At 34.1% G+C, this 72089-nt stretch overlaps 3 protein-coding genes, 1 long non-coding RNA gene and 1 pseudogene across 5 annotated transcripts; 3 read left to right on the top strand and 2 right to left on the bottom strand.

Annotated features, from left to right (window-relative positions):
- Window positions 1–20904: 20904 nt before the first annotated feature.
- LOC146939254 (isoleucine N-monooxygenase 1-like) lies at window positions 20905–24006 on the top strand. Its single transcript, XM_085753003.1, has 2 exons — window positions 20905–21948; window positions 23224–24006. Exons 1-2 carry the CDS (start codon window positions 20989–20991, stop codon window positions 23860–23862), a joined length of 1599 nt encoding a protein of 532 aa, XP_085609129.1. The 5' UTR covers window positions 20905–20988; the 3' UTR covers window positions 23863–24006.
- A 2249-nt stretch (window positions 24007–26255) lies between these two features.
- On the bottom strand, window positions 26256–28527 carry LOC146939253 (isoleucine N-monooxygenase 1-like; annotated as a pseudogene). Its single transcript, XR_015031603.1, has 2 exons — window positions 27482–28527; window positions 26256–27138 (listed from the first exon to the last, which is right to left on the bottom strand). The product of XR_015031603.1 is annotated as an isoleucine N-monooxygenase 1-like (transcript).
- A 15327-nt stretch (window positions 28528–43854) lies between these two features.
- Window positions 43855–48110, top strand: LOC146939252 (isoleucine N-monooxygenase 1-like). The gene is made up of 2 exons (XM_085753002.1): window positions 43855–44884; window positions 47202–48110. Exons 1-2 carry the CDS (start codon window positions 43931–43933, stop codon window positions 47838–47840), a joined length of 1593 nt encoding a protein of 530 aa, XP_085609128.1. The 5' UTR covers window positions 43855–43930; the 3' UTR covers window positions 47841–48110.
- Window positions 48111–49352: 1242 nt separating this feature from the next.
- LOC146939251 (isoleucine N-monooxygenase 1-like) lies at window positions 49353–52006 on the bottom strand. The gene is made up of 2 exons (XM_085753001.1): window positions 50968–52006; window positions 49353–50260 (listed from the first exon to the last, which is right to left on the bottom strand). Exons 1-2 carry the CDS (start codon window positions 51937–51939, stop codon window positions 49631–49633), a joined length of 1602 nt encoding a protein of 533 aa, XP_085609127.1. The 5' UTR covers window positions 51940–52006; the 3' UTR covers window positions 49353–49630.
- Window positions 52007–59262: 7256 nt separating this feature from the next.
- On the top strand, window positions 59263–62926 carry LOC146939250 (uncharacterized). Its single transcript, XR_015031604.1, has 3 exons — window positions 59263–59605; window positions 59705–59827; window positions 62672–62926. It is a non-coding gene; the product is annotated as an uncharacterized LOC146939250 (long non-coding RNA).
- Window positions 62927–72089: the final 9163 nt, after the last annotated feature.

Genomic DNA, 72089 nt, shown 5'->3' with positions numbered 1-72089 from the left:
TTAAAAATTCATTTTTAATTTGCATCTGAGTCATTTTCAGTCGTTTTAGCCCCAGGGGCATTTTGGTCATTTCACACGAAATTTCGGCAGAGAGAGGTTACTTTAAAGTACCTCATTTAGGCCATTGGTTCGTTTTAGTCCGTTTTGTCCATTTTAATCGTTTCACTTTACGTTATCTTCCGGTTACCAATTTTAATTCATTTTATTTTTAATTTTCATTTTAAGTCTTTTTTGTTAAAAATTGCAGTTTAATCCATTTAGTTTAGTTAATTGCATTTTAGTCCATTTTTGTCCAAGTCATAGTCCAGTGCCACGTGTCAGGTCCTAATTTGTCCAAGAGTTAGTTATGCCACATGTCATGTTCATATTGGTCCAGGCAGTTACACATCAGCTATAAAAGCTGACTCAATGGTCAAAGTCAAGATGAGATCCATTCATTACATTACAACTCAGCACTAACAACTTTTCTTTTCTCTCTCTCTTTCATTCGGATCAAACACCACAAAATCACAGAAAAAACCTCAAGAACGTTCAAGAACTCCCTTGAATGTTCAAACCCTAATCATCCATTGCCAATTCCAGAATCCTCATCAATTGCATGAGGCAAACACAAATTATCAAAAAACGAAGCAAGAACAACGCCAATTCGGAAAATTTTCAGCAATTTCGAACAGTTCTCAGATGATCTTCTTCGAAAATCCTCATCATTGAACTGGTGGATTCCTCTCCTCGCAATCCAAGCCAGAGGCGATCACGAGAAGAAGATCAAAGAAGAGAAGAAGGAAAAATGAAGAATCAGTGAGTGTGAAGAGAAACGGTCCAGCAAAGTCAAATTCAACAAAGATTTGAGGCAATTTCATCAAAATTGAATCAGTTTCGTCCAAGCCGAATCAACATTCACAGCAAAACCGGTTCAAATCCTCAATTTCGCCTAATCCAAAACCCTAGGGTTTCGAATTGGACACGAAATCAAGAAGCAACAGCAAAAAGATCCCAAACCTGCAAGAGTTGGAACGGTTAGGGTTGAACAATTCCCAAGGAATCAAGAAGACGTAGACGAAAGAACGAAGAGGAAGGACAAACAACAACAACGATCGTTCGAAGTATCTCCAAATAGATCGAAGAAGAGGTAACTCGTCTTCTCCTTGTTCGTTTCTTTTCGTTTCATCCTCAAAAGCCGTAAGCATAAACACACGGATTCATAACTAGTCTTCCTTCCTCCTTCGAAATCGAGCTTGGATCCATAAAGAACATGAAAAAAGATTCACAAAAAACTGAAAAAGATTTGAAAACCATGGAGGTTACCGAGCTTGACGGAGAAGATGAGAGCTTCTCTCTCTTCTCTGCATGTTAGAGAGAGAAGGAGAGGGATATCATGAATCCTTGGACCGGTTTTATGCTTATATAGGAAGGTGAACCGGACCGGTTCACGTGAACCAGTCTGGTTCACCTTTGGTTTGTTCTCCTAAATGCCTGGCCGTTAGATCTGAGCCAATATGATGTGTATGGCCTAGATTCGTTCCTGTTGTGTACTTGATCTGTGTTACCATGCGCCTTTCAATATAGACCGTTAGATGTAGGGTTTGCTAGATCTGGATCGATCCAATGGCCCCTGAGGCATCTGGATGATCCAGATCCAGTATTAGTGTTGGGCTTGGGCCTAATGTTGCTGGTAATTTCGTCTTCCTTCATTTTTTGGCTATTTCTACACTGTGTGTTGATGTTTACACCCCCCTGCCTTGCCTAAAATCCTTTAAAAAATTCCTCAAAATTTTTTCAATATTTTCTTGATATTTTCATTAAATTTTGATGTGTCTTACATATGAATCTTGATGAAAATACACGAAAATATTTCTTTGTTAATTCAATTCTTGTTTTCATTTTCTTTGTTAAAAAATTTGTTAAAAATTTGTAAAAAACCTTGTGATTCCTTTTACATTTGTTTTGAGTGATTAAGACTTGTTTCTTGTGACCTTTTGCATGTTGAAAATTGTTAGAAAAAATACATGTGAAATTGTGAGTGTTTTGTGTTGTTTTTTATCATATTTTGTGAAGTCTTTTTGCACATCTTAATTCCAATATTTTAGCTCATGATAATTGGTGCTTGAAGAGTAATTTTGGGGCATTATTTGTTGTTGATCTGGAATATTTGGTGCTGTTTGTAGTGTATGATATTATTTTCTTGTGTTGTGATTTGTTTGAATATTACTATGTGCAAAATTAGTGCAAAATAGGTCTAAAGTATGCCAAAACTTTGGAATCTTGATGTGGCCTTGTGATTTTCATGTCATATGCTGAAATAAAACCCTTTGGAAATTTGCAAAAGATATGAAAATTATAGGTCATGATCTTACTTTCATGTCATGGTAAATTTTAGGCATGTCTTTGACACTTTTTAGTGCTAATTCTCATTGATTTGCTTAATATTTTCTTGCCTATCTCTTCTATCATTTTGTGCCTTATATTACTAACCATTTTGTTCATCATTTCATAAAGCATCCCCATCTCATCCCATATTCATCTTATTTCTTATACTTTAAGATTCATGCAAAAATTAGAATGTAAAGACTTAGGAGTTCTTGTAATATTTTACTTTTATGCCTTTAAATTCTTGCAAGACCATAGAATGTATCTAGGCCTATGATGTAAAGGACAATGGACTCTAATAATGTACACCGACACAAGCACCGACACATACACACACTCCACTTTAGATATATAGTTAGAATATGCATGTTTAGATGTATGTTTAGGATTGTATGTTTAGATGAATGCCTAGGATTTATACTTAGAAAAATCAATTTTCCAAAAGAAATGTGAACAACATCACTCAAACCTTTTTCAAAATAAACCTTGGGATCAAAATCCCATTGAATTTTCCTTTTTCATTTTCTTAATCAAATTTCAATGAAAAAATAATCATACTTAGACCCTTTTTGCAAAATAACTAATTCCACCTCACCTTTTTCCAATCTCATGCCCTTGAGGCCTCTTTCTATTCTTCAAAATTCCAATTTTCAAACTTAAAATCAACCAACAAAAACAAAAACATTTTTTGGAAGAGAACTACGGTGGATTTGATCCCTTAAAAGGGAACGTAGGCAAGGAACAAAATTCCTTCAATTCAAATAAAATAAAAATCCAAAAACATTCTTCTCCCTCCAATTCTTCACTTAGAACATTCTTAGGCTTAATATCATCTTTCAAAATAGCATTTAAAAATAAAGCGCGCGCGTAGAAATTAAAGACGGTTCCTATAGGATACTATAGTCGTTATGGGTGCCTAACACCTTCCCGTAGCGAAAACAACTCCCGGACCACGATTCTCAAGGGTTTTGCTTACTTTTTCCCTTCCCAAGAAAAAATAAGATATCACCGGTTTAAAAGGTTCAAACGTAATCAATGTTTGACACCCGAAAACCAAGATAAAACAACTAGCAGTAGCTAGTGCTATCATCTCGGATTCCATTGTGGATTGAGCCAGAATGGTCTGCTTCTTAGACTTCCAAGAAACAGCTCCTCTAGCTATGCTAAATATATAGCCGCTGGTTGTTTTGGAATCATCCGACAAGGTGTTCCAATCTGCATCACTGTACCCTTCAAGTACAATAAGATATTTTTGATAATGCAGTCCTAATGTCATAGTCCCTTTCAGGTATCTCATGACTCTCTCAATAGCATGCCAATGCTCCTTGCTTGGCCTACTTGTAAATCTGCATAAGAGTCCCACGACATAAGCAATGTCGGGTCTAGTACAATTAGTGGCATATCTGAGACTGCCAATGATGCTCGCATATTCAGTTTGTCTAACACCATCTCCAGTGTTCTTAAAAAGTTTTACACTTGGATCATAAGGTGTGCTTGCAGGTTTTCAATCAAAATAGTTATATTTCCTTAATATCTTCTCAACGTAATGAGACTGATCCAAGGAAATTCTTTTATCTGATCTAGTAATCTTGATGCCAAGAATTACGTCTGCTTCTCCTAGGTCCTTCATATCAAAGTTGTTACTCAACAGTGATTTCACAGAATTTATGGCAGGAATGTTTGACCCAATATGAGTAGATCGTCTACATATAGACATATGATAGTGCAAACGTTTTTATCATACTTGTAATAAATACATTTGTCACTTTCATTCACTTTGAACTCATTCGAAATCATTAAGTTGTCAAACTTTTCATGCCATTACTTAGGGGCTTGTTTTAGACCATATAGAGATTTGTCTAACTTACAAACTTTGCTTTCCTGTCCATGGACTACAAAACCTTCATGTTGTTCCATATAGATTTCTTCTTCCAACTCACCATTCAAAAAAGCAGTTTTCACATCCATTTGGTGTACTATCAAGTTATAAACAGCAGCCAAGGAAATTAGTACCCTTATGGATGTGATTCGAGTAACTGGTGAGTAGGTATCGAAAGAATCTATATTTTCTCTTTGTCTGAAACCTTTGGCTACAAGGCGTGCCTTGTATTTATCAACAGTTCCATCAGGTTTTAGTTTCTTTTTCAAAATCCATTTACAACCTATTGGTTTGCAGCCTAGAGGCAGTTCAGCCAAGTGCCATGTTTCATTAGACAGTAGAGAATCCATTTCATCATTTATGGCTTCTTGCCATAAGTCTGCATCCAAGGAAGACAAAGCTTCTTTGAGATTTGATGGATCATCTTCTAATGTATTGACCACATATTTAGGTTCATACTCTTTAGCAGTTCTTGCTCTCTTACTTCTTCGAAGTTCTGTTACATCAGTTATGATGCTCTTATCACTATCCCTAATCACTGGATTGTGATCAGGTGTAGAGTTCATATTTGCGCCCCCACTATTGGCCCCACTATCTCTTGATAGAAAGGGAAATTTCGTTTCATAGAAATCGACGTCATTTGATTCTATGATCACTTTAGCCTTTAGGTCATAAAACCTATATGCTTTACTGTTTAAGGCATACCCAATGAATACACATTCATAGGCTCTACTGGCTAGTTTGACTCTCTTCGGATTGGGAATTCTAACATAGGCTAAACAGCCCCATGTTCGGAAATAAGACAAGTTTGGTTGTCTTTTCTTCAAAATTTCATAAGGAGAAATTTTGTTCTTAGTTTTAGGTACTCTGTCTAGCACATAGTTAACAGTCAGTAAAATTTCTCCCTACCAATGAGGCGCTGCACCAGAATTAACCATGATAGCAACTACTAATTCGGTAAAGGTTCGATTTTTTTTTCGCTTTACCGTTCATCTCAGGAGAGTAAGGTGCAGTTGTTTCATGAGTTATTCCGTGCTCTTTATAATACTCATTGGATGTGTGTGATAAATATTTCGTGCCTCTGTCACTACGATAATGCTTGATTCTTTTATTGAATTGATTTTCAATTTCTTTAACAAATATTTTAAACATATCAAGCGCTTCACTTTTTTTTTTTCCATTAAATACACATAAGTGTAATCAGAGCAATCATAAATAAAAGTTATAAAGTATCTTTCCCCGTTTTTAGTCAGATTACCATCAAGTTCACATATATCAGAATGTACTAATTCAAATGGTTCGGTTTCTCTTATTACAAATTTATGAAATCCTTTTGTTATTTTTGCTTGACTACAAAACTGACATTTTTCAAATTCATTCAAAGAAAAAACTAACATTCATTCAAAGATAACTTCGGAATTAAACCGATATTGCTCATATTAGAAATGATTCGTTTATTAACGTGACAGAGTCGTGCATGCCAAATAAGAACCAACCATCAGATTCACACACCATGTTGATCCACCAATCATCAGATCCACCCACCATGTTGACTTCAATTGTCATTGCAGTATACGGCTGCTCCTCATTTGTTGTCAAGTGAGTCTGAGCTTGAGTCGGTCTAGTGGATGGGTTTCTACACTTTCGTGCCATATGACCTGGTTGTCCGCAATTGTAGCAATTAACCGGTTGAGCAGGGTCATTCTTTGATGGTTGAACTCTTGGGACCTTTGGTGGGTTCCCATTCTTATTCCGATTGGAATTCTTATTTGCAGGGCGGTTCTTATTCTTAAATTGTTTGCCAGTAGGCTTCAGAACAACACCCACAGATTTCTTTTTAGTGTTGTTGTTCGAGACAGCAAACACCTCTTCATTCAGTTTTTGTTTTCTTGCCTCTTCTTCAATACGAAGTCGAGTAATCAGACTTTCAAGAGACAACTCCTTAGTATTATGCCTAAGGGCATTCTTGAAGTCCTTCCAAGCAGGGGGCAGTTTATCAATTATCACAGCAATCTGAAATTGCTCAGGTAATTGAATCCCTTCAACAAAAATCTCATGAGCTATATTCTGAAGCTCCTGAGATTGTTCTTCGACAGATTTCTCGTCGTTCATCTTATAGTTTAGGTACCAGCTCACAACAAATATCTTTGAGCCAGCCTCTTCAATGTTATATTTATTCTGAAGAGCATCCCAAACATCCTTAGCTGTCTTATGAATCAGATGCAGATCATATAGATGATCCGCAAGACAGTTCAAAATATAATTCTTGCACAGGCAATCATCATCTTGCCAGAGGAGTATATCCTTTTCAGCCTGTTTCACCTTTTCAGCATGTTCGGCAGTAAGCCTTTCCAACTCATCATTTGTCGCAGATACAGAAGCATCTATAGCCACTGCTGTCTTATCGTTACTAGTTGTTTCCATAGGAACCGACATCGATGGTATCACATGTACGTTGTTCTTCAAGACGTGGGCAACCTTTTTAGTAGTTAGAAAAAACATCATCTTTGTTTGCCAACGCTTGAAGTTACTACCGTGAAACTTAAACGGTTTGTTGAAATCGATAGCTGTTCCAGATACAGTAATTTCGTTGTTGGTACTCATGTTTTCAGAAACGTCTTAAAATTGTTGTTTTTCGATTTAAAATATACCGAACGAAATTACTGGGTGAGTCACGACCAGGTCGCTTTCTTTAAGACGTTTCGCGGCACTACCCTAGTTTGTGCAAGGTAGACTAAAAACCACGCCGTCTCCAGGATAAAACAGCCCAGATCACTGTTACGAGTATATACTGCACATTATATAGTCGCTCGAGAATTACACCTCAAAGTATGGTTCAATCGTTTGATCGAAGCCACTCGATACGGTACGTAACCGCTCGATTCGAAACCGTATGGTTCAATCGTTCGATCGAAGCCACTCGATACGGTATGTAACCGCTCTATTCAAAACCGACGGGACAGAAAGGAGTAGAAGCAGAAGAAACTTGTTAAAACAAGTCGGAGGGAGAAGAGAGGAAAAAGCACAGGAAGCATCGATTGTGAATTTTCGGTGTGAAGAATGAATGGGGCGAGCTCTCCTTTTATAGGGAGAGTTTGTAACAAAAAACGAGTGACTTGGGGATTAAGTTTGCTTAATCCTTAAGCAAACGCGTTTTGTTTCTTAATTGGATATATCCGGAAGTTTCTGGATACGCGTTCTGGATCGGGTCATAACAAATTTATTTGTTACGCGTAACGCTTACGGATAATGATAAAATTAATTATTTAATTAATTTAACATTTTCAAGTGACAAAAAATATATATATCATTTTTTTATTCCACGACCCAAGCCCGGCCGGGCCGGTTGGACGGACGGCGACGTCGTCGTGCGAGTGATATATATATTTTGTAAGCGTTCACCCGTTCACAAAATTGGGTACCCCAAGGGCACACCCTTGGAGGTCACTTTACCCATATATAAACACTTACTAGTTTGGGGTGACCCTCCAATGTGGGACATTTTTAAGTCACACCCACACACTAGTTCTTTCATAGTGTTTTTTCTTTCCAATTTTCTTCACTAGAATGACTAGTGTTCCAACAAAAACCAATTCTCTTTTGTAGGAATTTCATGATTTTGTGGAGGGTACAAACCATCTATGATATATTTGAAATGTACCTCGTAGCAAAATATTGTCATATAATCACTCTCACGTTTAGTTAACTTTTTAAGCAGTGCATTCCAAATTATATAATGACTATCTTCGCTCATACCAACATCTCAACTACAACTTAGAATCCATTACGATCGCCTAAAAAATCCATAATTTTTTAATGCAAGATACTACTAGATTTAAATCCTTAATCAGTGCCTCCAGGGGCACTGGTTAACATTTCCCTTTTTTAATATATGGACTCATGTTCAAAGACATCTCATCAATATGTGAATGCTTGGCCTTGGAACCAGAGTATGCAATGGTGTGGTCCAACTAGGAGGACCAAACTAAGGTAGGTTTTTTTTTTTTTTTTTTTTAAGTGGGGTATGTATTTTGGATATTTTTCCTTCAAAAACTAGGTTATTTCGAGAGAGAGAAAAAAATCAGTACCGGTATTTGAAGCTAAAATTATTCAAAATCGAATTTATTTTAAAATAATAAAATATAAAAAAAATGAATTGATATTAAATAATTGGATGATTGATATTATAGCCAATAAAATTCTAGGATCTGTCTCATAGGAAGAAAAAAAATTAAGGGAAAAGGAATACTTATTTTTCTTTTATAAATTATGCAAACTAAAAAATGTTTCTAAAAATGAATAAACTGTAATTGAATTATGGTTTTTTTACATACCATGATATTCGTTCAATTTTTTAAAAAAATTAAAAAATATCTTATCCTTCAAATTATTCCCAGCCAAAAAAAGAAAAAAAAATCCAGCAAAAATATCCCTTCTAAAAAACACGTGTGGTTGCAGTCCTTTTTAATTGGTATTCTCAATTTATTATTGATATTATGTACTCTATTATTATTTAGTATAACCATATGGTGGTTATAGTTGGATTTTTGTGAGTTAGAATCCCTCCATTTATGATTCTCTCCATTTGTTTTATTTATAGGAAAAAAAATTTGAAAAAAGTATAATAATTAATGATGGTGGGACCCACTTAATAGTAGAACCCATTATTTATTTTGTGTCTATCTCTCTCCAAATTGCATAATCCATTTATTTTGATAAATGGAGAAAATCTTTTCCCAACTTTTGTCCTCCGTATTAGCTATACAGAAGGACAAACATAAATTAGTATGATAAAGCTACAAAAGAACCTTCTCATGAGTTAAGCTCAGTTGACAAGGACATTGCATAATATATGTAGAGGTCAGGTTCAAACCTTAGACATGCCATTTATTCATCTTATAAATGTGAATTTCTAGCCACCGGACTACTTGACAAAAAAACAACAAAAGTTCAAATCCATAAATTAGAATTGAGGTCAAGAGTAGTTTTATACCGAACAACACTGCTAAATTTAACGAGGCAGCTTTTTGTACATGGTAAAACTGTGATGAGCATACACTCTTAAGGGATAATACCTCGAAATGGCATGTGGCAAACTTAAGTTTGAAATGGAACACATTACTTTTGTTATGTAATATTGGAATTTTTTTTGAACAAGCGAAATTGGAATTTAAATACTCACAAAACCTAACAATTCAAGCACAAGGAGTGTCTGAAAACAGGAAAGTCAAAACAATTACATCAATGGCCTGATAAAATGAACAAAAGCAAAAGGAAGCTCACTACAAAAAGATCTCCCGACAGTTAAGAGGATTAAGACACCACAAGTGATAGTTAAAAGCAGTGTTGCGGTTTGCTTTTAGCCACCAGAAAGTTTGAAGCTTAATTTTGTCAAGCAGTTGTTGTAACAAGGACTCTTTTTGACGAAAAACCCAAGCATTTCTTTCCTTCCAGATTTCCCACACACAATAGAGACAAATGCGATCAAAAACTAAGCGGACAGTTTTAAAAAGCCGCCTAAAGTTTCAAATTGGTAAAAATGATATGCTAATTGCGCTGCTTTAACCATTACGAAGCCAAGCCAATACAAGATGTCATCCCATATTTTCCCAAAATAGGCACAAGACAAGAATAAGTGATCAAGACTTCCCATAGAACCGCACCGACCCATATGGTTGAGCGTTATGCTGAAGAATGTGTCTCCTTGATAAGATGACCATTGTTGGTAACCGATTTCGAAACAGACGACAAGCAAACAAGTTGACTTTGAGAGGGACCTCCTTGTAATCCCAGGTAAGAAAAGGTAATTTTCCCAACTTACAGTTAAAAACAGAAGCTTCCTCAGCCAACCAAGAATCATGAATAATGTTGACACCGACTAGCATACTTTAATGAAAATTCACCTTGAGTCCATATGATTCCTCAAAAATAAGGAGCAAAGCCTTTAGAGCTCTTATATTTGCCTAACTATGATCACCAACAAACAAGGAATCATTAACAAATTGTAAATGAGTAATTGAGGCAAGGTTATCAACACCTCCTTTATAGCTAGTGAAAAGGACAACTTCCACCAAAGCATTCATCATCACATGCAAACCTTCAGGTGTTATTAAGAATAAAAAAGGTGAAAGTGGTCACTGTAACATCACAGACTACTTTCAGTCCTGATGTACCTTCAGGTGTTATTAAGAATAAAAAAGGTGAAAGTGGTCACTGTAACATCCCAGACTACTTTCAGGATTGCCGACTGACCCCACAAACCAACACGAGTCTTTTCAGCGTGTTTTGTCCTCTCCCGCACGCTTTATCGAGAAACTTCCCGGTAGGTCACCCATCCCAAAATTGCTCCAAGTCAAGCACGCTTAACTGTGGAGTTCTTATGGAACGAGCTACTGAAAAGAAGATGCATCTTGTTTATATAGGTAGTACCAAACAATTCTTATAAGCCTTCCTTCAACCATGCAGCCCCATACCTGCACAACTTCAGGATCCCTATCATTCTAATGTGATTCTGTTTTGCCTAGAAGTTGCCAAGAGCCGGACCACTCCCCACCCTCATCAGCCTCGGGCGTTACATGCCCACCAAGCTGAGGCGTTACAGTCACCTTGCCTCAAGTCCCTTTCAAATCTAAATTCCTTTGTAGGACAACCATTTACAAGGACTGAATCTGATGACGTACAAATGCATTCCATAATCCACTTACGCCTTAAGGTAGGAAAATTCATCCTTTTCATCACAACTTCAAGATAGGACCAATATATATAATCAAATGCTTTTTTAAAATCAACTTTGAAAAGGAGAAAATCCTTCTTCAGGCACCTAGCATCCTCCACCAACTCATTTGCAATCAAAATACCATCAAGGATTTGTCTACCATCGATAAAAGCCGACTGAGTTTTTGATGACAGTTCATTTTACGTTATTCTTAGCATGTTTTTCAGTTTATTTTAGTAGGATTTAGCTGCAAAATAGGAGGAGTATTAGAACAATTGCCTATGATTTTGGGACTTTTGTAATGTTTTCTGAATTGAGTATGTAATTCTAGTTTTCCCAAAACATAACAATTTTAGGGGTTTTTTTTGAAGTAATTCACGAAGAAATCATGCAAATCGGCAAATCTAGAACATCCGAAGAATTGTGAAGATTCAAGAGACAAGAATAAAGATACAAGAGGTTTTAGAAGACTTACAAATGGGAGGAATTCTGTTCCCAAAGTACCAATGCAAGTTATTTGAAGACGAAGACCTATAAACGACAGAAAATTGGAGATTGGGCCCAGAAGAAAGACACCATGCGCCGAGGGAATTTGAAAAACGCCTAGGGCATGATTTAGCAAGCCATGCGCATAAGGCATGTCATTTGCCATACTCTCATGCGCCTATGGTATTTGTCATGCCCCCCGTGCATGCAAAAACTCGGGGAGCAACTGTCTTTTCCTGCTTCCGTTTTGGGTAGAGCCCGCACTTTTAGCCTAAACCCAGGTAGGAACTCTCACTATAAATACCAACCTTCCTCATTCAGAATTTCTCATTCAGAACTGTGGCAGTTCAAGAAGAAGGCAACTTTGGAGTATCATGAGAGTTTCTATCTTCTCCTTGATTTTCTAGGGTATGTTTTTATCTTTAGTAATTTGTTTTTAGTTACCATGTGTAACTAAATATTTTTAGGTTAGAGTTCTGAGATGAACATCTGTATATTTTTATTGGATATTCATTTAATTTAATATGTCATTTATTTTATTTTATTTATTCTTTTCTTCGCTATTAAGTTTTATTAGGAAGTAGTTTTAATTCTGTGAGAGGTACAACCCTAGATTAGGTACTTAGGCTGTCACAGGGCCTAATATTTATGTCACTAACTGGATGCTTATATCTTGATATTCATATCCCTTTACTGATAACTATTTGTCTAGGAAGTAAGTAATTATTAATTAGCCAAAGATACTGGAATAATTGTTGACCCTAGGCGTAGGTACCCAGTGGATACAAACCGTTAGGTCGGGTGGTGCCTTACCGAACTTAGGAATTAACTGTTAGTAATTAGGGAAACAAGCATCTAGCTGTCCGACTTAAAGCTACAACCTAATATGACCATTCTCTTGAAACCCTTAGTAAGGTAAAGGTAGATTAGGGCTGCCCGTTTGTAGAACTACTAAGAAAGCGTAGAGACCTAAGGGAACATTGGCCTTCATTGCCTTGGGAAACACTAGAAAGCCAATATAAAGTTTATGTCTAATTACCTTTGAATTAGCAAGACCCCACGCGTAATGATCACCATGCGATCAGCAGGTGCAATTAGCCATCGGAGGGAAAAGCCTAAATAGATACCCAGTGGCTAGAACCCGTTGGGTCAAGTGGTGCCCTACCTAATTAGGAACATCCCAACAACCTCATTACTTGTACAGCCTACCTAAGATAAATAAACGCGACATATATTTTACTTATTATCCAACAACGATTATACAGAGGGGATTCGAAGAATCCTAACTGCTGCTTACTTTTCTGCAACCAAAACAGGTAAACTTGGTCTGTTGCAAACAGATAAAAATTACAAGTCTTTTTAACCCTTAACTTTTATACGGTCAACTTAATAAAAATACGTAACGCAAATTGTTTGGACGAATGGACAATCCCTGTGGATACGATACTTTACTTATCACTTTATTACTTGATGAAAATGACTAATACACTTTCCATTTTGCAATTACACTAATCCGACGCATCAGTTTCTGAAATAATACTAGCCATTACACAACACAATCTTTCTGCAAGAACCTTTGAAAGAACCTTGTATAAACTTCCAACCATTGAGATGAGTTGAAAATCATTTAGGCATTGAGGACTTTCAATTTTAAGTATTAAAGCGATAAAAGAACTATCATTACCTTATGACAACTTCCCATTCATGTGAAATTTTGAAATAAAGTGCAAAAAGTTATCTTTTAATTCTGGCCAAAAGTCCTTGATTTAGCCAAACTTGACCCTATCTGATCTGGGACTTATAAAAATATCACAACCCCAAACTTCCTGCTTCACATCCTCAACTGTAAATGGTTTGATCAGCTCGCCGCATTGCCCTAAGTTAAGCATTTTGAAATCAAGATTACTAACACTAGGTATTTCCACATTCACTGGTTGAAAATGAGAAGAAAAGTGTTAAACACCACACTCTTACATCATCCACACCATCCACTACAATACCATTAACAGATAAAGATACAATAGAGTTCGCCCTTCGTCTACAAGACATAATGCCATGGAAAAATTTAGAATTATCATCTCATTCTTTTAACCAAAGTAATCTAGATTCAAGCAATTGCATACTGGTATTGATGCGCGATAAAGACGATAAATTATCGGACAGAGAATGTAACTCCTCAACCTCATCCAACTCAAGATCATATTCCTCCCCTTTTAGCCTTAAGAGAAGAAATACGTTCTTGCAAATTGCTAATTCGATATTCAATATTATTTAAAGTATGGTGTTAATTCCAACTATGCAGGCTCCGCTTAATCTATTTTAACTTTTCTTTAAGAACATATCTACCCAGCCGTTAACCTGGTATGAGTGCAAATTAACTCTAACAATTTGCTTGTAACGTGGTTAATCCACCCAACACCTTAACATGCGCCTAGGACGAGGTCCCCAATTTTCTTCCTCCATATATAACAAAATGGGACAATGGTCAGAAAGGCCGCGCATTAAAGCACGGTGAATCATATTGGGCCAACGACACCACCATTCATCAGATAGGAGAAATCTATCAAGACGGCTCGTAGAGACACCATCCCCTCTAAACCAAGTAAAATTCCTATCATAAAATGGAAGATAAAAAAGAATGTTACCATCAATGAAATTGTTTAAATGAGAATACACTTGAGCCAACAATTCTACTTCTTCGTTCAAATGAAGACTGGATGGCATTAAAATCATCACACACACACCAACTCAACTCACTGAAGTTATTAAAAATCATACCAAGATGAAACCAAACATCCTATCTACCCACTGAATCACATGGTGCATAAACATTAGCAAGAAAAAACTCTCCACCATTTTTCACCATAAAACCTTGAATAATAATAACATGAGCCATACTTCGAGTAATTCTAACATCAACCTTATCCTTGTCCCAAATTGTCAAAATTCCTCCAGAGGCCCCACAGAAGGTCTGTAAGAAAATCCAAAGTTTTGATTACCCCAAAGAGATAAACATAAAAACTCATTAATAACTTCCAACTTAGTCTCTTGGACACATAAGATCCAACGACGATGTTGTTTAACAAACTTCTGAATTTACTTTCTCTTCTCCCAACTCCCCAACCATCTAATATTATAGGAAATAAACTTCATTTTGACCGCCATCACCTAACAACACATAAACAACAACTAACATCCAGTTGAACCACCAGCAGAAGAAACATGGTTTTTTCTCCACGCCAAGCACACCAAGATCACCTACTTCCTTCACCTTCCTATCAGGGTTACTTGACCGAGATAGAACTTGAAACATGTTAGAGCATTCACCATTAACTTAATAGCTTTAACAATATCCATAATATCCCTACGTCACACTTTAGTTTTATCATGAAGCTTAACCAAGTTTCGCCAATCACCACCAGATGATTTAGAAGATGAAGTGTTTGTGCCCAATGAATCTAAATTGGCAGCGCTGCCCTTGTTGAGAGAATTGATTGTGTTTCCTCTTTTTATACTTCTTGAAAATCCGTAGTAAAACTTTTCGGTCTTAAAGCGACATTCAAGCAACATGCCTCATACTAACCAGAGAAGAGGTGTGCATTTGAGATCTAGGAACTCCCTTGTGATGTGCTTTTGATCAACCTTGTTATTTTCATTATGAGTGAAGATGACACCAATATCCCCCAAGTGATGATCCTTAATCCATTCAAAACTCCACGACCTCGAAATCGAATGCTGCTTGCGAGAGTTGGGATATGATGAGGCCTTTTTGATTTAATTTTAACTGGAACACCGTTAGGAGCAATGTTATTAATTGGGTCTGAATGCCCTCCTGTTTTGTCTGAAGCAATAAAGTCTTTTGGAGAAGAAACAGGTTGGTGTTGAACATCAATAGTGGCAGAAACACGACTGAGATAGTCACTACCATGTACCTCACCTTAGTGGTTGAATGCTTCCAATCATCTTTAAGGTCATAGACAAAATCAAGATGCTCCAAGTTAGAAGTATCTAATGATTGTGTGGTCACAAGAATACGAGCAAAATCAAGATGCTCCAAGTTAGAAGTACAAGAATCAATTTTCAGAAGCCTCCCAATAGAAGAAATAGCAAACTCAAGAAAATTAATATGCCAGACATGCAAAGGCACCCTATAAATCCGTAACCAAACACCTCTTTCATACACCGTATCCTCCATCAAAGACCAAGCACGAACCTTGGAAAAAAAAACATGTTAAAAAAATATGATGCTTCATGATAAGCAGACATCATATCATCTTCTCTAGGGCAGAATAAATGTAACACCCATACTAAACGTATCTAGAAAGTTTAGCATGAACGTTATTTTTAGTACTGGATACATTAAAAATATACAACATAAAATTTTCTGAATGAATAATATTTACAACAAGTCACGTTCGTGTAAATAATAATACAATACATCTCGTCCATACATAAAAATACATCCTTGATGACCATAACATCCTGCAGCGGTACGAACGAACCCTTGATGAAACATCCATCCGGTTACGAACATGCATAATCATCCTGCTTATCTGAAACAAATAAGGATTGAGATGAGACATAATGTCTCAGTGAGTTCCCCTAAATCCTAGGCTATAGGCAACCTCAAGGGGAAACCTACGGTCACCACGTGTCTACAATACAACCTGACGGTTGATTATACGTGTATGCTCATGCTTTCCTAGACGGTAGTGCATACTAGACCCATCTTAGGCTCATCTTACTTGTTATAGGCTTCACTTCCTATACATATCATGGCGGTCAAGGGGTATCTAAAACCGCATTGCCAAGAATACGATCTACGTATCGAGGCCTAAGCTTAACATATCATAACATGATTCTAAACCGGACGATTAGGGGAAACCTAAGATCGTCATCGGTGTAACATTCTTTACTTGTTCTATTTCATATCTTGCACTTGTCTCGTAGCATCTAATGCTCTTGCTCTTAACTTAATCATACATGTAATCACTCTTACATAATCGTGAACATAATCATAAACATAACATACATAGTCGTGCATAAGTTCATTCATTATGTTAGCGTTGAACAAACAGTTACTATCTTGATTCATTTTACGGAGAGCCCCGGGTGGAGTAACCCCGAGAACAATCCCATACATGACCGATGTACGTACATCGGACTCCCTCGGTGTCGTGCGGGTCCCTTGCGGCTTGAACCGTTCCCCTTAGGTCGAGAACCTCTCGTATCCCCCTAACATGGATAACAAGAGACACGAACACCTACATCTTGTTACTCTGTGACATGCGGGTCCCTTACGGCTTGAATCGTTCTCATCATGAGAACCCCTTGTATCCCCCTGATGTGGATAGCAAGAGACATGCCACCTACATTATAATAGTCATAGTCTTGTCGTTCGTATAGGTTAAACTTAATCACACTTGCTTGTTACCTCGGAACCTTGATCAAACCGATTTGCGGTAAACTCATACTTGTTCATGTACATACATATTCATGGTGGAGAGAAAAACCTATCAATCCACAACTTGCATACTTGCTAAGTCATTCTAGCTCATGTGCGAAGAGATTACACTTCGCGTCTTACTTACATATGCATTCATTACTATACTTGACATACCTAGGGATTCATGCTATCTTGCTAGTTCTCAACAACTATGTCGAGGCTCTATATTCATTCCCTTTCTTAATTCATTTGCTACCCGTGTAAATTGGCTTAAACTCTCTTGAATCACTCTTGCCATTCATGTTAAGATTGCCATGATTTTCATTTCAAGAATCGTTTGATGTTATGTGCATTGCCTAGATGTTGTTTTGGGGTTATAAAGTTGTAAAATGTTGAAAGAAAAGCTTCGGAATGCACCACCGACCCCACAATGAACCAACAAGCCAAAAGCATGTTGGATGGTCTAGAGGAAGTCGCTATTAGCGACCGTGGGGCGTGTCCTGTCTGAAGAAATTCGCTAATAGCGAAATTTTCGCTATTAGCGAGTTTCTTCGGGTCTGTGGTACCAAACTTGCAATTTTGACCCAAAACTCGTCCAATTCGATCCTGCAATGCACCATAATCATCCAGCAACATATATTGACTTTAAATAACATATTTCATGGCAAACTAACATGTAATCGACAAGAATTGATAAAAGGGACATTAGGGTTTAAAACCCCTCATTAACATAAAAAATACTTTCTAACATGAATTTACACAACCAAAGGGTGGTAAACTATCTATGGAACTCACCTAAACATGTTTCTTGCATCTCTTCAAGCATCTAGCATCAAACCCTAGATTTTGCTTCATGCATGATCTTTAGCTTTTCCACCAAACCATGCTTTAATCCTTTCCTTTATAAGTTTCTTGCTTGCTAAGCCACCCAAAACCATGCTTGATCACATTAGAAAGAAGTTTGGTAGGTTATGATTGAGAGAGAGAGGCGATCCTAGAGAGAAGGAAGAGAGAAATTCTTTCTCTCAAACCTAGAGAGAGAAAGTGAAAGGGAAAATGAATATTTTGGGTACAAACATGCTTAAATACTCCTTACGTGCGAATTCCCAAAATATCCTTCTTCTTAATCGCGTCTGACTCGACACTGATACATAAGTCCATACTTATCTGATATCACATAGTAATATCTTCCATCGTACTTAACATTTTCCATCATAAGCGCTTTCCACGTACCTTAGTCCTCTGATACATTTAACATATAAAGTTTCCTTTAGCTGACGAGCGGGATATTACAATAAAACTACATTGTCTCCTCCTCTAGATAACACCCACTCATTATCAAAACCTACGTTAATAATTTTTTGTTGCACCGAAGAAATAAATTCCCTGTGTAGGACTCGTGCCAAAGAACCCTTGCTTGCCCAAACAACATCATCATTATCTGACTGAAATTTGCGCGTAACATTCCTTTCAGAGTTCGTCTCAACCGAATCTTTGAGTTTCCCTTTCCTCCACACAAATTTTTGCATTCAATTTAACCTTCTCTAACTCCTGCTTTCTAGCCAACTTCATTCCCAACCTCTCTTTTTTCTCACTCAATAATTTTTTTTCCTTATTTTTCCCATTTTTTTTCTCATTTTCATCAACAATTTCCAACTTATTTTTTTCCTCCCACTACTACCAATTTCATGTCCTTCTCAAACTCCTGTAACAAATCTTTCCTAACCTCTCCAAACCTATCAAAATGCGCAACATTTTTCCACACCTTATTCTGACCTAAGTAAACATTATTCAAAGCTATCTTAAGCTTTTCAACATTTTTAATATTTTTTTTTGTAGTGGCCGGGATTCGTACCCCGAACCTTGCATATATTATGCATTGTCCTTACCAACTGAGCTAAGCTCATGCACGGGGACTCAACATTTTTAATATGAATAAACCTCACAAACCCATAAATTTGGCCACGAGCATTTCTATTTTGAGACACGTTTAGAATTAATTTTTTTTATAATTTTCACTCTTCTAATTTTTTTTTAATCAAAATCGATTAAAGTCTAAATGAACCAAAAATCCGAAATATGCCTTTAATTAATAGGCTTAATTGCAGTTATGGTCCCCTTATTTTCAAAATTTCTCAATTTTGGTCCCCCTATTTCTAAATCAGCAATTTTAGTACCCCTATTTTGTGAAATTCAGAAATTAAACTCATCCCTTGCCACTTGTGCCAATGTGGCGCATTAATATATGATTTGGCATTTTCTATTTTAAATAATCAGTGCCACGTCATAGTATATTTAAAATAAAAAACAATATTATATTAAAAGCCAAACAGTGTTAAAATGACAAAATCAAATGCAGAAACATGAAAGTGATTATTGCAGAACCGCTCAAGAAACCTAAAATGCAAAAACTCCATTCTTGCGATTCTATTCTATTTGTCTCTAATGCTTAGCATGGAAACATAGAAGTAGTTTTTGTCTATTTCTATTCTATAATTTTGACAAGAATAACTTTGCAAAATGAAAATTGTTTTTTTTAGTATCGGTTCCTACAATTCATAAAGATATCCATGATCATGTGGTTTATTGAATATTCATCTCCGATTATGATTATTGTACTGCTCTGTCAATATAATGATAATTTGTATTTTTACTAATCCTGCAGTTCTATTCTTTTCCATATCAACCTTCTTTGAGCTTCTTTGTGTTTGTTGAGCTTCTTTTCCATATCCTGCAGTACTGTTCTATTCTTATTTTTACTAATCCTATGATTTAGGTTCCAGAATCGCAAGAATGGAGTTTTGGCATTTTAGGGTTCTTGAGCGGTTAAGTAATAATCACTTTTCATGTTTCTGCGTTTGATTTTGTCGTTTTAACAGTGTTTGGCTTTTTCAATATCCATTCTTTTAATTATTTGCTTAACAATAATTGAAAATATAAATCCCTCAAAAAAAATAATTACAAATATAATATTGTTTTTTATTTTAAATATATTATGATGTGGCACTGATTATTTAAAATAGAAAATGCTACATCATATATTAATGTGCCACATCGGCACAAGTGGCAAGGGATGAGTTTAATTTCTGAATTTCACAAAATATGGGGACTAAAATTGCTGATTTAGAAATAGGGGGACCAAAATTGAGAAATTTTAAAAATAAGGGGACCAAAACTGCACTTAAGCCTAATTAATAATGCCTTTTTGATATTTGCACATCACACATGTACATGTGTGAACCGAAGGAAGAAAAATATCTCACTGCAGTTTCCCCACCTGCGCCTCCTATACCCTACAATGTAGTCACAAAAAACATAAGTACTTAATTTCTTTTCTTTTTTTTGAGGGGATAAGTACTTAAATATTAAAGTGGTTCTTATTATATTTAATACTAGGTTAATTTCTATGAAATTCATAATGCCTCCTACACTTATTTTCCCATGGAAAAAGATTAAGATGTAAATTAGTAAGTATACACCCATAAAACTATTCATCATTATTATTTAAAACTAGTAATTTGGGGGTTAGTTTTGTAATTTTCATTAAAAAGTCACACTATAAACATGCATGGTTCATATATAAACAAAAATGAAAAAATAAAAACAAGAAAAACAAAAACAAGCATACAAAAAAAGCAAAAACAAGGAAGAAAAACATGCACACAATTATAAATATCTATCTTAATTGACACCCACCTTTTTTTTTTAGAGAGAGAAATTAATTTACACCCACCTTGTTAATTTACATATATGTTATTCAAAAGTTACAAAATTATTTTTGATTTAATAGTTACTTCAAATAGCGAAAAATGGCGTTTTGGTTCAAACAAAAAGGTGCACACTAATTTTTACATATATACGAAGACCTTAGAATCTTATCAATCTAAAGTAGTCGAAACTAACGAGATAAATTGAAAAAATATCAGGAAATATATATAAAATAATATAAGCTGCTTATTATTTTCATATCTTACGGGTTATTCTATTATAAATAGGACTCCAACTTCCCATAAGTGAGCAAGCTCAATCAATTAAGCACATTGTTCCTTTGAGCCTTGCTTATTGTTTTTGTTTTTGAAATTTTTTTTCCAAACTATGAATTACACTCATAGTTTCCTTAGATTACTCCATCATTCCTTTTGGCCTCTTTTCCTTGTAATGTTTTTTGGCCATATGGTAATCAAAACCTTAAGATACCACTTAAATGAGAACCCTATAAAACGTAAACTTCCCCCCGGTCCCAAACCATGGCCTATAGTTGGTAATCTTCTTGAAATGCTTTCCAATAAACCTACAAGTAGTTGGATATACAAAATAATGGAAGAAATGAACACAGAAATAGCATGTATCCGCCTAGGAAATGTCCATGTTATCCCTATTATTTGTCCCACAATTGCCCATGAATTCTTGAGAAAACATGATGTTGATTTTGCATCAAGACCGATATGCATGGCGAGCGATATCATCTCGAATGGATACTTGACCACAGTTCTTGTACCCTTTGGCGAACAATGGAAAAAGATGAAGAAAATAATTGCTAACGATTTGCTCTCTCCACTCAGGCACCAATGGCTTCAACACAAAAGGGACGAAGAAGCCGATAATCTTATGTTTTATTTGTATAACAAATGCAACAATGGTGGCCTTGTGAATGTTAGGATTGCAACACAACATTATTGTGGTAATGTGTTTAGGAAACTGTTTTTTAATACAAGATACTTTGGAAAAGGTACGGAGGATGGAGGGCCAGGTCTCGAGGAAATTGAACATGTTGATGCTGTTTTCACATTGCTTAACCATGTTTATGCTTTCTCTGCATCTGATTATTTACCATGGTTGAGGCTACTTGACTTAGATTGCCACAAGGGCAAGGTAAAAAGTGCAATGAGGATAATGAACAAGTATCATGATTCCCTCATTGAAGAGAGAATCCAACGATGGAATGATGGATCGAAGATTAATGTTGAAGAGGATTTGCTAGATGTTTTGATCTCTCTAATAGATGTCAATAATAATCCATTATTGACAACGGAGGAAATCAAGGCACAAGTTATTGTAAGACTTCATTCACTTTCCTATATCTTTTCGCAGTAATATATATCTACAACCATTTTGTGACAATATCTTGGACAACTTTCTTCTTCTCTAATTTTATTTGTCAAAAAAAATAGAGAGAAATAAGAAGAGAAAGAGTAAGAACATGTGAGGATGGTATTAGAGATAAGGTTATCCAAAAGTTATCTTAAAATAGTTGTACAAATATCATTTCTTATATCTCTCCTACCATTGCAAAAAAAAAGTTAAAATCCTAACCATAAGTAGAGATTAGGATAGTAATGGACCGTCAATATATTCCTAAGGACCTTAAAGACCTCCAGAAGGGCTTTTAGACCCTCTCAGAGGCATCAACGCCCTCCAGAAGGGCTCTAAGGACCAAGGCGCACTCTCCTCAGAGCGCCGCCTCAACCTACTTCTAGAAGCCTCTAGAGCGCGCCACGAATACATAAGATACCCTCATTACTTACTGCCTAAGTAACCACAAATCAGGCCCATAGAGGGCTATAAATACAAACCTTGAGAGCCTTCTCAAAGCATGACTAATACAATATAAACCCTAATATGATTATTGTACTTTTGTAAGTACAAGTAACATTCAAATTTAACGAACATAAACTGATGTGAATTAAATTTAACCCTTGACATCTAAGATTTAAAAGTCCTTTACTTTTAATATAATACCATTAATTTAAAAATGCAATTATAAAAGTGTAATGATACGAGTGATATGTAAAAGAAGTAAATTTTATTGAATGTTATTATAAAACAAGTTTAAACTTATAGTGACTAAAAAAGTTTGCTACCCTAAAAATAGTTCATTTAAGAAAAAAGTGATATACAACCCTCTGAAACATTTGTAAGAAAAGTACTAAGATGTATATTATTTTTTATGAGGAGATATTTTTACATGAAAAAAGCTACTAAGATTAAAAAAGTACTAATAATTTTACATGCATTTGGTTAGTACTTTTTTATACATAAGTTCTATTTTGCTATGAATTTAAAAAAAAGATGAAAAGGTACTAAGAATTTACTTTGCATGTAATGAGTATAAAATAGTCTAACATAAATTTTAATTATGTTTCACCCTTTAAAATTTTGTCTAGCTATATTAGTCTAACAATAATTATTTCAGCTAAGAATGAAATTTGGGTTCTCTCGATAGTCTGTCATTTGGTGAAGTTCATTAACCATTAAGCTTGAAACATTGTGTGAGATCTGATTAGATATATATGTTTAGTAGATTCAAACTAAACTAATTTTAAATGCCAGGAATTGATGATGGCAACGGTAGACAATCCATCAAACATAGTTGAATGGATATTGGCTGAAATGTTAATTCAGCCAGAACTTTTTGAAAAAGCAATTGAAGAATTAGACAATATAATTGGAAAAGATAGGCTTGTCCAAGAATCAGATATTCCTAAACTCAACTTCTTGAAGGCTTGTGCAAGAGAAGCTTTCCGGCTTCATCCCATTACGGCTTTCAATGCTCCTCATGTCTCTACGAATGATACAATGGTTGGAAATTACTTGATACCAAAGGGAAGTCATGTACTGCTTGGAAGAAGTGGTCTTGGGAGAAATCCAAAAGTTTGGACTGAACCATACAAATTCAAACCAGAACGTCATTTTAAGAATGATGGATCGGATATAACGTTGACAGAGCCAGAATTGAAGTTCATATCCTTTAGTACAGGAAAACGTGGTTGTCCTGCAGTTATGCTTGGTTCCACAATGACTATAATGCTATTAGCTAGGTTACTCCATGGCTTCACTTGGAGTGCACATCCCAATATATCAAGAATCAATCTTTTCGATTCGAATGGTGTTATATTTCTTGATGAGCCACTGACGTTGGCAGCAAAGCCACGATTAGCAGCAGAATTGTACAACTTTTCATGTAAGTGAAGACAAGAAGCGAAGACCGTGTGTGTTTTTGTGCCTCTGGTGTGGCCGTCCCTAGGTTTGTTTTGGCTGCTTGGGCTGTTTTTGGATGCTTGTTTTTTCTCCTATTTACGACACACTTTGTCTTGTTTTGCGTCTTAATTGTAATTGCTGATTAAAAAAAAGGGAAAAAAAAGCTAAGGCATTCGGTAAAAGAGGAAATTTGAGACAAGAATTCTCAAATTCACTTCTGTTTGAAGGATTTGCTCGGAATTTTTTAAGTAAATAAAAGTTTAACTTCCTAGTTTTAATTTTTTTCACTAAAACATTAGTAGCAAAGCAAACAGTATTTCTAAGTTCCATAAAATTTATGAAATCTTGAAATATTTAAAATCGAATATTTCCAACAATATGTGTGCTTGAGATCTTTGCTTGAGGATCTTGAATCAACAAAGAAGAATATTCATCAGAAGGAATAGAGAAGCAGTCAACAAAAGGCTTTGAGATGGCCTTGAAATGTTCGTTCCGAACTTGCTAAAACTCATTAGTATAAAAACAAACATATACTTTTGGATATGTCAATGAAATCAAATTTCATTTTCTCTCATTTTGCTTCAATTGATTCAAAAGTTGAAGAAGTCATCTTGCTAGGGACATCTTTGGTGGAGAGAAGGATGGAACTAGGTATCATTTGGGAAAGGCATAACTGTTAAGCAATTAGTTGAGGTTGGTATGAAAAGACTCTATAATGCCGTAAGTAGAAGGGAGAAACATACCAAAAAGAAAATCTCTCCAAAGGCTCTCATAGGGACATCTGCAGATCCTAATTTTTGATCGAAATTCCTTTGTTTGAACGAAGTGGGACCTTTTCTTCGACCAACAAAAGGGGATAAGTGAATATTGTGGTGTAAGGTTGAGAAACCACTCGGAATATTTTTTTCTAAGCAAGGATAGATTATGGGGGATTGTTATGCTTGGTTAATGTACCAGATAACTACTATAAAGATTATCATAAGGTATGATGACGTCTCTTAAATTTGGTAATAAACAACATTCAACCACATTTACAAAAGCTAAAAGGAACCACCTACAAAAGAGCATCATATATATAAGCCGTTTAAAATTTCATAAAGATTAGATAAATTAAGCTTGCCCAAAGTAATTGATGTCCTTTTACGGATGACTCTAGCCAAAGGCAGTAAAGTTTTTTTAATGGTAACAGGTTTGGAACAGAAAACTCAGTGGTATGAAGCTAAAACAAGAGGAAGGAAACATGCTCCTCATTTGAAACTACTTTGGAGTTCAACTAATTGTTCTGAATAAATTTTATATAACTAGTGGAACTCATGTCTAGTTTATAATCAACTTCATATTCGAAAGTAGGAGTCCAAATTCTATTAGTCGGTTTAAGTATAGTAAGTTCATCGATATCAAACAAAGTGTCAGTGTCATAAGTAAAATGGAAAGTACAACTCGAAGGGTCCTCAAAATTAAGAGAGCTTAAAATTTTGGCAAAGTCGCAATACAAGTTTGATTTACTAAGCATGATTAAGTCATAAATACCTATCTATTTCCGACCATGTATTATAAGTGTTATCCGGACGATTAATATTTCCTAACCATGTATTATAGTTTCCCCTTGTCAAAATCTTCTCATAAGTGTGAATTGGTGGATTAGCATTTCCAGACATTGACCTAAAAGCTTCTTTTATGGTAGGAAGATGTTTTGGGTTTATAAGAGGTTTAAAACCTTTAAGTTGAAAATTAGGATGGCTCGGAAAGAACAATTATATGTGTTGAAGACGAAGAGAGTGGTCCTACAGAAACAACATCAAGATCTCGAATAATGAAAGGAATACCTGAGATCGCCACACGGCTCATATGGCATCGTCTTCCTCAAGTTAAGGAACATAATCAAATGTTTCTTTCTCAATATCCTCATTACCTTTAGAGGAAACATGAATTTTTGTGAGGGTTTTAAATGAAGAAGATATTTGCTATTGCAAATTGGGAATCTTATATTAGAAATATGAAATTATAATTGACAAAAATATTTATAAGTAAACCTAAGAAGATTTTCTTCACACGAACATGAAGTCATAAAGTCATATTGTGGAGAATGAAACTTGGGAAGTCGTGTGAAACTAGGTATCAATTGGGCCAATTACCAAGGCAATGTGAGAGGACGTTACGATTCCCACGATTGAGATGGAAATAAGGTTACAAATGTTTTCTTCTTAAAAGGCGATTCATTTTCCCGCACTCAATTAAAATGTCAAAATCAAAATTCTTTTGGAAAAAGTCAATAGGGAGCACCTCAAATTTTGAATAACAATGTTTCAAGCGAAATGTTACCTATTTTCATTGAAAATCAAGAACAAGACAAGTTTGAAGACTAACAGATCAAAATAAGGAGATTGAAAGCAACGTCTACAGCTACTCAAAATTCAAGTTATCCCAACTTCTAAAAACTAATCCATATTAAGTGTGTTCAAGAAGTCTTTCAAGCAATCAGTTACAAGTCTTTCAGCGTCAAAGATTCAAGTTCAAAGAAAGAAACTTGCTAAGGAAGGCTATTGGAAAACAGAATATACATGCCATCAATGCACGTTAAGAGTTATTTTATTTTTCAATTCTGCTGCTAATCGTGGCTTCTTGTCTTCACTTACATGAAAAGTTGTACAATTCTGCTGCTAATCGTGGCTTTGCTGCAACCGTTAGTGGCTCATCAAGAGATATAACACCTTTGGAATCGAAAAGATTGATTCTTGATATATTGGGATGTGCACTCCAAGTGAAGCCATGGAGTAACCTAGCTAATAGCATTATAGTCATTGTGGAGCCAAGCATGATACCAGGACAACCACGCCTTCCTGTACTAAAGGATATGAACTTCAATTCTGGCTCTGTCAAAGCTATATTAGACCCATCATTCTTAAGATGACGTTCTGGTTTGAATTTGTAGGGTTCAGTCCAAACTTTTGGATTTCTCCCAAGACCAGTTCTTCCAAGCAATACATGACTACCCTTTGGTATCAAATAATTTCCAATCATTGTATCATTCGTAGAGACATGGGGAACATTGAAAGCCGTTATGGGATGCAGGCAGAAAGCTTCTCTTGCACTAGCCATCAAGAAGTTTAGTTTAGGAATATCTGATTCTTGGACCAGTCTATCTTTTCCAACAATATTGTCCAATTCTTCTGTGGCTTTTGGAAATAGTTCTGGTTGATTTAACATTTCAGCTAATGTCCATTCAACAGCATTGGATGGATTGTCCACCATTGTCATCATCAATTCCTACATAGTAGTTTAATGTGCTTATAATATGAGTTTAATTGAGAAAAAATGAATTGATCATACATATCAGAATTGGTGTTTTCGTGGTTCTCTTTGTTTGCTGCTACATAGAAATTTGTTCCCTTTCGTTTCAAGTACTACAAGTGCTTCTTGTTTTGTGTGTGTGTGTGTGTGTGTGTGTGTGTATTACTGGTTACTGTAAAACTTAATTTACGTTGAGAGTTTATGTCCATTAAATTCAAATTTTATTCTTTCAATCTCCACTTTTGGCTAGGAAATTAACATTTTCTTTATAATGTGTTAGCGTTGGTTGAAAAAGAAAAGCCAGTGAGTGAAGTCTTACAATAACTTGTGCCTTGATTTCCTTCATTGTTAATAACGGATTATTGTTGACATCTTTCAGCGTGATCAAAACATCTAGCAAGTCCTCTTCAACATTCTTTGATCCATCATTCCATTGTTTGATTCTCTCTTCAATTAGGGAATTATGATAATTGTTGATTGCCCTCATTGCATTTTTTACCTTGCCCTTATGACCATGCATCTAAGTCAAGTAACCTCAAGCATGGGATATAATCAGATGCAGAGAAAGCTAAAACACAGTTAAGCAATACAAAAGCAGCATCAACATGTTCAACTTCCTTAAGACCAGGCCCTCCATCCTTCATACCTTTTCCAAAGTACCTTGTATTGAAAAATAGTTTTCTATACACATTACCACAATAATGTTGAGTAGCAATCCTTACATTGACAAGGCCACCATTGTTACGTTTGTTGTACACATAAAACATAAGATTGTCGGCTTCTTCGTTCCTTTTATCTTGAAGCCATTGATGCCTGTGTGGAGAGAACAAATCTTTAACAATAATTTTCTTCATCTTTTTCCATTGTTCGCCATAGGGTACAAGAATTGAGGTCATGTAGCCATTTGAGATGATTTCACTAGCTAGGCTTATTGGTCTTGATGCAAAATCAGCATCATGTTTTCTCAAGAATTCACGGGCAATGGAGGGAAAAGTAACAGGGATAACATGGACATTTCCTAGGCGGATACGCGCTATTTCAGTGTTCAATTCTTCCATAGTCTTGTGTATCCACCTAGCTGCAGGTTTGTTTGCAAGCATTTCAGGAAGATTACCAACTATAGGCAATGGTTTGGGACCTGGGGGAAGTTTAGGTGTGTTAGGATTCTCAATAATGTAGTATCTTATGGTTTTGATTATCATAAAGCCAAAAAGCATATCAATGAAGAAAAGCCAAAAGGACTGGGATGGTAACCAGAGGAAACTAGTAGTGTAATTCATACCTTCGCAAATCATTCTCAAACAAATATAATAATCAAGGTTTAAGTTTTAAAGGAACAATATGTTTTAAGTGGTTGAGCTTGGTTACTTATGAGAAATCTGAGTCTCATTTATAATAGAATAGAACTCTAATTGACTTTCTTATTTTGTTTTTTTTTGTTAAGAACTTTCTAATGTAGGTATTAAAATGAGAAATGTGCTACAGCAAATATATTTACATCTGTTAGTGACAACCATAATATTCTTTTAATACGGTTAGCGGGCCCTAGCTTTTTAGTGAGAGAAACTCTATATTCTCTCTAAGTTTTCTTTCTCCTTCATTCATCAAGCAAGTGTGGTTTTAGGTCGTTTTTGACCTCGAATCACACATCTACATCTTTTTGCCCTTTTTCTTTCAATCTAAATAAATAGTTTTCACATCTATCAAGTTTTTCCTTGTGTGTTTTTTGTCATTTTGTCGTCTGAGTGTGGTGTTGTGTTGCTCGTCGTCTTGTGCGACGTTTGATTTCGTGTCTTGTTGCGGTGTTCGTTTGATTTCTATTGAATGGTCGACTTCAGTCAATTACAGATTCGATCAATGATTTGGGCGTCAACGTTGCAGAATCGGAAACATGAGTAATTTGGTGACTAAGATTTAATCATGTTATTTGTAGGCAGTTTGCGTTTGCTGTCGTATGCAATTAATTTGGGTGATGTGAGTTTATTTGCAGATTCATCCTTTACGTTTTAGCATTGTTGAACATCTTATTGTATCTGATCTACTCTATCAATTTAAATGAATGAATATCGTTTCGTTTTTGTCAAAAAAAAGTAGCAAATATATTTAGTTATTAAATCAGGTTTGTAGCCGGGCCATCCAAATTTATTTCCCCCCACCAATTTGATTGGTTGACAACGATTTCGCGAGAACTCCTTAAAGAAACACCTCGCGATGAATAACAGTCCTCTATTAAAATATAGGGTTAATACTGCTTTACCCCCCTGTAATATAGGTAATTTTCGATTTTCTCCCTTGTAAATTTTTTTATTTACCCCCTGTAAAAAAATTTGTTTTGGAATACCCCCTAATAGGTCACTCAAAAACCAACTCTTTTTTTGCAGAAATTTTTGTTTTTGAATGACCTATGTATTCCAACACAATTTTTTTTACAGGGGTAAATAAAAAAAAATTCACAGGAGGAAAACCGGAAATGATCTATATTACGAGGGGTAAAGCACCATTAACTCTAAAATATGTGATAGTTTGATTATACAAATTTCAAGAAATTATTTATATACTCATTTTCTAAAATAGTACTCCCTCCGTCTCTAAATAATAGTCGTTTAAAGTTTGTGCACGATTATTATGAAAATGATTAATTGTGTTGATTTTGATGGGAAAATTAGTATCATTTACTAAAACACGCACCCTTATTAATTGTAGTTAGTGGAGTAGTTAAATTGGATGAAACTCAATAAATAAGGGTATAATAAAGGAAAAAAATAATAAATGTTGCATTGGTATTTTAAAGTGACAATTATTTTGAGAAAAAGAAAAAATGGTAAAGAGACAATTATTGTGAGACGGAGGGAGTACCTTTTAAGACACTAGTTATCATTTTTCTAATAATAAGTAGTTTTTGAAAGTTACATAACTACCTACCTTTTAACATAATTTGTCAATTTGTCCCATTAGGTGTTATTGTAATTGGTCTGCTAAACTAAAAAGTTTACATTGGTTGAAAATTGACACTTTGGTGCCCAATGTAGAGGGCTAACAGATTCTTTAGTACTTACCTCGAAAACACCATATTTTGAACTTGAGGTCAGAACGGTTAATACGTCAATATCTTTTATTCTCTCGGTCCCGGATTATATTGCCAGCATTGAACCTGACTTGGGCAGGTCAATGTCCTTAGACAGTTCCCACACCAACAAAGGGAGCTAGCCAGTCATTCCAAAAATTTGTTAGGTAGAGTAATGGAGTCCTTCCAAAAATTCGTTAGATAGATCGAAGAATGATAGTATCAAGATGAGGATGATGTAATTAAAATAAATGCCAAATACATCTCTCGATTTTTTAAGTTTGACTATAATATCGGGTTTCATCTTTAAGATTTTTAAGTTTCAAATATAGATTCTTTAAATTGTTAATTTTATACACCGTAAAGCTTTAATTCAAACTTAAAGCACCTATTTGAATCGGTTTGCGTGTGAACATGCTTTATTTAATACATCTTTATAGCATTAAAAGTTGTATTTTGAATATTAAAAAGCAAATTCAAACTAATCAGTATAAAATTGAAGTTGATTGAATGAAATATATTTTGGGAAATGATAGATACAGTGACAAAATTTATTAAGAAAATTTTAAGACAGTGTATTTACTAACACATTTCCTTAATTATACACCATTATCTCCTTTGATTTCCGTCAAATAATAAATTTAATTGGTTGAGACATTTTCTTAGTAAATTCTTGATTAAAATTCTCTAGATAAATAGCAATGCTCATTTATTTTTGTCTCATAACCAATCGGAATCTTGGTACATATACCCCTAGTTCACACAATGTTTGAATTGTGACCATTTGTGGTTATGATATGTTTATCTACATAATGCACAACATGCATTTGGTACCACAAATTAGCAATATCTATTTGTTGCTTACGATATGTTGATTGATCTACGTGCACGACATGCGTCTAGTACCCAAAAGCTCACATCATCTGGTGATCATGGTTTTTTGTTGACGACCACATAATACATTTAGTTCTTGGAGCCATCATCGTCTGATATAAAATGTACCTGGCAATAAATGAAGCAATCGTTTTCTAATGTCAATTGTTCGAAAGGATGATTTTTGCATCACTCAAAACATATATATGATACTCTGTAAAGCTATGTGTACTTAATTTGTACATTAAATTAGAGTCGGCGACGTTCCTAATATTTTATGGGTCTTAGACAAGGTTTGAGAAAAGGGTTGTGTGTGTGTGTGTGTGTATATATATATATATATATATATGTTAGCCTGTATTTTCGACAGACTATAATAAATGCAGTCAACTGAGTTTGATTTAAAGTTTGAAAGGAGTTGATGAGTTTTGACTCAATAATGTGATCAAATTCCTAAACTTAAAGAGATTTGTTGTCTTTATCATGATCGGTTCAACAAACAAGCAGGATTTGAAGAGAAGTGGTTCGACAAGCAGGATTCTGTCGAAGGGAAGTTGGTACCAGAATGAAGAGGTCATGCAGTGGTTACCATCGAAGGATCTTATTTAAGATTTATATACGTCTGTACGTAGTAGTTATTAGCATTACATTCAAAGGTTTTCTGTGTAGGTAGTTACTTAGTATAAATCATACAAAAAACTTACACACAAATTATCCGCATTCAGAGAGAAACGAGTAACAAGTCATAATGTATGAAACTCTGTACCAATTTACATTCAATTTAAGCAATTTATGTTTATTCCCTTAAATTCCTTGCAATTTACTTGTTTTTTTTAGCAAGCAATTTAGGTTAACGCTTTGAAGATAATCTTGACAGATTCAACCTTTGTTGGATTCGACGGTTATATTCATATTCTGCAATAACAACATCAAGAACATTCATCATTTTCTTAAAAATAACAAACACAATATGTCCTAAGATTTACTGGTTGATCTTGCAAGTAACTATTTTTAAACCAACGGTTGTTTACCAAAAACCAGGGTAAACAATATCATAACCTTTTTTTATATCGATAAATGTGACACACATTAATTATGACAGTTAGCATCCCAAATATGTTTACACGCCAAGTCATTATAAATTCCAACTATGTTGACACTCCAAAAACATCGTATGTGAAATGCATTTTTTTTGGTTACAAAAAGTTTAGGTGGATTCGGCTCCGGTCACCACCAGGGTCAGGGCAGGCCTCCGGGCCCAAAGGGCACTTACAGAGGTACTTACAGATCACCCACCAACACCGTCCTCACATCGGCAGCGGGAATCGAACACACAACCTTCTGAGGGGAAGTGACCCGTTCCTTACCAACTGAGCCAACGTGTGTTGGTTATGTGAAATGCATTTCATCCTATATATCATTAATAAAAAAGAATAAAAAAACAAAAAAAGTTAGGGGGCCAAACGCCCATACCAAACCTAACAAATTTAAGTAAATTGATATGTAGGCATATCAAATGTCTTCAATTCCTCGAATCTATTTCTCAAAGTAATTGGCGTATCAACAACAATAAGAAAATAGTCAATTCGTATGAATTCTTAAAAAAATAATAAAATATGTTCAATTCTTGACAAATTGTATTAAGTCTCTTTAAAATGTCATTTTAAAATCTATGTCACTGTTTTGAGAAAACTAGCTAACCACAATTTGGATTATAAAATCCGAAATACACCAAATACGTTTTGAATTATAAAATCCAAACGGGGTAAAATAGTCAATTTGGAGAGTGTTTGAGAATTGAGTAGGGTGAGAAAAGAAACTCAATTTTTTTTTTTTTACGAATTGTTGGTTTGATAAAGTTTTGCAACAAAAAAAATAATTATTACTTTTTCCACCCTATGAATTTCTCGTGCGCCCTATTTTATTTCTAAAATTACCCTTTATTCGGATTCTATAATCCGAATAGCCTTTTGATTTATGAAATGTAAAACCTCCATATATATAACTTAAAATCAGAAAACTATCCCATTTCTACATTTACCCTAAAACTTCTATCTCTCTACACACACACACACACACACACCCCACAAAAACTACACATTGGGTGAATCTTTGCGGTTTTTTCTCTCAAAATCACCACATTTCAAGCTTCATCAAACTCAAGGTTAGGTCTCATTCCTTCAGCATGTAACTGTTTGGGTTCGTTTTTTTTTCCTTCTTTTGAACCACTGAAGTTGTTCGGATTTTATAGGCAGTTTCTGCCCTAATTTTTAGGAAGTTTCGTGGATTTTTGTTAATTGTGTGTATATTTAAATTTGCATGTTACAAGTAAGGATCACATCAGAAATCAAAGAAAATCGATGCAAGCTTTTGTTAAGCGAGAGCTGATAGAGAGGAATGAAGCAGAGGGGAGAGTGGGTGTAACACCCCGTTTTCCCAACGTAAAAATATCTTAAATAAAATCAGAGTTTTTCATCATAAAACGGAATGTCACATTTCTAAAAAACCGTAAATGGAATAATAATTTATCCTTCAAAAATATAACAACATAATCTTTAAAACTTCGCAGCGGAATAGTTTGACAACTTAAATAATCTTTAGCACAAGGGCCTCAATATAAAATTTCATAAAACTTAGTTCAACATCAATTCTTGGAAGATTCATAAAGTAATACGTAAGGAATAGAAATAGAAGACATAATCTCATCCCGTTACGTATCAGAGCACCTAAGACACACTTGTGAGGAGTCTACTCACGACCACAACTAATCCTGGTTACCTGCAAGTTACCCATACGAAGAGCAACATTTCCAAGCAGAGGGGTGAGATTTCTCAAACAATAATATTAAGCATATAAATCATATAAAGTACATTCAACAACTTAAACATCTTATAATTCATTAATCATATCTAACAACTTAAAACTTTCTTAACTAGTGTCACTATTCTTCCTATATTAGTCATATACTTCGTATCATATCATCATATAAATATCATCACATATCTACAACTATTGGTCATAAGCATTATCATATATTCCTTTTAATCATAGCATCTTAATCATAGACATAAACATCATCATATAACATCAAGTACTAATCATAACCATAATCATCAAATCATAATCATCAACTCATAAACAAACATCATCATCAAAACAATCATGAACATCAACAACAATAATCATTTAGCATCTTATAATCATCATAACAGCTTCTTAATCAAACTCATAATCGACTTCATAATCATAGTCATAAACAACTTCATGATCGACTCGACTCTTGACTTGACAATGCGACTCAACTCGACTATGCAACTCTTATCATCTTGAATCATCATGAAAATGCAAATGCATATGGTACCAATCTAGGGCATAAGCCCTCGTCGCTTGTGAGCATAAATATACTCCTAGGGCATAAGCCCTCATCGTCGTGGTTGAGCAAAAGCTCCATCGTCGTGGTTGAGCAAAAGCTCCAGGGCATGAGCCCTCATCTATAGATGAGTATGCATGGACTCAACATCTTACGTCTTAGAAACTTCATGAACATCTATGACATCTTAACAACTTGACGACTTCATAACGACTCGACGACTTAACAACTTCATATCATCTTAACGTCTTAACATCTTAACATCTTAGCATCTTGACAACATATGGATCACATAAATAATTCATGTCATATCATAATATAACAATATCAAATGATACTAAACAACATCTTAAAACATCATATTCATCAATCATAAACAACATATTATAACATCATATTTAAACATCAACAATAATTCACTATGTATCTTTGTAAAAACATAATAAATTATCCACAACATATTTTCATGTCAAACCAAAGCTACTGGAAAGGTATCACAAATATCAACAACTTTCATGTTTACAACAAAGATCAATTCAAAACAGAATCATATGAACAAAACGCAAAAACATGAAACAGAGAATGTTGTCACCGTACAATTTTGTTAAGACCTCCCTGTAGTATTTTCATCATAACTCAAAGACCAAACATCATTTTCACGTCAAACCAAAGCCACTAGAAAGTTAACAAAATTATCTAAAACTTTCATGTTTACGCCTAAGACCAATTCTGTACCGATCAATACCAGTTTTTATTTTAAATTCGGAAAAGTTGTGCTGAAAGTCCATAAAAATTCACTGTGACCTACGTGCAGTAATTTGACCATAACTCAAGTTCTATAAATCCTATTGATGTGAGACCAACGACATTAGAAAGCTAACATCCATACCTACAACTTTCGTGTTTACACCTAAGACCAATTCCGCACTGATCAATACAGGTTTTAATATCAAAATTCGAGCAGAATGCAGATTTTCTCCAAGTTTCACCTAATCTCATGGTTCTAACCTCAAAACTACTTCCAATAATCATCCTATGGATTATCTAAGGTTTGTACACAATTTCTACATCAATTCAACAAGTTTTCATCATCTAATCATCAAAACTCTCTCAAAACCCTAATTCTCAAATTCTCACAAACTCTCCCCAACTTGTTAGATGTAATCTAATGATTTAACAACTTAATATTAATGCAAGATAGTCTCACCCTCACCTTAGATTAATTCCTGAATCAGCAGCAGCGTTCTTTTCCTAAGGTCTTCTCCTCTTCTCTTGACTTTTCTCTTCTCTTCTCTTCTTTCTTGTTCTCCTATTTTCCAAAAAGCGGTTTAAGGTAAACTCTTTCCAACCTAAGCTTCTCTATTTATAATACTAAAATATTCTTCCCAAATCTATTTAGGCCCAACAACTTATTCTTCTTTCTATTCTAACCCCCAATTCCACTCACACTAATAATCCTCATAATCTTATTTATTTCTAAATTAAATATATCTCTCACAAATAACAAATATATTTCTACACCAAATAACAAATATATCTCTAACAAATAACAAATATATTTCTACACCAAATAACAAATATATCTCTAACAAATAACAAATATATATTATTCTAATAACTACCAACTCATCAAAATAAATAGACTAAATCATAAAAAGACATCTAATCTCAAAATTATCTCCAAATCTACTTACTCTAATAATTCTCATATTCTAATAAATAATAGAATAATGCCACATAATAAAATACTAACAACTCATATAAATAAATAAATCACATAAATAGACTCTAACTTAATAAAAATAATTAAATAAAAAGGAGGGCGTTACGGTGGGCAGGCGTCGTGGCAGGGGCAGGGGTAGGACACGCCATGCTGGCGAGGGAACATCTCAGATGAACGATCCTGAGCCACAATACGAGCCCTAGATGGAGAAGGATGAGAAGGTGGAGGGTGATGATGAGCAGGCGGCGGAACAGGTGGATTTGGAGCCAGAGCAGCTAGATAGCTATCTTGGTTGACCATTCATGTGCTAAATTTGGCATTGATTCATGGTTATGTTCTATTTTGATTTCTTATGTGTCAAAGTGTGAAAAATCATAAAATTTTGATGGTTAAATAATGGTTTAAGATGAAATAAGCATATAATTAGTGCATAAACAACCTAAGTAATGTTTTCTACCACTTTGGGTTCAAAAGAGATAAAAAAGACGAGTCTTTTAGATGATTTAGAGTCAACCCCAAGGTCAAAATACCATTTTATGGGTTTTTGGTACTGGTACGCTCGCTAAGCACGCAAAACAGCAAATTTCTGGTTCTTTTTGCCCTGGGAGTCTCCCTAGGCTAGTTGCCTGCTCGCTAAGTGAGCATGAGAACGACAACATAATATATTCTGTCAGTTCTGGGTGTAGGGGGTGTTTCGGGTATTCCAGGGTATTCCTTTGAAGCCGTTTCACTTCTTTTTTTGCGAATTAGTGAGAGGGGATGAGTAATTAAGATGAATTAATGTTAATAAGTTAAATTGGAATAAGAATCATGATGGTTAGAAAGGTTTTAATGATTTAAGTTAGTAACATGATTCGGTACACCAGATCGAATAAGTTTAGAAAAAACATGCAGTAGTGTATTCAATTTATAGGAAGATGGACTTAATGAAATAATTTTCATTGATAATAAGTGAGGGTAAATGAGGAAACTTGGCAATTTTTAATTATAGACATTAGGCGACGAATTGAGTTAAAGATGTAGTTAAATGATGGACAAGAGTGGGATGGCTAAATAAGTTTAATTTGTGAAACATATGATGATCTAGAAATAATATATTATTTTAAGATATGTAACTAAATGTATTATTTAATGATGTGTCATATAAATAGGGGCGGATCCCTTCAAGGCTTGTTGTGGCTATTGCCACACTAGCTCAGTCCAATTTTTTATTTTTTTATATATATTTCAGCCCAAATTTAATATCATATATCTTCAATTTGGAAATATAATCACTTATGATGCATTGGTGTAGTGGTAAAGTTCTGTTTTTCTAACTCATTTTTTGTCTTGGGTTCAAGTCTTGCCTATTGTTTTTGTCATATTTCTTTTAAAGAATTAATTAATATAACATAAATGTAAAAAAAAAAAAAAAACACACGACGGAATCGACACGGCATAACCTTTAAGAATAACTCATCAACCACTAGACTATAGTGTTTTATTTGTAACTTACTCATACGTAATCAATATATATATATATATATATATATATATATATATATATATATATATATATATATATATATATATATATATAAAGAGATACCCTTTTGAGTGAGATTTTTTACTTCAAATTGACCATTCATTTAAAATATTTTATCGTTTTTATAATATTATTTAAGTTATAATTAAAAAAAAGTTAAATTTCACTAAAATATGAACAATATTTTTTATTTTTAGCATAGTTAACTTCGCTAAAATAATTCGCCACACTATTTATTTCATCCCAGATCCACCCCTGCATATAAAGTTGTGTTATTTGAAGTTGTGTTGATATAATGATGTGTTATACAAAGATGTTCTATATAAAGATGTGTTACCAAAAGATGTGTAATTTTCGAGTCATATAATAATATGCATTGTTGAGTCATTACTTGGTGTTCATGTATTCATGGTCAGTTTCGATTGAAAGATGTGATTTAAAGATGGGGGATAAATCAGTTACATAACTCTAATATCATAAACCGGTACCACATGCATATAGAGTCAAGTTAGGGACATTGAATACATATGTGCAAGTCTATTTGAAGATGTGTAATTAAAAGATGTGTAACTATTTAAAGATATAATATTCAATTATATGCTCATATATGGTTATGTGTGAATGGTCTGTATTTTGCTATTGATTTTATTAAATGAATATATATATATATTTAAATGTGAATATTATCTAACTGTGATGTATGCATACCTATATGTAATTGATGTGTTCTTTTATATGTCTATATGCCTATATATGTGATTATGCATCTCTTATGTCGGATATATTATCACCCTTTATTTTACTGTACCCTCGCTTGGTACATATTCGTAAGAAGAAGAAACTTAGTAACAGTGAGTCTCGGAGGATGACGTTGGAGCCTTCTCGTTTTTGTTTATCGGTTTTTGAAGTATTTATCGTGTCAATTCTCTAATTAGTAACACTAGGGATAGAGGTCTCATTTTTGTTTTAGACTTTGTTTTTGGAATTCGTCTTCGAATTCAGTTTTGATGTTGATACAATGACATGACAATTACTTTGATGTCATGAAAATTATTCTACTGCGACGTTTTTAATTTAAATGAAGTACTTTTAAATTGATAAAGATGTGTGACATCCTTGCATGCTTAATTAATTATTGTACTTTTATTAGAAAATAATATGTGGATTTTAGGGTGTTACATGCTTTGTCTTCCAACAAGTTTAATTTTTTTCGGATTATATAATCTGAGATATTGTTCGGATTATTGAATCCAAGCAAAAGGTATTTTGGGAAAAAATATGGTGCGCAAGAATACCATAAGGTGGAAAAGGTAATAGTAACAAAAAGTGAAGGACTGATGGACTTGTATTTCTTAGTGATTGGGGCCTTTTTATACGTTTTAATATATATATATATATATATATAGAACATATACTATGAGAATGACATGAAGCCTTGCTATGTGTACACCCCGTTCCATACAATTTTTTGTGCCCTTGGTCGTCGCACCCCTGGCCTATGCCTAGCGCTGGCCCTGATTAGAGTTTTTATTCCATAGTCACAACGACTCTACAACATCTCTCAAGGATACGATAAAGTATAATGAAACTTTGCCCAACAAAAAATACACTAAGATGACACTTTTGGTGCCACAACTATCACATCAAAGCTACCTTAAAATACATCTATTAGGTTATGAAACCATTCATAATACATACAAGGATTCATAGGACATTTAGTCAAGAATATTTTCCATGAGATGCGTATTATACTATCAACCACCTCCTCAGCCGAACGTTTCTTAGAATTAAAGTTGAACAAAATAATTGAATGTCATACCAATAATAATCCTTTCGACCTCTTTTTGCTCCAGAATAACTCCAAAAAAGCTTTTAGTTGCAAGAATACCTCATCAAAAAAGGATGGTAGTTACTCTAAGCCGCTTTAGAATGTCATACCAAACACTACACGCAAACTTATACTGCACAAATAGACGGTCCTATGATTCAGCCACCGTTGGGCATCAAGTGAAACCTCCTATATCCTTTCCCATTGCTGTGAATTCGGACTAAAAATTGCACCAATAAAATTATGATGTGTGGAGCAAAGGAAAGTAGTAACCAATATCTAAGCAACCACAAGCAAGACCAATAATAACAAACCTAGATCTAATCTAACAATGAAGTGAAAAGCACAAAACCACAAGCAAAAGATAAAGAGAGAAGAGCAACAAACACACCAAGAAATGTTAACCCAATTCGGTCCAACTTGACCTACTCTAGAGGAGAGATTGATCTCTCCAATCCACTATCAATGAGTTCTTACAAAGAGTTACAGAAGGGTTACAAGAAATTAGCTTCAACAAGCTCACAAAGAACAAACTCTAATTTCTACACTTTTCCCAATCTCACCGAAGAACAAGACACTCAATGATTTTCACTCAATCATAAAAAAACAACATTCATAATTTTCAAACGTTAGCGCAATAAAAAGAGCGGAAAGATGGCACGTGAGTGCCCGTCTTTTCGCTAGTCTATTTTAACATGAATACATATTTTCTAATATATACTAATTTTGAATCACCATTTCAAAAAAAATAAAATTCGTTTCTATGTCAATGATAATTAAATTTAAATATTTTGTTATTAATTTTATGATTTGAAGTATAAAATTCACTTTGAAATAATCATACCTAATCGACTTTAGTAATTTTTCACATATTTTAATTTTATTTTGGGTTGTTTTATATTTTATAATAGGGTTTAAAACTACATGTTAATGAAATTCTTGATTAAAATTCTCTAGATGAATAGCAATGCTCATTTATTTTTGTCTCATAACCAATCGGAATCTTGGTACATATACCCCTAGTTCACACAATGTTTGAATTGTGACCATTTGTGGTTATGATATGCTTATCTACATAATGCACAACATGCATTTGGTACCACAAATTAGCAATATCTATTTGTTGCTTACGATATGTTGATTGATCTACGTGCACGACATGCGTCTAGTACCCAAAAGCTCACATCATCTGGTGATCATGGTTTTTTGTTGACGACCACATAATACATTTAGTTCTTGGAGCCATCATCGTCTGATATAAAATGTACCTGGCAATAAATGAAGCAATCGTTTTCTAATGTCAATTGTTCGAAAGGATGATTTTTGCATCACTCAAAACATATATATGATACTCTGTAAAGCTATGTGTACTTAATTTGTACATTAAATTAGAGTCGGCGACGTTCCTAATATTTTATGGGTCTTAGACAAGGTTTGAGAAAAGGGTTGTCTACATAATATATATATATATATATATATATATATATATATATATATATATATATATATATATATATATATATATATATATATATATATATATATCTGTGTGTGTGTGTGTGTGTGTGTGTTAGCCTGTATTTTCGACAGACTATAATAAATGCAGTCAATTGAGTTTGATTTAAAGTTTGAAAGGAGTTGATGAGTTTCGACTCAATAATGTGATCGAATTCCTGAACTTAAAGAGATTTGTTGTCTTTATCGTGATTGGTTCAACAAACAAGAAGGATTTGAAGAGAAGTGGTTCGACAAACAGGATTCTGTCGAAGGGAAGTTGGTACCAGAATGAAGTTGGTTCGACAAATGTCTTCAATTCCTCGAATCTATTTCTCAAAGTAATTAGCGTATCAACAACAATAAGAAAATAGTCAATTCCTATGAATTCTTAATCAAATAATAAAATATGTTCAATTCTTGACAAATTGTATTAAGTCTCTTTAAAATGTCATTTTAAAATTTATGTCATTGTTTTGAGAAAACTAGCTAACCACAATTTGGATTATAAAATCCGAAATACACCAAATACGTTTTGAATTATAAAATCCAAACGGGGTAAAATAGTCAATTTGGAGAGTGTTTGAGAATTGAGTAGGGTGAGAAAAGAAACTCAATTTTTTTTTTTTTTAAGAATTGTTGGACTTAAGTCTGTAATTAGGGATGTGAATAGGCTAGGCCGAGCTAGGCATTGCAAGGCCTAAGCCTGGCCTGCCATATTTTCTTAAAGCCTAGGCCTGGTCTGCGGCCTGTCATAAGCATACTTTTTAGGCCTGAGCCTGACCTTCTGAAAGCCTGATACGAACTGCTAGCCTGTTTAAAAGCCTATATCTTATGAACATCTTTAAATACGCAATGTGATCTAAGTTTAAATGGACTAGCGAACTAATAGTTCAATTAAATTAAACTCTCTTTTGATAATCAACACGAGGTTTTAAGGAATTCGACTATATATTGTATCATATTTCTGTTCTACTTTATAATAATACATTTATATATGCAAAAAATTAATGTATACTAATAAAGATTAAATTATTGAAAAAGTTTACAAATTTATATTTTAATTCAAAGTACAAAATATAATATAATAATAAATAATATTATTCATATTACTTAAATAGGCCGACCTAATAGGCTTAAGAGGCTTTTTCAGAGGCCTGTGGCCTGGCCTTTTAAGCGAAATAGGCTTAAAAAAAAAGCCTAGGCCTTCTCTATTTAAGAAAAAAGTCTGGCCTGGTCTGGCCTGTCATAGGCTAGGCCGTAGGCCCCTGTAGGCCGGCCTAGCCTATTCCCATCCCTAAGTCTGTTAGTGTTTGGGACATTTTGATAAAGTTTTGCAATATAAAAAATAATATTTACTTTTCCCACCCTAAGAATTTCTCGTGCGCCCTATTTTATTTCTAAAATTACCCTTTATCCAGATTCTATAATCCGAATAGCCTTTCAGATTATGAAATGCAAAACCTCCATATATATATAACTTAAAATCAGAAAAATATCCCATTCTAATATATACTAATTTTGAATCACCATTTCAAAAAAAATAAAATTCGTTTCTTTGTAATTTAAATGTCAATGATAATTAAATTTAAATATTTTGTTATTAATTTTATGATTTGAAGTATAAAGTTCACTAATCGACTTTAGTAATTTTCACATATTTTAATTTTATTTTGGGTTGTTCTATATTTTATTATAGGATTTAAGACTACATGGTAATGAAATTGTGAATAAAAAATAGCGAAAAATATGTATTCGAATTTTGATTATTTTAAAATGGTCCGGTAATACTATTTTTCTTCGAAGTGTGTTAGATTCATTTTTTTGCTAGATTATTATAAATAAATAAAATTATGGAGGGAGTAAAGTGTAGATTTTAACATAAGAGGGGAGGAGAGTGTAATTCAAGCTTCTCTGAAGGGAGGGGAGTGAAATATTTTCTAATATGTTTTGAATAAGAGGGGAGGGAAGTGTGTATTTTAACATAAGAGAGAAGGGAAGTGTAATTTAAGCATCTTCGAGGGGAGGAGAGTGTAATTTACTCTTAAAAAAAGAGTTTAGATTATATTTTTTTGTTATATTGTTGGTATCATTGAATTAAATAATCATGGTTAGTTTGGTTTGTTATAACTTGAAAGAAACAAACATTTATATTTTTAGTTTTAATCAAAATTTTATAAAAAAAAAAAAACACAGTTCATAATTTTCAAACGTTAATGCAATAAAAAGAGAAGAAAGACGGCCACGTGAGTGTTCGTCTTTCCTCTAGTGATATATAGCTGATAGTTAGTTGTTTTATTTATAGTGGATATCCTAGTCCTAGTTATTAACATCTTTCAGGTCCCCCTCCCACCGTCCCACATTCTTCATGTTTTTGTTCATCTTCCACTTTTTCCAAATCATGTGGAGGAGTTTATTTTTTTATATTTTTTTTTTAAAGAAATCATTTGGAAGAGTTGTGCTGCTAAAAAAACGATTATTTCATCCTCATTTCGTCCTTCGGCCAACATAATAAATAGACCTTCATTGATGAATAGCTGCTAGTTGCTAAAAATCTAGCAGTGTTAAATATATATATATATTTCTACAAGTATGCATATAAAATATTAGTCTTTAGATAAATTGTTAAATGTCACATTAGTCTTTAGATACCACTGAAATTGCCTATTGGGAAATGCATATAAAATACTATAAACTTCTTACTATTTTCATATATTCTAAAAATTGAGGTTGAAAGTGATACTTGGGAGAGAGACTCAGACTAAATAAGAAATTTATTCTATTATAAATAGGACTCCAACTTCCCATAAGTGAGCAAGCTCAACCACTTAAATATATTATTCATTTGAGATTTTGCTTATTGTTTTTGTTTGAAAGTGATTTTCTAAACTATGAATTACACTCATAGTTTCCTTATGTTACTCCGACAGTCCTTTTGGCCTCCTTTCCTTGTTATGTTTTTTACCTTCATGGTAATCAAAACCATAAGATACCACTTAAATGAGAACCCTAAAAAACGTAAACTTCCCCCAGGTCCAAAACCATGGCCTATAGTTGGCAATCTTCCTGAAATGCTTGCAAACGAGCCTACGACTAGGTGGATACACAAAATAATGGAAGAAAAAAACACAGAAATAGCATGTATCCGCCTAGGAAATGTCCATGTTATCCCTGTTACTTGTCCCACAATTGCCCATGAATTCTTGAGAAAACTTGATGTTGATTTTGCATCAAGACCAGTAAGCATGGCCAGTGATATCATCTCCAGTGGATACTTGACCTCAGCTTTTGCACCTTTTGGCGAACAATGGAAAAAGATGAAGAAAATCATTACTAAAAATTTGCTCTCTCCACGCAGGCATCAGTGGCTTCAACACAAAAGGAACGAAGAAGCCGATAATATAATGTTTTATGTGTATAACAAATGCAAAGATGGCGGCCTTGTGAATGTTAGGATTGCAACACAACATTATTGTGGTAATGTGTTTAGGAAACTGTTTTTTAATACAAGGTACTTCGGAAAAGGTATGGAGGATGGAGGGCCAGGTCTTGAGGAAATTGAACATGTTGATGCTGTTTTCACATTGCTTAACCATGTTGCTTTCTCTGCATCTGATTATCTACCATGGTTGAGGCTACTTGACTTAGATGGCCACAAGGGCAAGGTAATAAGTGCAATGAGGATAATGAACAAGTATCATGATTCCCTCATTGAAGAGAGAATCGAACAATGGGATGATGGATCGAAGAATGTTGAAGAGGATTTGCTAGATGTTTTGATCTCGTTGAAAGATGTCAATAATAATCCATTATTGACAATGAAGGAAATCAAGGCCCAAGTTATTGTAAGACTTCATTTACTTCTTTATATATTTCTCCTACCATTACAAACACAATATAATTGAGATTTAATAACAGTTAAAGATGTAACTAAATCATAAAAATGTTACTAATTAAATTTAGAAACTCAAGAAAAATGTTAGTAATTAAATTTAGTAACATTTACAAAATTGTTAGGTCAAATCTGTGTTACTAAAGAGTTTTAGTATTATTTTATATTATTAGTAACATTCATAAAGTGATACTGTGTTATTTTAATGTATAGGCGTATACATTGCTATAAAAAATTCAATTCCTAACCAGAAGCAGAGATTAGGATAGTAGCATTCGACTTTTTCAATTCACTTCTTAGATTTTAAAAAGCAATTGAAAGAGTGGAATGATATGTAAAAATAGGAAATTTTGTTGAACGTTGGTATAAAACTAGTTTAGATTTATAGTGTCTAAAAAAGCTTGCTACCCTAAAATGTAGCTATGAAAATAAAGTTATGATTCATGTTTTCTTCTTTTTTTTTGTTTTTTATACGGGAAAAATTATTAATAACTGAGTGAAAGTACAAACGAACAAAGACCATCAAAACATAAACAACAAATCGAATGGTGTTGTATATAGTTGGAACACCCAAAAGAATTTCATACATCTCATTCATACAAAAAACAATCGATCGAATGCTACCACCAAAATCAATCAAAACTAACCGCTACAACCACAATATAAGCTACACCCCCACATATTGAGGCATATCCTCAAAATACATCGCAAATGATCTCAGAAACAAGTTTCAAACACCTATCGCCTGCTACTCGCAACAAAACCCCTCCCAACCATCAAACCGGCCTTCCCCCTATAACATCATCACACCTTTTCTTCACCGATTGAGCCCAAGTAAAAACCAGAAAATCTATTATTTCAAACTCATTCGGATTCCACCACCAATTTAACTCACGTCCGCTGGATAAGACATCATAACAGGCCCAAAAACTTGAGTCTAGAAGCTGACTCTCTATCGCACTACTAAAAAAGCAAAAATTAGTGAGGGAAATTTAGTGAGGGAAAACGTGAAATCCCTCTCTAATTTCGTCACTAAATTTTGCGACCAAGGAATTTGTGAGAGATTTTATTTTTTCCGTCACTAACTTCCCTCTCTAATTTTGCTTTTTCTAAGAAAAATCAATCAGTCCACAAGACTCCAAAAACAAATCACTAAAGCACCCATTAAACTATCAGGCTATCGGAGAAGACACCATAATCAACCCAAAAACTTACAATTAGACACTAACTCCCGATCTCAAAACAAAATCGATCGGCCTCTAAAATTCAAAAACCAAAATCAAACCACCCAAAATCAAACCACAAGCCAATTAAAAACAGTCCAAAATCAACAAGAGCTAGCGGCAATAGAGGTGGACCCAAATTAAAGGTCACCATGAGTAGACATCAGAAGAAAATCAAATTAAGCCCCTAACATAAACACGTAGCATAAAACACATGCTATTAACAACACAAACAATCCAAATTAACAACAATAGTCCCTCTCACTTTTTTCACTTTCACAAAGTATGGACATGAGATACACGAGCACAATAATATTTCATTTAACAAAAAAAGTGAATTGAAAGGCGTATGATAGAAAATGTTGCATAAACAACATTGTTTATTAGATGAACCCCGTGAAAAGGATACGATATTGACATTTTAAAACATAAAAAATTAAATTGAAAAAAAAAAATTAAAAACGGAAATGTTATCTGAAATTTAATTATGGGACGATATGAGAACCTTTTTATGAGAACCTTTTTTTCTTTGTTTCTAATGTCTTGTTTAAAGAGAGTGAAGTTGTATGTTTTTTAATTTAGTCCACATGGAATTAAAAAAATAATAGCCTGTTAAATATGAGTGGTATTAAGAGTATATTTTGCTTTCAGTAAAAAATAGAAGAGACCAACATGCATGGTGTTGAGGGAAGCGGTGATGCGACTTTTCCTTAAAAAATCATGAGTTTGATTCTTTAAATGGTCCCGTTATTGATTCACTAATTAATCCCATGGTATATTCAATTATGTTTCACCCTTTAAATTTTGTGAAGGTATATATTTATTTTCACCTGATTTTTTTATTTTTTTTTTTAATGAGGGGTTATTTTCATGAGATTTTGTGTACATACATCGGTTTAGCATTTTCATATTTTAAGGGCACTTGTTAACATTTTCCTTTGAATATTACCTTTACAATATGTATTTCTATGAGATCTTATAACAAAAAAAAAGTGAGATCTGATTCAAAAAAATTTAAATGATAGCTTGTTATAAACCTCTACGCAGGAATTGATAATGGCAACGGTAGACAATCCATCAAATGTAGTTGAATGGATATTGGCTGAGATGTTAATTCAGCCAGAACTTTTTGAAAAAGCAATTGAAGAATTAGACAATATAGTTGGAAAAGATAGGCTTGTACAAGAATCAGATATTCCTAAACTCAACTTCTTGAAGGCTTTTGCAAGAGAAGCTTTCCGCCTTCATCCCATTACGGATTTCAATGTTCCCCATGTCTCTACGAATGATACAATGGTTGGAAATTACTTCATACCAAAGGGAAGTCATGTACTGCTTGGAAGAAGTGGTATTGGGAGAAATCCAAAAGTTTGGACTGAACCTTACAAATTCAAACCAGAACGTCATCTTAAGAATGATGGGTCAGATATAGCATTGACAGAGCCAGAATTGAAGTTCATATCTTTTAGTACAGGAAAACGTGGTTGTCCTGCAGTTATGCTTGGTTCCACCATGACTATAATGCTATTAGCTAGGTTACTCCATGGCTTCACTTGGAGTGCACATCCAAATATATCAAGAATCAATCTTTTCGATTCCAAAGGTGTTATATCTCTTGATGAGCCACTAACGGTTGCAGCAGAGCCACGATTAGCAGCAGAATTGTACAACTTTTCATGTAAGTGAAGACAAGAAGCGAAGACCACGTATGCGCCCCTTGTGTGGCCATCCATAGGTTTATTAAGGTGTTGTAGTAATGTTTGTTTCCGCTGCTTTTTTGTTTCGCCTATGTACGACACCCTTTGTCTTTGTATTTTTCTATTGGCGAACAAACATTACGTCTTGCAATTTCTGAGTAAAAAAAAACTAAGGCATTCGGTAAAAGAGGAAATTTGAGACGAATTCAAATTCACTTCTGATTGAAGGATTTGCTCGGAATTTTTTAAACAAAGAAAAGTTTAGCTTCCTAGTTTTAACTTTTTTCACTAAACATTAGTAGCAACGAAAACAGTATTTTTAAGTTCCATAAAATTTTTGAAATCTTGAAATATTTTTAAAATCGAATAATTCCAACAATATGTGTGCTTGAGAGCTTCGTTTGAGGATCTCGAATCAACAAAGAAGAAGATTCATAGAAGGAATCTCGACAAAAGGCTTTGAGATGGCCTCGAAATATTCGTTCCAAACTTGCTAAAACTCATATTAGTATAAAAACATCTACTTTTGGGTAGGACAATGAAATCAAATATCATTTTCTTTCTTTTTGCTTCAATTGATTCAAAAGTTGAAGAAGTCATCTTGCTAGGGACATCTTTGGTGGAAAGAAGGATTGAACTAGGTATAGTTTGGGAAAGACAGAACTGTTGAGCAATTAGTTGAGGTTGGTACGAAAAGACTATAATGCCGTAAGTTGAAGGGAGAAACATACCAAAAAGAAATTATCTCCAAAGGCTTTCATAGGGCCATCTGGAGATCCTAAGTTTTGATCGAAATTCCTTTGTGTGTGAACGAAGTGGGACGGACAAAACGGAATAAGTATTATGGCATTTAAGTTTGAGAAACCACTCAAAATATTTTTTCTAAGCAAGGATAGATTATGTGGGATTGTTATGCTTGGTTAAATGTTTCAGATTACTGCTATAGAGAAAATCGTAAGGAGAATGAAACTTGGGAAGTCGTGTGAAACTAGGTATTAATTGGACCAATTACCAAGGCAACATGAGAAATCGTTACACTTCCCAAGATTGAGATGGAAATAAGGTAACAAATGTTTTCTCTCTTAAAAGGCGATTCATTTTCCTGCACTTATTTAAAATTTGAAAATCAAAATTTTGAAAAATGTCATTTGGTAGCACCTCAAATTTTGAATAACAATGTTTCGATCGAATTCATACATATTTTCTTAGAAAATCAAGAACAAGATAAAATTTTCAAGACTATTATATCGAATTAAGGAGACTCCAAGCAACATCTAGAGCTACTCAATATTCAAGTTACAGAACTTCTAAAAACTATGTAATATCAAGTGTGTTCAAGAAGCCTTTCGAGCAATCAGTTCCAAGTCTTTCATCTTCAAAGATTCAAATTAAAAGAAAAAAAAATAGCAAAGGAAGGCTAATGGAAATTCGAAGACACGTGTCATCCAAGCACTTTAAGAGTTGGTTTATCTTTCAATCTATAAATAGTAAAATAAACCACTATGCAAAAGAGTTCATTTTCATTTAATAATACTATGCCCAAACAGATAACGATAACTTCTCATTAGCAACATTGCATGAAAGATGTATGAAACTCATATATCAATCTATCTAAGTATATTTTTCCCTTTTCACGCTTCATGCCTTTAAAGCTTCAAAGCTTCTATATACAAAAAACAACATAGATTCAAACCTAATATCAAACTTATTTAAATTGTACCTAATTACAAAGATAAACATGTGGATTTGATAAGCCTTAGCTTCTTATTTTCCCATACTTCAAAAGTCATACAATTCTGCTGCTAATCGTGGCTTTGCTACCACCGTTAATGGCTCATCAAGAACCATAACACCATTGGACTCGACAAACTTTATTCTTGTTATATTGGGAGGTACACACCAAGTGAAGCCATGGAGTAACCTAGCTAATAGCATTATAGTCATTGTGGAGCCAAGCATGATACCAGGACAACCACGCCTTCCTGTACTAAAGGATATGAACTTCAATTCTGGCTCTGTCAAATCAATATCTGACCCATCATTCTTGAGATGACGTTCTGGTTTGAATTTGTAGGGTTCAGTCCAAACTTTTGGATTTCTCCCAAGACCACTTCTTCCAAGCAGTACATGACTTCCCTTTGGTATGAAGTAATTTCCAACCATTGTATCATTCAAAGAAACATGGGGAGCATTGAAATCTGTTATGGGATGGAGGCGAAACGCTTCTCTTGCACAAGCCTTCAAGAAGTTGAGTTTAGGAATATCGGATTCTTGGACCATCCTATCTTTCCCAACTATATTGTCCAATTCTTCTATGGCTTTTTCAAAGAGTTCAGGTTGATCTAACATTTCAGCCAATGTCCATTCAACTGTGTTTGATGGATTGTCTACGAATGCCAACATCAATTCCTACATAGAAATTTAATGCGAATATAATGAGTTTAATTTGAATATACCAAGCACATATGCAATCAAATCATAATTTAAATATATTGTACTATTATTATTTTTAAATATACGTACACAAATTCTTTTCAAAAATGTATACATGCCATCACAAATATTTAAATGGTAAAATTAATATGTAAACCTATTTTTCTTTCTTAACCAAAATTTAGGGTGAGGGGATGATGCCCCGGTCCAAGGCATGGAAAACTTTCGGACTTAAAGAATACTTATATAGGTTTTGGAAATATGTGTGAAAATGAAGTTAAAAATTTAGGTTTATGAATCATTTCACTATTACAGTGCATCACTTATTTTGGTTTAGATGGTTTTGAATGTATGCCGAAACTTATATATCGAGAATTTGTGTAACAAAGTAACTCACATAATCTTGTCTTCACAATCTTACAGTGAACCGTTTCACTAGCTTTTGAAAAATCGTGAGTTTTGTTGTTTTAAGAAAGTGAATCTCACTCATCAAAGTGAATCGTTTCACTCTCCAAAGAAAAACAATGAATCTCTTCACCAAACTGAATGAATCGTTTCACTTGTTTTAAAATAAGCAATGAATCAAAACCCTCGACTTTCTAGTTCAAGTTGTGTCGTTTTACTACTAGACCAGGTATTTATAAAGGTAGGAGAAAGATAAAAGGAAGTGAGTGAAGTCTTACCATAACTTGTGCCTTGATCTCCTTCGTTGTCAATAATGGTTTATCATTGGCATCTTTCAGCGTGATCAAAACATCTAGCAAGTCATCTTCAACATTCTTTGATCCATCATTCCATTGTTGGATTCTCTCTTCAATTAGGGAATCATGATAATTGTTAATTATCCTCTTTGCATTTTTTACCTTGCCCTGATGACCATCTAAGTCAAGTAACCTCAAGCATGGTAGATAATCAGATGCAGAGAAAGCAAAAACACAGTTAAGTAATACGAAAGCAGCATCAACATGTTCAACTTCCTCAAGACCAGGCCCTCCATCCTTCATACCTTTTCCAAAGTACCTTCTATTGAAAAAAAGTTTTCTATACACATTACCACAATAATGTTGAGTAGCAGTCCTTACATTGACAAGGCCACCATTTTTGCATTTGTTGTACACGTAAAACATAAGATTGTCGGCTTCATCGTTCCTTTTATCTTGAAGCCATTGATGCCTTCGTGCAGAGAACAAATCTTTAACAAGAATTTTCTTCATCTTTTTCCATTGTTCACCATAGGGTACAAGAATTGAGGTCGCGTAGCCATTGGAAATGATATCACTAGCCATGGTTGTTGGTCTTGATGCAAAATCAGCATCATGTTTTCTCAAGAATTGGCGGGCAATGGAAGGACAAGTAACAGGGATAACATTGACGTTTCCTAGACGAATACATGCTATTTCAGTGTTCAATTCTTCCATTTTCTTGTGTATCCACCTAGTTGCAGGTTTGTTTGCAAGCATTTCAGGAAGACTACCAACTATAGGCAATGGTTTGGGACCTGGGGGAAGTTTAGGTTTGTTAGGATTCTCAATAATGTAGTATCTTATGGTTTTGATTATCATAAAGCCTAAAAGAATGTTAATCAAGAAAAGCCAAAAGGACTGGGATGGTAACCAGAGGAAACTAGGAGTGTAACTCATGACTTGGGAAAGCATTTTCAAACAAAAACAAATCAAGGGGCAAAGGAACAATATGTTTTAAGTGGTTGTGCTTGGTCACTAATGAGAAGTCTAAGTCCTATTTATAATAGAATAAAACTCCTATTTACTTTTTTATTTAGTTATTAATATATATGATAATAATAAATAGTTTCTGAAAATTGCATACCTACCTTTTAACAGAATTTGTCAATTTGTAACATTAGCTGTTATTGTGATTGTTCTGCTATACTAACAAGTTTTACATTGGTTAAAAATTGAGGCTAAGAATAGTTTATAAACACGCATTTCTTGGTATGTCAACAATGTGTCTTTTATAAAGGACAAAATCTTGAAGGCTCACATTAAACCCAATGCCATCAGTACACTGAAAATGCTTGTGGACTTGAGGTCGAAACTTTAGTGTCCAATGTAGGGACATACCTACACTAACTTGAGGCTAACAAATTCTTTAGCTCTTATCTTGAAAACACCATATTTGAAACTTGAGGTGAAAACAGTTATCACGTCAATTGATAAGACATAAATTTGAGTTTATGGCTAGGAGCTTATAAACTCAAATTATTAAGAAAGATGTATTTGATAACTGTCATTTATATACACGAGTTTATTGCTTATTTTCTTTAACTTATAGCGGTTTTTAATAAGATAATTCATGTAGTTTATAGCTTAAAGCTTACTATAGCTTAAATTCTATAGTTAATCGCTATTTATCTCAATTTTACCTTGCAATCTTAACGGAAAGAAATGAATATTAATTAAATGCACATTTTTTAATGTCATTTCATATACAAAAGTCAATTCAACCATTAATTTTTTTAAATACTACAAATTCAATAAAATACCTTATCCATTATCAGTTTTTTTTTTTTGACAAGTTATCCATTATTAGTTATAAGTTAACTTATAAATCTTCCGTTATAAATTAGTTCTCGGCTATTTTTTTATCAAACAGAACAAAAATATTGAAAATCTTTTAAAATTATACAAATTACTCATTATTTTTTTTTGGCTTTCGCACCGGTTTCCGACCCACTAAAGGTGGGCGACTAAGTAATAAGTAAAAAAGACTTTGATATTTAACACATTTTACTCATTTATTGCAGATGCAAGAGACGTGTACCTACGCTGGACCGAGTGTCCCTTCATCTTAAGGTCTCCGTGTAATGTAAAGTCCTTCCAAAAATTCGTTAGGTAAGAATTCGGTCATACTACGTTTAGGAAGGAGTAAGGGAAGTACACATAGAAGTTTGAAAAAATTATGTAAGAATTAATAATGAATGGGACCTACTTGGTACTATGATTCATTGTTGTTTTTGTCTGTCTCTTTAGCTTATAGAGGATCCTAATCATACAGTAAGAATGATAGTATCTGAATAAGATGGTTTGATGTAATTAAAATAAGGGAAATGCTAACTTGTTTCTTTAGGTATATGTTAAGGAATACAACGTCGTAGAAATTTTATTTAGGAAATTGTGTCAATTTATTTTGTTAAAGGTTGAAAATTAATGTTTTGTAATATTTTTCATTTATAGAATCCTTAACATGTACCCTAAGAGCACAAGTTAACGACCTTTAATATAATAATTTTTTTTGAAAGAATAATTAAAACAAACATTTTTTTGACAAATAATTAAAATAGACATGTTTATCTCTTAGAAGACATTCCAACTAAGTTGGGATGTCTTGCAAATTCCCGTCCTTGCCATGTGCTAATATATATTATTAAAAAAAATGAAAAAAAGAAATATAAAAAAAACTAGAGAGGCATAAACCTAACCCCAGTAAATCCACACAAATGCATGTCAACCCAATCAAGTGATACGAAAATTATTGTATGTGTTTGGACGTGCTTTTATAACAATTGTGTGGATTGGATTTTAGATTCATTCTTCAAATTCAAGACAAACCACATATATAAATATTAATACATTCTTTTATTTGTATAATGCATTAATCTTTTTTAAGGAATATTGCATTAATATATTATTTGTTGGTTAATAAATTTTTTAATAATATTTATTAGCTAGATTTACTCAAAAAAATTACTATTTTATGTGTTTCAAACATAATCGATTATTTTCATTGCTAATTGTTCATTTTTTGTATATTATATGTCATATTTTGCATCAAACCTATTTTATCATGTCTTTATAGAAGGTCGAAAAAGAAACATCTATGGTGACTTATATGAACATCAACCAGATGAGCGGTTGATTGCTCCTAGCAGCTACACCGTGCATTGCACCTAATTCAAAATGTGTTTTTGTTTGCTCCTCTTTGTTTCGCTTGATTAACGATATCGATTTTGTCCTTTCAGATCTAGGTTTGTTCAACAAGTGTTATGGGTTGTCAACAATACGTGTTCAGGTTGTCAGTTTAACGCACAATCAAATCTTCGATGGTTAGTGACTTACCTAAGACATTAAGGGATTGTTACTAAAGAAGCGAGTTGAGTACCAAGACGTTGAAGATGGATTAGAGAAAATGAAAGTTCAATTCTGTTGAAGACCTTTAGGTTTTGTTTGGGAGTTTGGAGGGGAGAGGGATGAAAGGCTTCGGGGGGGAGAGAAAAATAGAGGAAAATTGAAAAATATCTTTCACATTTTTTGAAAGAGTATTTTTTTAGAGAGTGATAAATTGATGTTTATGATTAATATATTGTTAATTTTAAGAATATTATAACAACATAAATTAAATTTGAAGAATTCATATAAGGAAAATTATATGGTGAAGTCATAAGAATGACTTTTTTGGTGAAGTTAACACTATAACATCAAAAATGTAATGAGTAACACCCCACTGTTTGTACAATGACATCAAAAGTTAAGTCATCATAGTATCATCAATTCATCAGATTAACAAGACTACACTTAATCTAATTTTATCCTACATTGTTATAAGCGTAGCATCCCACAAAGTGTAACACTTAAGACTATCACATAATATCATCAACTCTGTTAAAGATTCCAACGATAAAATAGTACTTGTAAGTTCAAGATGTTGCAAGCATTACAAGATGAATTATTATTGATCATTAACCAGTAATCAACAATTTAAAAATGAATCAAACATTAAAATCAAATTTAACTTTTTCAAAAAAGTCAGTTTCCTGACTTCACCGTAGAAGCTCCCTTCAAATAAACCCTCTGAAACCTCTCAAAACCCTTCTCAAATACTCCCTCCGTCCCAAATTATAAGTAAAAAAAAAAAAAACACACTTATTAAGAAAACTAAAACATAAGAATTTGGAGTATAGTTTTTTGTGTTTTATTTGGAAAAATTTTTATAGGAAGATGTAAAAACAATTCTCATTGTCTATTAGTTATGGAAAAATTGAAAGAGAGAGAAAATTAAATGTAATTTACATTTAATTTTATGAGAATAAACAAAAGTTTTTCTTGAAAAATAGATTTTTTTTAAAAAACAAGATTCAATAGGATAAAAGTGTCTTTTTTGCTTATATTTTGGGACAAAGAAAATTAGTTTTTTTTGCTTATATTATGGGATGGAGGGAGTACAATTTTTAGCTCCCCAAACGAGGAAAGTTTTATATTTTGAAGAAAAAATAAGTCCCCCAAAACATCTTCTTCTAATGTCCTATATATTTCTTCCATTTACTCCTTTCTTTTTTTACAAACCTTTCCTCTCTTTCCCTCCAAACTCACAAAAAAAAAAAAAAAACCTTAGTAGTTTGTTTCATTAAAAATTTAATCATCTTTCTATAGTCGAAGTGTGACCAAATTAAGTTTGGATTTTGGAATATATCTCCAATGCGTGGTTTTGTGGCTCGCAAACACTACTCTCTCACTACACGCAAACCATCATTGTTGAAGGACATCCCTACAGCATATGCATTCACGTGGATAACGAGAAATTCATGAATTGAGCACATGCATGCCAAAAAACCCCATGGCCAACTACAGCAACCCACGTAGTATAAAAGAAAGAAAACATGATTTTAGTTTTGAGTTTCAGTTTTGAATTTCACTTGGAAGGTATGAATTAAAAACACTCTTTACTTCGTATAGCTATGAATTCAATCAATATAAAAACCACTAAAACATAAAATTAAAATAATTAAACATGATAAAAGATAATTAAGTTAGAAAATATGATTGAAAAAAAAAAATTATGTTAGGCCAAAAAATTAAGTTTAGGACCACAGACTTGTAAGAGTCTAGTTAACCACCGAAACTATTAAGAGAACTACCATGAATATACTAAAGTTTTACTTTCTTTTTTTTTTTTTTTTTTTTGTTTGAAGAAACTCATGTTTTACTTGACATGTGAATGATACTACTTCCCAAAATGTTTTTAAATAAAAACTTATATTACCCTTCAAAATATATAAAAACTTACATTAAAATTTTAATATTATTTTAAAAAGATAAAATTATTTAATTTTAAGTAATTTTTATTGAACACCCTTTTTTCCCATTCTGCCATTACACCCCTTATGTGGCGTTTATTTTTTATTTATTTTAATAATCCAACAAAATATTGAACCAAAATGGGTTTTAAACGATGTCTTTAAAGTTTTGATGGTAAACGAACAATTGGATATGTTAATGTGTGTTCAAGTGTACAGGACCATAAAATTAAATTCTAACTCTTAAATCAAGTTTTGGTTATGAGACATTAAGACTTTGAACATGTAAGGAAGTATCTGAAGCAAAAGAGAATCTTATAAGACTTGCAACAAGATCTGAAGGAAGGTGAAAAAGAAAGACAATATCTTAATCTTAAGAGAATATTGATGCACGGTCGGACTAATGGCAAGTGTACCAATCGTTTACCAAATAATAAAGTTATAAGTAGAATATCGTATCCACAGGGATTGTCCTTTCATCCAAAAAATTCGTGTTACTTATTTTTATCAAGTTGACGATATAAAAGTTAAGGGTTAAAAAGACTTGCAATTTTTATCTGTTTACAACAGAGCAAGTTTACCTGTTTTGGTTGCATAAAAGTAAGCAGCAGTTAAGATTCTTCGAATCTCTTCTGTATATTCATTGTTGGATAATAAGTAAAATATATGTTGTGTTTATTTATCTTAGGTAGACCATACAAGTGATGAAGCCGTTGTGATGTTCCTAATTGGATAAGGCACCACCTGACCCAATGGGATTTAACACTGAGTATATAATTAGGCTTTTCCCTCCGATGGCTAACTACACGTGATGATCGCTCGGTGATCCTTACGTGCGAGGTCTTGCTAATTCAAAGGTAATTGAAACATAAATTTTATATTGCCTTTCCAGTGTTTCTGAAGGCAATGAAGGCCAAGGTTCTGACGCAGCACGGAAGCGTAGGCTAGCAAGCGCTAAACCTAGGTAGAAAGAACAAGTTTGCAAGCTACAAACTTGTGAAAATAGGGTTCCGGAATCCACCAGACTTGAGAGAAAATCTCGAATAATTTTATTGAATCAAAAAGTGTGCCTCTTAGGCTACATAAGTTCTGCTTATATAGTGAAAGAAATAACAAACCTGTGGGCCGAAATAAAATAAAACGAAATAATAATAGAAAATTCTAGAAAACTACTAAGATTTGGCTAAATAATAAATACTACTAAATTACTAATAAAACCCTCCTGCATCAGTCTCTTCCACCTCTGAAGAACTCGACCCGAGTTCTTATTTTGATAAAGAGCTCCCTTGACACCTCCAATGAACAAGAGAACACCCTCCTAGATCCCATTGAGTGAAATGTCAAGATGGTTGTTTTGAATACTTTTTAGGTCCATCATTTGAGCCTCGACTTTAATCGTGGTACTTGATGACCAATGTTGTTTCCATAAACAAGTCATAAATTGGATGATGAAGGACCTAGAGTACTTTGAAGGAAAACAAAGTTCATTTGAAAAAGGAGCTGCAGTGCTTAGTTCTTGAATAAGAGCTTTGTTTCCCTTGTATAATGTTGAAATTTTGAACACCTCGGAAAGATCAACCTCTAATTCCATTTCTTTAGATGAAGTAGTGACTTTCAAAATCCAAGTTGCTGGATTATATTCTCCATCTTTAATCGTACCTTCACCTTTAACCCTCTCAAAGTATCTAATTAAATTAGCATAATGGTGTCCAAGTGGCCCAACATGTTTCTCTTGTCCTCCTTTCTTCAACAGGAAAAGCTTGTCAAAATATTCAATTAATATATGAACGTTGGGATGATAAATGATATGGTGTCTTACCACAGATATGGGCATATTTTCAGATGGATACAAAGGCATGCAGTCAATATCCATGACAAATTCAACCCCAAGTTCATGATGGTCAAACTGAACCCGGTATCTACAATGGTCAACAGTCAGTAGTACACTTCCATCATGAATCTCCCTTGCCTTTGGATGAATGGCAATAACACGCTGCCCAACAATTAATGGTCGAGCCAAATCAGCAGGTAGGCCTTCCTTGGTACCATAAATATCAGCATCAAATATACCAACTCTAGCACCCATATCAGCCAAAGTATAAGCAAGGTTTACAGCAGCAGTTAATTTTCCTTCACCACCCATGCAACTGGATACAGCAATATGTAATGAATGATGACGTGGAGGACAGGTCACAAGGAGTGAGTGGAACTTTTGGCAATCAGGCGCGTAGAGTGAGCAAACGCGTGAGAAAAGAGCACTCAAGGTGGGGCCAGTTTGTTAGCAAATGAATATATGAGGCAAGAGAATCCATTTTGAGGGTGTGCAATTTGTGATGTTAACATTTCTTCCCTAATCTCTCTCTCTCCTGTACTCTCACAATTATTGTACCAATTTCACTCATTGTTGATGAATCACTGAGAAATTTCCTGCTGTTTGTACTTGAATTCCAAATTCCATTAATCAAATTCAGTTTTATTCCCTTGTTATTCCACTGTTATCACTAGCATTACATTGGTGCTTTCATTGAGAGACAAGATTGAGGACAAGATTGCTTTTGAAGGGGAGGGTAATGTAATGAATGATGACGTGGAGGACAGGTCACAAGGAGTGAGTGGAACTTTTGGCAATCAGGCGAGTAGAGTGAGCAAACGCGTGAGAAAAGAGCACTCAAGGTGGGGCCAGTTTGTTAGCACACTACTAGAAAATATACATTTCACAACAGGATTTCCACATCAGTGGTAAAATACCTGATGTGAAACGTAACATTGTGGAGTATTCACATCAGTGGAGTAAATGCCTGAAGGGAAAACTAGTGAACTGAAGCTTTTTCACATCAGTGGAAATAATATCTGTAGAGAAATATAAACGCGGTGGCATTTTTGAAATTTGGATGAACTATATTGGACATCAGTCACATAATACATGTGGGGAAAAACATGTGTCACTTTTACAATTTTCACTTTCCCTTTCCCTTTCACGTTTTCACACTTACCCTCTTCACTGAGAAAATGTTTTCGTCTTCCCTCTTTGCAGAGAAACCGTGACAGCAATCTCTTCTCCCAAACTCAATCAATCACTCACACAAACATTTTCGGTTTCCCTCTTCACTCAAAAAATCCAACGGCAAACCCTTCCCCAAAAATCGAACATCTCAAATCAATTTGAATCGCCATCTCTTGTTAAAAAAAATTTTGAATCGCCATCTCACTTGTTGAGCATGAACCTCAATCTGAATCACTCACTCAATCTCGATGTAAATCGCCGACTCACTCGTTGAAATCTGAATCAGGTGAATCGCAGACTCACATCTTGTTCTTATTTCTCTCACTCACACGTTTTGGTTTTCTCTCAATCTGACCACTCACTCACTCGTTTAACTCTGAAACAGGATTCACACTTGTTGAACTCTGAACTTTGAATCAAATCTTTCTCTCAATCACTCATTCTGGCTTTCTCTCATTCACTCGAATCTCTCGCCGGGTCGATCTCCTTCAATTCAACACTGAATCAGGTGAGTCTTCAGATCTAATTAATTACAATTTCACTCTAGTAATTTGTTTGTTTACACTTTGAAGTTAGATGTTTGAATTTGTTAATTGTTTATTTCTCATATACGGTTTGTTTTTTTGTTACATAGAGAACACAATATATCATTGAATTTAAAGTTAATACCTTGCGTTTATAACTTGATTTGAGTTTAGTCTTACAAATGCTAACAGATGTGCATTTGGTAGACATGCTTTTTGCTGAATTAAATTTTATTTTCATTGCATTTGGTAGTTAGAACTTGTCTATCATCGAGCATTTGAAGACCAGAAACACGATCGCTTACTATTTATGTAATATTTGTGAAAATCTGTAAATTCATTCAAGGCAATTATAGACATGCTTTTGTGCTTCGTGTTTATTAGAACTCTGAAGTATTTTAGTATACGATGTAAATTAATAGTTGACAACATATTATAGGATGTGTAAACTATGGGGTAAATGATAAGAATGTACGTATTATTATTATTGAATGAACAACAACAAGACACAAACTCATGGATTTTCTACGTGAGGTTTATGGTTTCTGTGATATATTTTTTTAATCTGAAGCTGTGTATATTCGAGTAACGTAATGTGGTTAGATTTTTATATTATAGTTTGATAAGAATTTTCCTAATTCTAAATTTTTTTGATAAGTTAAGGTTGTTGGAATGATTGAACATGTGTACATGTATTCTGAATTAAGTTCCCTGAATTGAAAAGTATTTGTCTGATAAGGCCTTTTGTTGGAACATTTTCTTTTTGAATTTGAAGCTATATGTGTTATCTCATTATACTTGGTACTTTCTGAATCAAGTGGGACGTATGTCTCTAGACTGCACTTGTCTGAGTTCATTGAAGCTGCTTTCCTTTTCACATTGTGTCTGAGTGTGACAAAGCATCATACACCACTTAGGAGATGCTACTAGTTGTGAGTCTAGTCGTCAATTGTGTGCCCAGTTTTGGTTGGTGTTGTCTGATATGATCTATAAACAATTGATGTGAGATTGTTTTAAAGTATGCTTATTCTAGAAAAATAATCAACATGATTAATCATCTAATTGAATGCGTGGCATACATAATGGCATTTTTTGAATTCTAGAACTGTTTTTCATAATGACCTTGTCTAATTAAGGTACACATAATTTGTACTACCTATTTGATGATATTTTATTGGCTATCACATGTTTTATGACTTCAACTTATTTTTTATATAAGGTTTATTTAAATTATCTATCTAAAAATTACATAACATTAAAGTGCAGTGGCTTTTTGTATTAGATCATGGTTGTGGTATTTGATTTGTTTTACGTTGATGGTTAATGAAAAATTCTAGCACTTTACTTTAAACTTTGTTGACTAAAATTATAGAATCATAGATTCATTATTTAAGTATTTCTTTAGTTCAATTTTACAAGCATTTTCATTTATCATATCTCTTTTGATGCATAATATTTTAACATCCTTGTTGCTCTGTTGGGTAATTTACTTGTTATTGAAACCTCATGAGAGAATTATGGCACTTGATCTCCCCCATGGTGGGCATCTATCACATGGATATCAGGTTAAGTTCTTCTTTTGATTATCAGTTGTGGTCATTGCACATGTTGCCATGAGTTGCCAACCATAGAAAGTTTGCACTAGCCACTAGGACATGATGAGTGAATGTTCTAGTAAAGTAGGCACTCACACGTGATTGGAATATTGTCCTTTTGTTTTCATTATTTAAGTAAGAAAATAATTCATCAAACAGGAAAGAATTTTAGCCAAAAAACAAAAAGGAAAAGAGGTCAATTAAAAAATGTCTTACACAGGAAGTATGAACAGCTATGATAAAAAGTCTTACAAGGACGCTATGAAAACAAGCCTTTTCCATAAATTATGAGGGAGAAGGAAATTCAAATGTCTCAAATCATATACCAGCCCAATAGACTTGTGAATTGTGATTAAATTAGTTCTCTAAAAATTTTCTTTCATAGATTGTTCAAAAAAAAAAAAAAATTTTTCATAGATTTAAAAAGGACCAGAAGCATCTTTCATTCGTTCCTTAACGGATATCCTTGTAAGAATTTTTATTTTACCTCGTTTTTAATTGTCTGATTCAAGAACTTTGTTGGAATTTGTTTTGGTATCTTTGATGTATGTTGTTCCTCTAAGTTTTAAAACGATATTATTCCATCTTATATATTTGGTTTGTTTAGAATTGAGTTGAGAACATAAATAGTAGTTCTCCAATTTTTATATCTCATGCTTGGTGCTCTTGGTGCTTTTGACACACATGTTTGGATAACATGATCAGAATTTAACAACCTATTTTTTTTTATACTGCCAACCATACTAAATATTTTACGAAATCCCTAATCCCACGCCAGCCATTGCTAATGCTTCAACTGACATAACTTCTATACCTTCAGAAGTTTAATTTAGAACAAAACATGATTGTATACATGTATATGTATAGGATAATTCGTTATGGATGTTTGAGTATTACTCTCATAGTTGGTTACTTTTTACAAATTAAGATGGGCTTTGTTAGTGTTTTGGTCAGCATGTGTCTTTGCTTCAATAAACTGCTTTTGATTCTACGTTGCCACTTTTGATTTGAAATGAAGACAAACTTCTTTTTGAATCTCATCAATGTTGTGCTCAACTGTTTTACTAACATCAAATATGCATTCACTTCAATTTAGAGTTCAGTGTCCCTGTATTGTAAAATACAACAATCTATATTTTGTAATGTGAATCATGTATTGTGGTATACTTTTTTGTTCACACTCTGATCTTTGTAAGATTGTATGAAATCACTTACCTTCATTTTCTTGTACAGGCATTTGCTTTTGTTCCACTAATGTACATGTGCATCTGTACATACTACTCTTTGTTCAAAATCGGAATGTTGATGTTTTACTCACTAACGCCCAGACAAACCAGCTCAGTTAACTTACTTATGATATGCTCGTATGTTTTCTTCATTTGATATTTCCACCACTCATATTTGTGGAAAAAGAAATAAAAGAATGTACTGTATATTTGTGGTAAAATTTGATTAAGGAAATGAATGGATTTTTGTCAGGTAAGGAAAATCATGACAGAGCTCACAAGCACATCTCTTCCATTGCTGATTGGGAAGATAGCAAAATGGTAGCACTAGAAGCAGAATTTAATAATTCACATCGGTGCATATTCACCTGATGTGAAACGTGTTCTAGCAAACTTAAATTCACATCGGTGCAGATTATTGCCGATGTGAATTACGCCTACGTGACATCGGCTTCCCTGGTACACCCGATGTGAAATCCTTTGTTTTCAAACTATTGGCTCACATATCACATCAGTGACTTGCCGCCCGATGTGGTTTACGAGATATCACAACGGTTCCCTAACCGATGTGAAAAGTGACTGACATACAACATCACCTTTAGTTACATCGGTTGCCACCCGATGTGAAATGTCGATTTCAACTGATGTGAAATGTCATTTCTGTAGTAGTGGCAAATGAATATATGAGGCAAGAGAATCCATTTTGAGGGTGTGCAATTTGTGATGTTAACATTTCTTCCCTAATCTCTCTCTCTCCTGTACTCTCACAATTATTGTACCAATTTCACTCATTGTTGATGAATCACTGAGAAATTTACTGCTGTTTGTACTTGAATTCCAAATTCCATTAATCAAATTCAGTTTTATTCCCTTGTTATTCCACTGTTATCACTAGCATTACATTGGTGCTTTCATTGAGAGACAAGATTGAGGACAAGATTGCTTTTGAAGGGGAGGGTAATGTAATGAATGATGACGTGGAGGACAGGTCATAAGGAGTGAGTGGAACTTTTGGCAATCAGGCGCGTATAGTGAGCAAACGCGTGAGAAAAGAGCACTCAAGGTGGGGCCAGTTTGTTAGCAAATGAATATATGAGGCAAGAGAATCCATTTTGAGGGTGTGCAATTTGTGATGTTAACATTTCTTCCCTAATCTCTCTCTCTCCTGTACTCTCACAATTATTGTACCAATTTCACTCATTGTTGATGAATCACTGAGAAATTTCCTGCTGTTTGTACTTGAATTCCAAATTCCATTAATCAAATTCAGTTTTATTCCCTTGTTATTCCACTGTTATCACTAGCATTACATTGGTGCTTTCATTGAGGGACAAGATTGAGGACAAGATTGCTTTTGAAGGGAAGGGTAATGTAATGAATGATGACGTGGAGGACAGGTCACAAGGAGTGAGTGGAACTTTTGGCAATCAGGCGCATAGAGTGAGCAAACGCGTGAGAAGAGAGCACTCAAGGTGGGGCCAGTTTGTTAGCAAATGAATATATGAGGCAAGAGAATCCATTTTGAGGGTGTGGAATTTGTGATGTTAACATTTCTTCCCTAATCTCTCTCTCTCCTGTACTATCACAATTATTGTACCAATTTCACTCATTGTTGATGAATCACTGAGAAATTTCCTGCTCTTTGTACTTGAATTCCAAATTCCATTAATCAAATTCAGTTTTGTTCCCTTGTTATTCCACTGTTATCACTAGCATTACATTGGTGCTTTCATTGAGAGACAAGATTGAGGACAAGATTGCTTTTGAAGGGGAGGGTAATGTAATGAATGATGACGTGGAGGACAGGTCACAAGGAGTGAGTGGAACTTTTGGCAATCAGGCGCGTAGAGTGAGCAAACGCGTGAGAAAAGAGCACTCAAGGTGGGGCCAGTTTGTTAGCAAATGAATATATGAGGCAAGAAAATCCATTTTGAGGGTGTGCAATTTGTGATGTTAACATTTCTTCCCTAATCTCTCTCTCCTGTACTCTCACAATTATTGTACCAATTTCACTCATTGTTGATGAATCACTGAGAAATTTCCTGTTGTTTGTACTTGAATTCCAAATTCCATTAATCAAATTCAGTTTTATTCCCTTGTTATTCCACTGTTATCACTAGCATTACATTGGTGCTTTCATTGAGAGACAAGATTGAGGACAAGATTGCTTTTGAAGGGGAGGGTAATGTAATGAATGATGACGTGGAGGACAGGTCACAAGGAGTGAGTGGAACTTTTGGCAATCAGGCGCGTAGAGTGAGCAAATGCGTGAGAAAAGAGCACTCAAGGTGGGGCCAGTTTTTTTAGCAAATGAATATATGAGGCAAGAGAATCCATTTTGAGGGTGTGCAATTTGTGATGTTAACATTTCTTCCCTAATCTCTCTCTCTCCTGTACTCTCACAATTATTGTACCAATTTCACTCATTGTTGATGAATCACTGAGAAATTTCCTGCTGTTTGTACTTGAATTCCAAATTCCATTAATCAAATTCAGTTTTATTCCCTTGTTATTCCACTGTTATCACTAGCATTACACAATAATATTTGAAATTGTTTGTAGACCTGCTGGAAGTTGTTCTGCGAATGACAGTTTTGCTGGTTGTGCAGACATTGTAACGTTAACAATCTTGACCCAAGGGAGCACCTTTTGTTCACTCGAGATCAAATTCATTAAGCACCTGAATGATCTAGTAAGCTGTTCGAATTAATCCTGCTCCAAAGCCTTTATGCCCTTATTTCTAGAATGAACCATCCAATGTATTTGTGGAGTTGTCAAAATGCCCATGTCGAACGTAACAACACCAACAATTGAAGTGACGCCTTTTCTAGCAGCTTCAAGCAAAACTCTCCACTTGGCCTTGTGTCTCTTCCCAAAAGTATTTCAGCCGGCCTGACCCCATCAAATGAAATCCTTTCTTTCTCAACAAATTCATTTATCAACTGAAGAGGTTGGTGAGGAGAAGGAGCATTTGCAAGTTTGTCAGCGAACTGTTCCCAATGCTGAGACAACATACTGATGAGTCATTATTTAGTCTATTTTTATATATTATTTAGTTTCATTTTATTTAGATTTAGTTTTATTTTATTTTAATATTATTTCCTTTTTGAATATTTTACTTTAATTTCATATTTTTATATTTCAGGAAAGAATATTTGATGGATTGAGTCTTGGAGCAAAAGAAAGGAGTCTGGAGTTGATTCGGAGCAAAAATATGAAGATTCGGAGACAAAAATATATCTCCCCCAAGTCAGAAGCTTGGCACGGCCCGTGCTAAGGTTGGCACGGCTGTGCCACCTCCCAGAACAGCCTTTTGCTGCTTTTGCTTAGGACTTAAGCAACTCTGTTTTAGTTTTACCAAAAAGCCCTTGTAGTTGCTTAGATTTTAAGTAGAATGTAAAATTATAAATAGAGTAGATAGCCATCACAAATATTCATCTTTTGTTCTTGGAATAAAATTTCACTTTTATTTTATTGTTCTTTTATTTTATATTCTTCTTCTTCTCCTTCTTCTCTATGTCTACAATGAACGTTAGTGAGTAGACTTCTCTTGTCTTGGGATTGTTGGATAAGTCTAATGACATAATCCTAATCGAACCAAGCTTTAACCCTAATTTCATGTAACCGTAATTTCTAATCTAGATTCACTGTTTTAACATGAATTAACCATTATCAAACTGTGGAAACGAAAGTGGAGGGTTTGATAATTGTTAATCCATCATCTCAAATATCAATTCATAATGCGAAAGCGGAGCTTTGATATTGGAACAAGTGAATCTATACAAGAATTGCAATGGCAGCGAAATAGTCTTTGCAATTTTTGAGACATGTGTAGTTTCAATCCTAAAAGCTTCTTCTAGTAATCAAGTCAGCGAAATAGGCTTGGTTGCTAGGGTTAAACTCTCACCGGACTTGATCGGAAAGGTGAGGGGCTAAGGGAAACTGGTCTTTAGAAATTAAGGTGTAAAACATGAGATTAGAAGTTAAGGTTTTGGCTAGTGAAGGATTTGTCATTAGGATGAACCAATAATCCCAAGGCACTTTTACTTTATTATTGTTATTTTCTTATAATTAAAAATCCAAACTTTATTCTCAAAACCTTCATCTAATCGTTATCTAAAGTTAATTGAATTCATAACTCCCTGTCGGAACGATATCTTTTTATTACTACTTCTATAGACCGTGCACTTGCGGTTTGGCCTATCACATACTGTTATACCCTAATTTTGGACCTAAAAATATTTTCTCAAGATGTTTTCTATCTCTGATATGTGTCTTTGGACCTTTGAAAGATTGCCTATTTGTTATTGTTTACTCTGATATTTTACGCTGCTGTATTTGCATATTTCTACTGTCTATGTCTGAAAATCTTTTCAACTGTGTATTTGTCCATGTTTTCTTGCATTTCAAGTCATCCAAAACATTTTTCTTGCATTTCAAGTCATTTGAATTTGTCTCTGATCAATTGCATACTTCTCTGCATTTTATTTTCAATATTATTTGCAAAAATTCATGAAAAAGGGTATTTTAGTCATTTCCCATATCCAAACTCATTTTAGTCCTTTAAAAAATTGTTTGAGTCTTTTCAATTGGTGTGAATAAGTCTTTATTTCAATTCTATGTCAAAATCCATTTCAAAAATTGCATTTGAAGTCATTTTGAGTCAGTATAGCCCCTAGGGGGCATTTTAGTCTTTTCATGTGTTAAAGCTTTGTTTAATTTCTAAAAATTGTCTCTGAGTCTTTTCAACTTGTCTGAATAAGTTCTTGCTTTAATTCCTCGTTAAAAACCATTTTAAAATTGCATCTGAGACGTTTCGAGTCATTTTAGTCCCCATGGGCATTTTGGTCATTTCACACGAAATTTCGACAGAGAGAGGTTACTTTAAAGTACCTCATTTAAGTAGTTGGTTCATTTTAGTCCGTTTTGTCATTTTTAATCGTTTCACTTTACGTTTAGTCCGTTTTATTTTCATTTTAGTCCTAAAAATTGTTACTAATTGCATTTTAGCCCTTAAAAGTTTTGTTATTTGCATTTTGGTCCTTTTAGTGTGTTATTTTTGCAGGTCAAAGTTGGTCAAAGTTTGTTACAAGTCCAGTGCCACATGGCATCAGCAGATTGGTCCAGTCATCATACACATCAGCTATAAATAGCCCAGTCACAGGCCAAGTCACACAGATCCATTCACTTTTGTACAACTCATCACAAACACTTTTTCACTTTCTCTCTCCCCAAAAACAGATCAAAAGCCATAAAAATCTGAAGAACTCACTTGAAGTTCATCATGAACTTCAACAAGTTACTTCCGAAACATCCATAACCACCAAAACCACCGCCCTAACTAACTCAATCTTTCACAAAAACCACCGTCCCTAACCACCAAAAACAACAATAACCACCACAAGCCACTGATCGTGAATCAAATTCACCATCGTCATCTTCCTCGCAACAACAACAAGAGTCACAGATTCACACCAGATTAAACAGAATCAAGAGGGAAGAATAATAACTCGGCTCAAACTCAAACGCAGCAAACAACACAACAAGAACTGATTCAAAAGCGGAAAAAAAGAATGGTCATCGAGTGTTCAAAGCCTGCAACAACAATAGCTAAACGAGCGCGTCCGAGTTCAGATCCAAGACGACGGAAGGAAAAGGAGAATCGAATAGGTAACACCTTATATCTCCTCCTTTTCGATCTGTCCATGTGTATGTTTATGATAGAGTTAGTTTAGGCATAGATCTGGTGTGTTTGATTCGCTTTTGACGAAAGGTGTTGGTGGATCTGAGAAGAGGAGAAGAAGAGGAGTGATTTGTGTAAAATTTTTTTTAAAATAAATAGGTTAAGTCTTCCAACGCGGTGGCGCCGCCGCCGAAAACCGGCCGGCCGCCGCGTCGGAACTTCTTTCTTCTTCTCCGTCCAAGCAGTCCTAGAGAGAGAGGGAGAGAGTTTGCAGAACGTAAGAGAGAGAAAGGGAGGGTTAGAATGAAGGTTGGACCGGTTCTTTAGACTTTATACTATTTTGAACCGGTTCAACCCGCTCCATGCTCCAACCCGACCCATTTCCTGCATTCTTAGGCCCAACTAACTGCCTGCATGAGTCCTGCTGCGCGCACGCCCCTTTCCTGTACGTTTTATTGAAATTGCTTGCCAGTTACACCCCCTGCCTTGCCTAAAACTGTTGCAAAGATTCCATAATTTTTTTCAGATATTCTTGATATTTTTCTTGACCTTTTTGTGATATCTTTATGTGTTAAAACTTGAGGAAAATATATGTAGTATTTCTTGTTATTTTGTTTACTTTTTTTTTGTTAAAATTTGTGAATTTCTTGTATTTTTGAGTCTAAAAGTCCTTTAAAAATTCCTAAAAAAATTCCTATGTGTTCTTGATCATTTTCTTGACATTTTTGTGATGTTGTCATGTGTTAAATCTTGATTAAAAAATGTGTGGTATTTTCTTGTTAATTGTTTACTTTTTTTTTTTTGTTAAAAATTGTGTAGTTTTATATGTTCTTGAGTCCAAAAATCTTTCAAAAACTCTAAAATTTTCATGTGTATTTCTTGTTAATTTTGTGGTATTTTTGTGATGATTTTTGCACTTTAAAACTTGATAAAAAAAACAATATGATGCTTTTCTTGCTATTTTGTGATGTTTTGTGATAGAAATTTGTGAAAAAGTACATGTTCTTGATCCCTAATCATGATACATGATGTTTGATTTGTGGAATATGAATTTGCAATGGATTTTCTTGCTGTTTTGAAGTGTTCTAATGCATGTGAATATATTGTGTGAGTTTACTTGTCTTACAAGTTATGTGAATATTGTTTGTGAAAATTAAATGCCAAATATGCCTAAAATATAGCATGATTCTTTGACTTGAATGTGTTCTTATAATTCTCATTTTGTTGATTGTGAAGAGAATCTTTGAACATTGTCATGATATGGGAATTATAGGTCATACACTTGTCTTGTTATCATGATAAATTTTAGGCATACTTTGCTAAGAGTTTGGTCACTTTTTTTAAGTTTTTTTGCCACTTTGTTTAATGTTCCTTTTGCTTATAATTTTCATGCTATTATCCTACTAACCATTTCATTTCATGTTGTTTTATCTTGGTTTTCGGGTGTCAAACATTGATTACGTTCGAACCTTTTAACCGGTGATATCTTATTTTTTCTTGGGAAGGGAAAAAGTAAGCAAAACCCTTGAGAATCGAGGTCCGGGAGTTGTTTTCGCTACGGGAAGGTGTTAGGGACCCATAACGACTATAGTATCCTATAGGAACCGTCTTTAATTTCTACGCGCGCGCTTTATTTTTAAATGCTATGTGGAAAGTGATATTAAGCCTAAGAGGTTTTCTAAGTGAAGAATTGGAGGGAGAAGAATGTGTTTGAATTTTTATTTTAGTTGAATTGAAGGAATTTTGTTCCTTGCCTACGTACCCGTTTAAGGGATCAAATCCACCGTAGTTCTCTTCCAAAAAATGTTTTTGTTTTTGTTGGTTGATTTTAAGTTTGAAAATTGGAATTTTGAAGAATGGAGATTGAGAGGCTTCATGAGCATTGAGATTTAAAGAAAAAGTGGGGTTTGATTAGTGATTTGCAAAAGAAAGTCAAAGTAGGATTAAAGTTCATTGAAATTTGATTAAGAAAATAAAGGAGAAAATCAATGGGGTTTTGGACCCCAAGGTTTATTAGGAAAATAGTTTGAGTGAAGTTTGTTCACATTTTTTTTGGAAAATTGACTTTTCTAAGTATAAAGCCTAAACATTCATCTAAACATACAATCCTAAGCATTCATCTAAACATGCATATTCTAGCTATATATCTAAAGTGAAGTGTGTGCATGTGTCGGTGCTTGTGTCGGTGTACATCATTAGAGTCCATTGTCCTTATTACATCATTGGCCTAGATACATTCTATGGTGTTGCAAGAAATTTAAATTGCATAAAAGTAAAGTACAAAAAGTCCTAAGTATTACATTCTAATTTTGGTGAAACTTAAAGTGCAAGAAATAAGATGGATGTGGGATGAAGTGGGAATTCTTATGAAATGTATGAGACATGAAATGAAATGGTTAGCAACACATGGTAATATCAAAAGAAATAAAGCAAAAAAAACACTATAGCACAAAGCGTAGAAAACAACCCAAAATAAAGGCAAAATGGATGCAAAGTATGACTAGAATTTGTTCATAAAATGCAAGAGCCATATGACCTATAATTCTCACATTCCAACACATTTTTAATGGGTTTAGAATTAGGCTTTAGAAGGGGAATTAAGGCAACATGATTAACTTGACATTTTTTGAAGCAAACTTAAGCATATTTGCATTATTTATTTACACAAGTAACTTGTAAGCTAAGTAACTAATCAAGATTCACACTCATGCAGCAATATCAAACACAAACAGTAGCTAAAACTTCATAAAAACAAGTGGTATAGGTCACAAATGTTCATCAAGAAATTGGAATTGGAATCAAGCAAATTTCCATCAATTTTTTAGCACAAAACATCAAAAAATAGCAAGAAAATTAACACCTTATTTTTTATCAATTTTAATATGCAAAAAATCATCACAAAACACTACAAAATTATCAAGAAATGTATATGAATTTTTGTAGAATTTTTTACAAGATTTTTAGACTCAAACTACATATAAACTTCACAATTTTTTTAACAAAAAAGTAAACATTTCACAAGAAAATACTACATGTTTTAAATCAAGATTTTAACACCTAATCAACATCACAAAAATGTCAAAAAACAAACAAGAACACATCGAAATTTTTTTTGGATTTTTATGAACAATTTTGGACAGGCAGGGGGTGTAAATAGCAAGAAAATAGCAAGGATATGCAGGAATGGGGGGGGGGGGGGGCGCATAGCAAATCAAGCAGACAGGCATGGAATTGGGCCTAGGAGGCGGGTCAGGGCTGAACCATGGGTTGAACCGGTTCGTTGGCCTATATAAGGCCTTGAACCGGTTCAGGTTCATTTCCCCTCTCCACTTCTCTCTCTAAAACAAAGACTAGAGAGAGAGAGTCTGCAAATGACTCTCTCTTCTCCGACGAGACATCCTTTCTCCGACGTGGTGGCCCATGGTGGCGCCGCCGCGTCGGAACCCCAACCTTCTCCGATCTAAAATCCAAACACATCTTCTTGAAGCTCTTTCTCTCCTCTTTATGATTTCGAAAACGTTTTCTTGAGAAAGAGCTTAGATCAGAGCAGATCTAGGATTGAATCGTTCGGTTTTATGTCTCCAAATTTTTTCAAACTCTCATGAAACGAAACCCTAATCTACTCTATCTTCTTCTCTGATTATGAAATTGAACTCGTATTTGAAAAACAAACGGTGAATCGTCATGATTTTTTAATTTAGGGTTTCGTTTCGAACTTTCTTTGAATCTTTTCGAAGTTTTC

The sequence above is a fragment of the Medicago sativa genome, chromosome 3 (assembly GCF_051527215.1).
Source record: "Medicago sativa cultivar Bolivia chromosome 3, Bolivia_mono, whole genome shotgun sequence".
Taxonomy (NCBI): Eukaryota; Viridiplantae; Streptophyta; class Magnoliopsida; order Fabales; family Fabaceae; genus Medicago; species Medicago sativa.
Note: the sequence above shows the minus strand (reverse complement) of the source record. Positions and strands in the feature narration are given on the sequence as shown.

What these genes read in the sequence shown, in the direction of transcription:
- LOC146939254 (XM_085753003.1), top strand. Translation starts at nt 20,989, where the DNA reads ATGAATTACACTCATAGTTTCCTTAGATTACTCCATCATTCCTTTTGG. An exon ending in AAATCAAGGCACAAGTTATT is followed by an intron (nt 21,949 to 23,223) that starts GTAAGACTTCAT and finishes TTTAAATGCCAG; the next exon opens with GAATTGATGATGGCAACGGT.
- LOC146939252 (XM_085753002.1), top strand. Translation starts at nt 43,931, where the DNA reads ATGAATTACACTCATAGTTTCCTTATGTTACTCCGACAGTCCTTTTGG. An exon ending in AAATCAAGGCCCAAGTTATT is followed by an intron (nt 44,885 to 47,201) that starts GTAAGACTTCAT and finishes ACCTCTACGCAG; the next exon opens with GAATTGATAATGGCAACGGT.
- LOC146939251 (XM_085753001.1), bottom strand. Translation starts at nt 51,939, where the DNA reads ATGCTTTCCCAAGTCATGAGTTACACTCCTAGTTTCCTCTGGTTACCA. An exon ending in AGATCAAGGCACAAGTTATG is followed by an intron (nt 50,261 to 50,967) that starts GTAAGACTTCAC and finishes ATTTCTATGTAG; the next exon opens with GAATTGATGTTGGCATTCGT.